Source organism: Saccostrea cucullata, unplaced genomic scaffold (assembly GCF_032062105.1).
Source record: "Saccostrea cucullata isolate Sc308-1 unplaced genomic scaffold, CSIRO_AGI_Scuc_v1 ctg703, whole genome shotgun sequence".
NCBI lineage: Eukaryota > Metazoa > Mollusca > Bivalvia > Ostreida > Ostreidae > Saccostrea > Saccostrea cuccullata.
Genome location: NW_026924126.1, coordinates 11,879 through 83,967, shown reverse-complemented (window position 1 = coordinate 83,967; position 72,089 = coordinate 11,879). Strand labels below are relative to the sequence as shown.

The 72,089-nt window shown below is 33.7% G+C and overlaps 3 protein-coding genes across 14 annotated transcripts in view; 1 reads left to right on the top strand and 2 right to left on the bottom strand.

Annotated features, from left to right (window-relative positions):
* LOC134265826 (transmembrane protein 241-like) overlaps window positions 1–3,982 on the bottom strand; it is a 23,902-nt gene extending 19,920 nt beyond the window's left edge. Inside the window, exons 1-4 of the mRNA XM_062748049.1 lie at window positions 3,517–3,982; window positions 2,437–2,483; window positions 1,725–1,808; window positions 1,502–1,583 (exon numbers count right to left, since the gene is read on the bottom strand). Of these exons, the coding sequence (XP_062604033.1) occupies window positions 1,502–1,583; window positions 1,725–1,808; window positions 2,437–2,483; window positions 3,517–3,606 (303 nt within the window). The 5' untranslated portion in view covers window positions 3,607–3,982. The remainder of the gene's footprint in view (window positions 1–1,501; window positions 1,584–1,724; window positions 1,809–2,436; window positions 2,484–3,516) is intronic.
* Window positions 3,983–4,278: 296 nt separating this feature from the next.
* On the top strand, window positions 4,279–19,026 carry LOC134265825 (U5 small nuclear ribonucleoprotein 40 kDa protein-like). The gene is made up of 9 exons (XM_062748048.1): window positions 4,279–4,451; window positions 9,522–9,651; window positions 9,953–10,046; window positions 10,519–10,684; window positions 12,156–12,278; window positions 13,537–13,657; window positions 14,592–14,674; window positions 15,991–16,156; window positions 18,555–19,026. Exons 1-9 carry the CDS (start codon window positions 4,344–4,346, stop codon window positions 18,602–18,604), a joined length of 1,041 nt encoding a protein of 346 aa, XP_062604032.1. The 5' UTR covers window positions 4,279–4,343; the 3' UTR covers window positions 18,605–19,026.
* A 5,318-nt stretch (window positions 19,027–24,344) lies between these two features.
* Window positions 24,345–45,297, bottom strand: LOC134265823 (mucin-2-like). 12 transcript variants are annotated; one of them, XM_062748040.1, is made up of 9 exons: window positions 45,192–45,251; window positions 44,868–44,905; window positions 42,712–42,849; window positions 40,583–41,781; window positions 39,210–39,424; window positions 36,638–36,738; window positions 36,178–36,415; window positions 35,317–35,427; window positions 34,824–35,023 (listed from the first exon to the last, which is right to left on the bottom strand). In XM_062748040.1, the coding sequence occupies exons 3-8, from the start codon at window positions 42,835–42,837 to the stop codon at window positions 35,318–35,320; spliced, it is 1,989 nt and encodes a 662-aa protein (XP_062604024.1). In that variant the 5' UTR covers window positions 42,838–42,849; window positions 44,868–44,905; window positions 45,192–45,251; the 3' UTR covers window positions 34,824–35,023; window position 35,317. The 12 variants fall into 12 exon arrangements, 10 of the variants coding, with proteins under 10 accessions (XP_062604030.1, XP_062604021.1, XP_062604022.1 ...); XM_062748041.1 differs by lacking the exon at window positions 35,317–35,427 and adding an exon at window positions 35,157–35,275; XM_062748039.1 differs by lacking the exon at window positions 35,317–35,427.
* Between the last annotated feature and the right edge of the window lie 26,792 nt (window positions 45,298–72,089).

Below are 72,089 nucleotides of genomic sequence, written 5' to 3'. Positions count from 1 at the left end.
TTAAAATTTTACTTCGACAGTCAGGCGTGAGGAAGGCTATTATGACGTCATTTGCAAATCACGTCACCTTATGCAGAAGCAGATGCATTTGACATAATGTCACAGTGTCTGGAGACATATTCTAGTGATTAAGACATTTTTTCTTAGTTTTTGACTCAAAAATAGCACAAGTACTTAAAGTTGACCACCGACATGATGCATTTGACTTAGTTTTGCCATTACGCATGCCCCAAAATTTAATTCGAATTAGCTTCGCTTAGCGTTCACACGAAGCTAATGCGAAGTAATTTAATGCGCAGTAAACTAATGCGAAGTAAACTAATCCGCATTAAATTCTCCGTGTGAACGCTAAGCGAAGCTAATTCGCAGTAAACTTACGTTTAATTCGAATTAAACTCTCCGTGTGAACAGGGCATTAGTTAGTTTATCTAATACCCAGGAGCAGAGAAGAAGATTTTCAGAGAAATAATGCATTTTCACTATATAATCTATAGAGCCCCGCCCTAACACCAGAACCCCTGACCCTGGGGCCATGAAATTCACAAATCTGGAAGAGGCACTCTTGCTCATCATAACTATGTGCTTAGTTAGTGTATTTAATACCCAGGAGAGAGAAGAAGATTTTCAAAGAAATAATGCATTTTCACTATACAATCTATAGAGCCCAGCCCTAGCACTAGAACCCCTGACCCTGGGGCCATGAATTTCACAATTTTGGTAGAGGACTCAATGCTCATTACATTCATGCCAATAGTTTGCCTGCTTGATGTCCAGGAGTAAAGAAGAAGATTTTTAAAGATTTCATTAATTTTAGTGGTTTTGGCCCCACCCCTCAGGCCCCAGGGGGGCGGGGACCATGAAATTCACAATTTTTGTTCCCCTCCACCCATAGATGCTGTATACCAAATTTGGTTGAAATTGGTTCAGTGGTTTCAGAGAAGAAGCTGAAAATGTTCAAATGTTAACACACGACACACGACGGACGACGAAAACGGATAGCAATAGGTCACCTGAGTTACTCAGGTGACCTAAAAATGCTATTAATTTTTTACTAATTCATAATTATCTCCCCTTGGAAGAGGGCGTGGCCCCTCATTTGAACAAACTTGAATCCCCTTCACCCAAGGATACTTTGTGCCAAGTTTGGTTGAAATTGGTCCAGTGGTTCTTGAGAAGAAGATGAAAATGTGAAAAGTTTACGACGACAACAACAACGACGACAGACAACGGACAAATTTTGATCAGAAAAGCTCACTTGAGCCTTTGGCTCAGGTGAGCTAAAAAGGTATCCTAACAAAGAAGTCCTAGTGTCTCACATTGGATTAGTTTAATGTGCATTTAGGCTTTTACAAAATCACATAAAGTGGACAAATATAGGTAAAAATCAACTTCTTCTGCATTTTTCCCCCTTTTATCATTTCACAGATTGTCTAAATAAACGGAAATAAATGTTCCTGTTTCATCATGGCTTACTCCTACTGACACAAAACCAGTTATATACCAAGTTAGCGAGACCCTTTGATCCTGAGTAGACTGAACCAGCAAAGAGCATCATCCCAGGGATCCAATGAACCCAGTCTGACCTATATACGGAGAGGAGTTAATTATTTAATTGATATTAAATTAAAGATAACACCTTTTACACAGGCAAATAACATCTCTTATACCAACAAAATTAAACATGTTAAATGTAGGAAGAAAGTTAAACTTGTAGGTTGTAAAACCTGTTTGTGTCTGTCAGCATCGGTGGAACACGCTTTGTGATAACAAGGAGTTGTAGAACTACGAAACCAACCAGAGTCTGCCATCTGTAAGGTTCAACACTTATAGTTATAACAACACTCAATAGCTACTTAAGTAGTATTTCAGGACTTACCTAGGACAGGATCCTCTTTTTTAGGGTTCTCTGAAATTTATATTTCAAAAATTCTAGTTGAGAACACATATTGTAAACTGAAGAGTTCTACATGTATTTCCATGAATTTGACACTATTAGAGTGATCTCCCCATAGACTTAGTTCTTCTAGTTTTTTCCCTATCATATTCTCATTTAAGGGTTGCATCCTTATTTTTCAGTAAAAGTGAAAGTCCTTGAGTCATTGATGCTCTTAGATAAATTTGACACCTTCACCTTAGGAGATCTAAAAGTTGAGTGGTATTGGGCAGCAGACATAGCCTACAGTGTATTTTAATCCAGAGTCCCTACAGTAAATCTTATAGTATTCAACATCATAATACTAACCCTTTACTTGGTGAAAACTCATAAAATGCAAACTTGATGAAGAAGAATATTTTAATTATATTGCATTGTATAATGCATATAACATGAAATAAAATTTATATAAAAAAGTTCTTGTCATGAATGCATTAAATATTATCACATATCACATTAAAACGTACTGTACAAGATATTAAATAACAAAAACAAATACATACCCTTGAAAAACAGTTGGGTATTTAAACTCCAAGACAGACAGGACATACTGTAAAATGAAAGAAGTAAGAATTGATTTTCATTGTGAACAAGAACAAGAGGCCCATTGACTTTAATGGTCACCTGAGTTTCTCAGATATGACTACTAAATGGAATTATTATACCTCTACTGTAATTACTCTATATAAAATTAATACAATAAAACTGTCTATTTCCCTGAGAAGAGACTACATGTACATCCCTCATCTGAAGACTACTCCCTGGAAAATCAGAGCTACTCCCTGGGACTACTCCCTCATGAATATTTATTAAAGTGTTCAGTGGGCAGAGCTTTCAAGGAATCTCGAGTCTGTGACGTCATGTTATTAGCAATGTAACTATGACGTCAAAACATTTTGACATGCGATGTCAAAATCATACTTGAATTCTAGCAAAATGAAGACAACGATAATTCTTTGAAATGTCAGTGAAAATACTTTTTAAAAATAATTTCATTGCTTTAGGACACGATGTATTACTTATCATACAATGTGTTAAACCGCATACATTTGTAATTATACCTTTATAGTGGTTTTTTTTTTCAAATTTCGGAATATCTGGTAAAAAAAATTAAATCCCCTATGATTGTTTCGGTATAATAAAACAGTTATGAAATGAGAACTCGGGAAATAGCGATTTATGGTTCCCCTCGGCAGGAAACTATTTCCCTCGGTGGCTTCGCTGCCTCTTGAAATAGTTTCCTCCCTTGGGGAACCATAAATTTGCTATTTCCCTCGTACCCATTCCATAACTGTATACTATTGTCTAAACATGCTCAAGTGACAAAGATTTCACAGGTTGGTAAGGACTGATTATTATCACATTCATGCAGCTTTATGTCCTAGAAGTTCAAGAGTAAAGAAGGCATTAGGCATTAATGACCACTCACATTTAAAATATGTATTTTATTGTCACTTTTTTTCAGATCAGGTTAATGACTCTGTTTGTTGTCAGATTCATTAAAAATTGCCTGTATGAACATTACTCCTTTTTCGCTCTATACTATTTGTTTTTTTAATTTTGCGAGATGTTTTTAGACTTACCTTGTTGACAAAGTTTGTAAGGACAAATAACAAGAAAAAGGTTCCTATTTCTGATGCCATTTTCCTCTCAACATCTAAAAGATAAGTCATCTTTGTAACATATATCCCTGTTCCCACCTCTGTCAGCTCCTGGTGTTATTAGTAATCCCTGATTGCTGGTTAATTATGGAAACACTCACATACATAACTCTTTGTCTGCATCACGATTTACTGGGCCTTCACTTTAAGTCAATAATAGAATACCTAGGATTCACAAGTTTTACCAAAGTAAGGATAATAGACTGTAAATTACTAAATCCATATTGTATTTATTGATTACTGCATGTTGCTTAAAGAGACTCGTCATTTGTTTCGCAGCTGTTTTCTTTTTCTTATTCCGATAATGATGTACGATACAGATAAGTGAATTTTTTACTATTGTCACTTGCTATAATAACTAAACTACACTCTTTTAAAATATGTTTTGTACTACAGTCCAGATTAATTCTTCTAACTCTAAACGGATCAAGTGAAAATAAAGAGAAACTCAAGACATTCACGTGTAAACTAATATATTACGGAATGGCTATATAACGTTAAAAAATTTTCTATTTTATAACTACTATTATTATTTAAAGAATGAGACTAAGAAGATTTTTTTTATATTATATATGAAGAATAAAACAATATTAAAGCATATCGCTATATTTCATAACAATAATTATACCGGAAATATTATTTTCGTGAACAGTGTTTGGTTTACTCTCAATAATTTTTTGTCATGCAATTACTTCCTGTGTAGAGCGTGTGGTTGAAAACTAAAAACTAAAAGTAGGGGCTTTTTCACCATGGACTTCAAAAGAAAAGCAACTGAAACTGCTGTTGTACCAATGAAGAAACCAAGAAATGAAATAACAGCTTATAGTGGTGGACAGAATGGCACGTTGATGGAAACGGTAAAAAGACTCATCCATTTGCAAATGTTATATACCCCTTTGCCGGGTCAACCTTATTCTTTGAAGAGAAGTGGGTAGGTTTTCGCCTATATCCACTACTCTTCGCTAGCCTTCATGTTGTTATTCTAGAAAACGTGTAAAACGTAGAATTGGTGATGGCCTGAATGTTGAAGTTGAGTTAAGCACCAATGCTGAATGAAATTCAGTATACATTTAGCATTACTTACAACTGCTAACAGTGTCAGTGAAAATGCACTTCCCATGTTAATTATAAAAAAAATGCTCTATAAGCTTCATTACATGTCTGTTATATGTAGTATGGCACAAGTATTTTTAAAAACTACGAACCTTCGCCAAGTGAGTTAATACGTATGGGGGTTTCTAAGCAAAAACTTATTAAAACCCATAAATGCTATACCTACTGCACAGAAAAAAAATTAGGACGTTTTCTAACACATTCTTGGTACTGGTATTCACAACATGCAATAGCCAGTGCACATTATGAGATCATATTTTGATGTCATCAACCTCTACTACACAAGTTTATAAGGATTATCAACAAGGCCAAGTTTTTTTTTTCTCTTGGTTTACGATTCCGCCGACCCTATTTTTCCCTATTTACAAAAATAAAAATAATGTGTCTGACCCTCGAAACTGGACTTTTAATCCGAAAAACCATACGACAGTTTTTAGCTCTACTGGTCAGAGACCAGAAGAGCTTATGCGATAGTAATGCGTCCGTCGTCCGTCCGTCCGTCTGTCTGTCTGTCTGTCCGTCTGTCTGTAAACAATTTTTCAAAATGCTACTCCTCCTACAGTTTTGGTCTAATTTCAGTATAACTTGGCACACAAGTAGACTACACTAAGATACATAATTCTGTGTATCAGTTTTTGATTTCGATGAACGGTGTTGCCGTGGTTACTAAAAATAGAAATATCTGTGAAATTCATTCAAAATGCTACTCCTCCTACAGTTTTGGTCTGATTTCAGTATAACTTGGCACACAAGTAGACTACACTAAGATACATAATTCTGTGTATCGGTTTTTGATTTCGATGAACGGTGTTGCCATGGTTACTAAAAATAGAAATTTCTGTAAAATTGTTTCAAAATGCTACTCCTCCTACAGTTTTGGTCTGATTTCAGTATAACTTGGCACACTAGTAGTAGTAGACTACACTAAGATACATAATTCTGTGTATCGGTTTTTGATTTCGATGAACGGTGTTGCCGTGGTTACTAAAAATAGAAATTTCTGTGAAATTCTTTCAAAATGCTACTCCTCCTACAGTTTTGGTCTGATTTCAGTATAAGTTGGCAAACAAGTAGAATACACTAAGATACATAATTCTGTATATCGGATTTTGATTTCGATGAACGGTGTTGCCGTGGTTACTAAAAATAGAAATTTCTGTGAAAATCTTTCAAAATGCTACTCCTCCTACAGTTTTGGTCTGATTTCAGTATAACTTGGCACACAAGTAGACTACACTAAGATACATAATTCTGTATATCGGTTTTTGATTTCGATGAACGATGTTGCCGTGGTTACTAAAAATAGAAATTTCTGTAAAATTGTTTCAAAATGCTACTCCTCCTACAGTTTTGGTCTGATTTCAGTATAACTTGGCACACAAGTAGACTACACTAAGATACATAATTTTGTGCATCGGTTTTTGATTTCGATGAACAGTGTTGTACAGTGGTTACTAAAAATAGAAATTTCTGTGAAATTGTTTCAAAATGCTACTCCTCCTACAGTTTTGGTCTGATTTCGGTATAACTTGGCAAACAAGTAGAATACGCCAAGATACATAATTCTGTATATCGGTTTTTGATTTCGATGAATGGTGTTGTCGTGGTTACTAAAAATAGAAATATCTGTAAAATTGTTTCAAAATGCTACTCCTCCTACAGTTTTGGTCTGATTTCAGTATAACTTGGCACACAAGTAGAATACACTAAGATACATAATTCTGTGTATCGAATTTTAATTTTGATGAACGGTGTTGCCGTGGTTACTAAAAATAGAAATGTCTGTAAAATTGTTTCAAAATGCTACTCCTCCTACAGTTTTGGTCTGATTTCAGTATAACTTGGCACACAAGTAGACTACACTAAGAACATAAAGAGACTTTATCAACAATCATTATTCTATTTAATGCTGTTTATAAAGTTTCAAATCCCAGCTGCTTAAGTACTTTCTCTTCCTTTGCTATAAGTTCAAACCAGTAGAGTTTCAGTCTCGACAGAGACTTCTGGTTATAATTTACAACACATCTTAAACATTCAAATGACCTCCACAAATACAGATTGTCAAACCACATGGCCGTAGAGTCCAAGGACCAACCTAGGGGCAACTCACTTACAGACTGTTTCTGTACTAATGTCAGAACAATGCATCGAATACTCCGTCGGAACTCCTCTAGATTTTACACTTCCGGGTATGAAAAAGTCCATCGTTACAAGTTATATACACAACAAGACGCAAAACAGCTGGACAGCTATCGATGTCATGCCAAAGATGTTGGAGAAGATTTTATATCTTTTTATTGTCAAATAATTAATTCATGCTGTGAATACAGGCATATTTTTACTGTTAAATTGTGAAGTTATTAACTTCCTAAGAAGTCACACATCAGATTCAATAAACATAAGTAGTTCAATCGGCATGTAGATGTGCATCAAAACTTTTATTAGAAGAAGAATTTTATATTGAAAACAAAGTTTGAAGAGAAATTAACAAAATTATGACTATGCCAAAAGCCTGGAAATCTAATGAGAAGAGAAATTTTAGAAGTTTAAGATTGTTTTCTTTGATGGAGAAATGTCTCCTCAAATTCTGGGTCTAGGCTGGTCCCTGGACACACGTATCTTAAGTTGGTTGTGAAAACAATCCATCCCTTTCCGACTTTCCAAAAACTTTTTCATACGTGGAAGGCTGACCAGAGAATAGCAGATTCACTTAATTTTTTCCATATTTGTCCCAGTGCAATGTGTCTATTATGGAAACTCAGACTTGTAAGTCAGAAGAATAAAAACCATCAACAGTAACAGAGCCTGATACTCCCAATTCTGTTCTTGAGTCATTTGACGTGTGATTCATTTTTGTTGACATAAAAACAGAATGGTAAGAAAAAAATAATAAAGTTGAAAAATCTTATGTGTTTATTATTTTAATTTTAATACATTTCAATGCTACTCGATAAAAAAAATATGTCAAGGTTCCAAATTATTTTTATTTTTATTTTTCGACTGCCCAATGCATATTTTTGTGTCAGAAAATCGTAAACCAAAAAAAATAAAAACTTTGGCCCAAAATTGCTTTGGCGCAAGGGCAAAGCTTAATTACTTTGTTTTACAAAAACAAGGTATAAAAAGACACAATATTCCGTGGATTTAAGATGTTTCTGTACAGATGTTGACGTTGTAAGTGTTATAGTTACTATTCTTACAGTTTTAAACTAAAACAGGGTAAAATTTCACAGTCCCATGTAAGTTTCCTAAATTTTTATGGATTGAGAAAGTGCATGGGAATTGTGCAGCAATTTTATTAATTTTTAGAATATTCTCCTTAATATTAAACATTTATTTATTTATTTTAAATTAATTAGAATACCCGGTATGCCCTTGCGCTGACATTGTTTTGTTTATGTGTTTAATTACCTTGCATGGGGAAGAATAGTGACGTCATAATGTGTACTAGCTTTAACATGCTGTAGATACTAAGTGTGAATAAGAAAATCATTTTGAACTTTCTCTGTATAAAAAATATACAACTTGTGCATTTTTATCAACTCATTTGCATAGAAAACGCCCTTATTTATATTTAGCCTTAACTCACTTGCATCCCCACTCCATTTATAAGTGTAATAAATTAGCTTAATCAAGCTTAAATAGTTTAATCAAACTACTAGTATTTTGAAGTGGTAAAGTGGTGGTCAAATTTAAAGAAGACAAGTAAGTTGTGACAAGCCCCTGTGCTCTGGACCCATGACTTTTGAATGAGAAAAAAGGGCTTTTGACTATTTTCTTTAGAGGTGTGGATAAGCTTTGCCTATACATTCACTTCTCTTTCCAAACCTTCATGTTTTGATTCTGGAAATCATGTTAAATTTAGAACCAAACAACCTACACTTCAACTGACATTTTATTAGAAATATGTCTGAATGTATGTAAAAGATATGTTATATTAATTTTAACATAAATAAACACAAATGTAACAAGAAAACCAACCTTTACTTATCGTTAATCCATTTGTACCATGACAGTATGTTGACGGTGCAACCAGATTTACACCTTTTTAATTTTATTTTTTTGGTACGTCTACACTCTGATATCACATGACATTGTAGGAAAGTTGCATTTCCAAACCAAAGCTTGTACAGGAATAATTTTAATTTTAAATAAAGGGTTAATCTACTATTTTTCTGCAATATACATTAGCTCAGAGTAACTGTATCTTTTAATTGTTGTCATTTGTGGCAAGATGCATTATCAAAGATTAATCATATGGCGGTATAAAAAAAATATGTTTGTTTACGGTTACCAGATTGACCCTATAATTTTTCGTGGCCAACCCATAACATTTTTTTTCTTAGTAAAAATCCAGAAGTCACTCTGGAAAGTTTAACTTTTATATGCATCTTTAATAATTGGTCAAGTGTTTGAAATTAGAATAGAAAGTACCCAAAAAAATGGCATGTTCAATATCTACATCAACATCTTTGTTTCAGTTTGATTACTTAATACTATTATGTGGTAGCTGTAAGGCAGTTGGTAAGAAATATATTGTCTTATTGTCTATTACTCATGTGGCAAGCCCAATTAAAAGTAAAGCACCACACAATGGTAAAACTGTTTTGTATTTCAACCAATGCATGTGAATGTGTGTAGAAAAAGAATTCAATAAAATGAAATAAAAAATTACTACCTCCCCCCTCCCTATTTTGTTTCAGCATGTAACAGTAAACAAACATTTTTTTTGTTTGGCCTACTGATGAGAATGAATTTCTTCTTATAGATGAAGAAACATAAAAGAATTATTTCAGAATCATGTTTTACTACAGGGTCCACCGAGACTTTCAAACCTGGAGGCTCCCATAATGCAGTTAAGTGGACATGAGGGAGAAATATACACTGCCAAATTCTCACCTGACGGACAGATGATAGCATCGTCAGGGTTTGACAGATTAATAAGTAAGCCAGAAGAATCAAAATTTAAATTATTAAAAAGTATTTGAAATAAAAGTTATCTTGTGAACCAACTCTGCCATAAGCCTTTCTATTTAACGATGTCATTAAAGGGTATTCATAGTGATACTCAATAAAATGTGGCACTTTTAAAAAGGAGGTGGGGTGGTAAATGTTCATAAATTGTGGATAACTGTATAAAGCATCACTTATTCACAAATATCATTCTTGAATGAAACAGAAGTACATTGTGTTTGTTGTTTTTATCTTTCAATAAATGTTTATTTTATTTTTAATTTTTTTGCAGTGTTTTGGACAGTTTATGGAGAGTGTGAAAATTTTGCTGTCCTTAAAGGACACACAGGAGCCGTCATGGAACTTCAGTTCTCAACAGATGGAAAGTAGGGTTCTCAATTAAAATGCTTACATCATCTGCAATTGTCAATTTATATACAATAAGAGATCATGGCTCCAGACTTTTAGGGGAGGGGAGACAATGCTATAACAATAACTATATAGTATATAGATATTTTTACCCTGCGTTAATTTTGCAATTTCACACTAGCAAACAATTTTGTCCCATTTTAAATTCACCCATTCACAGTTTTGCTAAAGAAATTATAGTCTTCAATATGTGACTATATTGACCTGATCAGGTATTCATAAACTTTGGCCTCGGTCAACCAATATCTGACTAGGTCGGTATAGTCAAGAGTAGAGTAAACATCATCAAAAGTCAATAATTATATAATGTTGTAGTGAGTGACAAGTAAAAAATAGTTACATTGTACAGCCAAGCCTGTCTGTTAACTTCCTTATAAGACTCGGGTCTGGCACGTCACAATAGGAAAGAGTATATATTTTCTTTTTAAGTTCACTTGTCTCAGCCTCCACAGACAAGACAGTTGCATTGTGGGATGTAGAAGTTGGGGAGAGGATCAAAAAATTGAAAGGACACACAACATTTGTAAATTCTTGTCAGATTGCCAGACGAGGACCACAGCTTATTGTCAGCGGAAGTGATGATGGCACAATAAAGGTTGGTTTTGTTAGGAAAACAAATCATTTTTGTGTTAGATCTAACCATAAATTTTTAACATGTAGCAGAACTGATTTGATTGATTAATTTGTTTTTTGCGAACAGTCTCTCAGAAAACGGTGATATTAAATTTGATATGTAGATATTGGGGTTACTTTTTACACAATTTCAAATTGTATACAACAAAAATGCTTCATTTTTTATGGGAAAATTTAAGCTTAAAGAGTCTTAAACCAGTTATGATATTGTATTGAATGTAGCACCAAAAAAAAAAAAAAACAACAGTCTTAAGTCATTTACCAGATCTTGACCTAAAGTAAAAGGTTTCTTATTTTGTGTAGATTTTTATGCTCTGTTCAAATAAAGAGTTTACTGCAAATAAAATTTGAATTGTGTTCACTCAAAGAATTAAATGCAAGTTGGTTGATTGATTGTATGTTGTTTTACGTCCCATTCTAGAATTTTTCACTCATGTAGAGATGTCACTATATATTGGTGAAGGGCTTCAAATTTTGACCTTTACTTGGCACTCAGGGCCCTTGAGCAGTGAGGGTTCTTTATTGTGTGACACAGTACCTCGATTATAAGGTCTCATCCGAAGGACCTGCAACATTCACTTAAAGTGCCGAGAGCATGGCGAAGGAACAGTTGCTACCCATTTTTTATCGAACTAGGTCAGTTGCGGCCGAGATTTGAACTCATGACCTCCTGATCATGTAGCGAGTGCTCTACCGACTGAGATACCGTGAATGGTCCAATAATGCAAGTTGGATTTTTATCAAAATTATTTACTGTCCATCAGAATACTTCACAGTAACTCAATGAATGCTAAGGAAAGGACAGGACTTCAATCTATTCAAATCCTACCCATTGTTAGACCATGATTTTTATACCATTTGAATACAGAATTCTCCAATTACCAGAGTAATACATGGTGAATGTGACTGGTTAGCAGGTTGCTTACTCCTTCCATTATCACACCCCTGGTGTTTTCAGAGATCTGTGTTTTTGCCAACTTCATGATTTGTGCTCTTTACTGGATTTATGTAAATAATCAGTGTTCATTATCCTCAACTTTTACATCTTACAAAATGCAAGCATACAGGATAAAATCTACTGCAGAGCTTTTTCTCCAAGACAGCAAAACCATATTAGTCATATTGATATTGAAGCATCCTAAAATTGTTTGATGAAGTCATGACCTTGAGGAGAAAGATTACAACCCTCAATATGGTTTCAAGGGACAAAAAGGGGAAACAATCTCTTTAAGATCTTTTGAAGAAGTGCAGATATTCAAATGAGCATTATTGTCCAGAGGCCTCATGTTTACAAGTTGTAAAAGCAGCAATAACCAAAAAACATACATTTTGAAAAAGATCAACATTCTTAATATCAAGCATTTAAAAATGTTTTGTTGAACTATCTTCAATTTTAAATTTATTGCTTAACCTTTGTACAATTAATGTTACAGTTATGGGATGCTAGAAAAAAAGGATGCCAGCAAACATTTCAGAACACATACCAGGTGACGGCGGTATCATTTAATGACACAGCTGAACAAGTTCTATCAGGAGGAATAGATAACGATATTAAGGTAAATACAATGTATCGTCTTCTGTTATATACCCCCACTCCAAAGGAGAGGGAGGTATACTGTTTTATCTTTGTGCATCTGCCTGTTTTTCTAGTTATACACCCCAATCTGAGGGAGGGGTTTACTGTCCATCTATCTAGCTGTATATATGTCTAGCTATCTGTCTGTCAGTAACAAATTTTTGTCAGCAACTTCTCTTTCGCAGATGCTTGAAATTTCAGCACACTGTTACTACATGCCATATGGTGAGATTCCTTTTTGTATGAATCCAGTGTCAACTTTCTGTTTATCTATGTGTCTGTCCATGCCAAATTTCTTGCTCAGTATTCTCAGCAATGACTCAAGGCAGATCACACCAGAGCAGGGTATTATAATTACTGAGCATTTGCTCGTTTAAAGCTTAATACAATTCATAAAAGGAATGTGTCCACCATTTTTGTTTGGAGAATCGCTATACCTGCAGACTCATATATAAAGGGCAGGACTTTGTCACTGTTCAGTGTAATCAGTCGACACCGGTGTAGACGGACGTATGCTATATAGCACTTGGTAGCGAGAAAATGACGTAATGCTTCGTCAAATGCAGGAAAGTAAGATATCAAAGAAACTAACAGTTATAGTTGTATGGGTCAGTGCAGTATACAAACAAAACTGCAATAAAATGTAAACAAAGGTAATGCAAGATAATCAGCATGAACATGGGTCGCCATTCCACGCCAATACCCATAACAATAAAGCAGTCAGTGTGACGAATCTTAAGAGTATACCCTGGTGTTGATGTATCGTAGATAATTAAAATTTCACGATTTCTTTAAAAGTACCATTTGCGATGGTTTTAATTTCACGCTGCAAGAAATTAATTTAATTACATATACGCATTTAAATGTTTAAAACATGTATAGAAACCAATGATAGCATTCACGATGGGTTTAATTTCGCATAAAAAATTACAAATTGCGAACATAGTGAAGTTTTTCTTTTGCTTTATTTTAGTCTAATTGATCATAAAGGTTTAAGATAGAGTGATAAGCCATAAGTGATCGTCCAAATTCAATTTTCATTACTTCACCTTACATTTTCACACAACTTCGTCGACGCTGTATCTTAAACCGAGTTCAATATATATGTAAGGTTTTTATTCCATCCACAAGTGCTTGGTTTGGCTTATAAGTTGGAACATACTTTTGTTATTTGTGTTAGATATAGTAACAATTACATGTAGTATGTACTAATGAGGTATGCATTCTTCCTGACACAGGTGTGGGACTTGAGGAAGAATGACATTCTGTACCGATTACGAGGCCATACAGACACAGTGACAGGGATCCAGCTGAGTGCTGATGGCTCCTACCTCCTGTCTAACTCCATGGATAACACAGGTACTGTATTTCTCATGGAGGAGACAAACAAAGCTTCCAAGTACCTGTAGTCTTAAAGCGGTCTCTTCAAACAGAATTTTTAAAAAAAGATGACAATCAGACACATTTTTATAAGCAGTTAATCACAAATTTTTCCAAGTATCCAGTAAACAAAACAAATTACTAAAATATTCTCTGTCATCTTTGGACTTTCAGTAAGGCTTGACATTCTTGGTGCTACATAATTAGCATCTCTCAAATAGCGACATAGATTCTCATTGATTAAGATTTTAATAACATCACGAACTTTAAATTGTTGTTGACAACTATGAGACGACTTAAGCTCCACCTCTTTGCCGTATGAAAGGCTGTCATTGGATCATTGCTACACTAGTTTCAATCGCCCAAATTTCTATCCTGTGTATATTTCAACATTGAATGAAAAGCTGACCGTGTATAAATTTTAGACGCTAATTATGTAACGTCGAGAATGCCACACCTTACTGAAAGTCCAAGGATAACATGGAATTGTATTAAAAATGGTAATTTTGTTATGAATTATTCTAGCTGCAGATCTCTAGCTTACTGATCTGAAAAAAATTGGAGTAAACAACCAGAGAAGTACAGTGCCACCCATAAAATAAATAAATCACAGGGAGGTGTTTTGATAGCAGCGACATCTTTTGAACTATTTGACTGGTCAATTGTGGAATTTTAAAGCATTCGGTCAGCAGAAAAAAAATATCAAAATCAGGCAAGACAATGTTCGATGAGTTGCTGTCTGTTGCCCCAAAAATCCCATTTTTGCCTAAAAATATGAGCTGTTGGTGGCACCACTTTTGGAAATGTGTATGGTGTTTAACTGGTTATCAGTAATACTTGTTGTCATCTTCAAAAAGTATCCTTCAGTTGTAAAGTTTTGAACATTTTTACTGGTATGCTTTCTTTTTTTCAGTAAGAATATGGGATGTAAGGCCATTTGCCCCACAGGAAAGATGTGTTAAACTTTTTCAAGGTCATCAGCACACATTTGAGAAGGTAAGGAAAGTGTATCAAGTTATAAATTTATTTTGTCCACAGGTGTCAGCCTATGTATCTATTTTCAGCATAAAAAAATAAAGAAAAAATATAGTTCTAACTAGGGATGTCAATTTTATTCGGACAGCTTAGTCGAATAGTCGAATGCTTTAGTCGAACGATAGTCAAATATTCGTTTAATATAAATTAATTTTCATGTCATATTTACTGTTTGTCTTTTACAGATGAGTTTACAATATTTAACCAACGCTATCACTATTATACAACAAATTACTGAATTGTAAACATTTATGCAGTACAATGAAAACTGTACATCAATATGTATCCAATGTATTTAATTTCAAAGTATATATTAGCTGCACATTTTATCTAAATGGAGGATATCAAAGTGAAACACGCACATTTGTCCTTTTTTTACATAACGGTACATGTACCCCATAATTGAAGCCATTTCTATGTGTCTGTCAATGATTTTTGATTGGTAAACAATTAAAGCGTGTCTCTTATAAAAACAAAGAGAGAGCGAGAGCTTGGGATATATTAAAATTATGAAATTTTGAGCGAACAGTCGATGATTGTAATTATGAAATTAATATCAGAAAAAGAAAACACGGTTTAATTACGCTCATAACTGACCCCAATTTACATGTATTTACAATTTTGTAATAGCTGTTTAATATTCTTTCTGAATAGTTGTATCATGTCAGATCTTAGTTTGAATCTACAAAACTAAACAGTTGCCTTCTCCATTTAAAACTGTAAGAAGTAGACAATCACCAACTATACGAAAACTGTAGATTTTGAAGACATGTTTGCCGAATACATTTACATCGACGTCAATAATTTTCTTTGGACAGTTAAACCATACCCTTAACTTTACATACGAAAATATTGATATTTTAATAAATGATATGGGCAAATCTAAGTTGATTGCCTTGAATTCAAAATTACTTTGATGAAACACATTTTTAACTTATAACTGAGTAAAGAAAGTTTAGTCGATAGTAGGTTTGATCGAACGATAGTCGAGTACTCGAATATTCGTTGACATCCCTAGTTCTAACATATACATGTACATGTATAACAAAACACCAGTAATGGAACAATGTTCAGGTTACTAGGGCACTTTCCCATCAAAATATACATATAATATGAAGAGAGATGGAATTTGAGTTGAAAATTTTAACACATTCACCAGCATATTTTTGGAAATCATTTAAAGAAACCTACTCAGGCATTGTGGCTCATTGGCCTATCATAATTTTATCATCTCCAGAATATTTTTTCAGTTTTGTTTACCATTTATTATTTTTCAGAATTTGTTACGTTGTGCTTGGTCATCAGATGGCAGTAAGATTTCAGCGGGATCTGGTGATCGTTATTTGTATATATGGGATACGACATCACGCAGGATACTGTATAAATTACCGGGACATGCCGGATCTGTCAATGATGTAGGGTTCCATCCCACAGAACCAATAGGTATAACATTGATTGCTTTACTGATCAAAGAAAGAAGAACTTACGTAATAATAAATTGACCTTCACCTGCTTCCATTTTTCTGTAAACAATTTTTCTAAACACTTCAGCTTTTAATAGAACATGGTTCACAAGTAGGTAAGCCAAGATATCCTTGATATCAAGATATCAAGGTATGTACTGTACAACCACTGCATCACACAGGCAACATTAGAAATTTTAGATTTAAGTATACATTATTAGATAAATTAAGTGGTCATAGACTGAGAAATTCATTAAATTAGGGTGTTCCCCACAGCCCAATGTGACTCTTTTTCTTTATTCTGCAGCTGTCTTAGACATATTGAGATAATGTATCACAAGTAGTTATTTCTGTAAATATTATTACTTTAGTAATTTTTCTTATTCTTCTGCAAACTTTTCCAAAATTACAATGTATTCCCCATTTTCAAAAGATGAGTTATTTCCCCTGAAGGGAACTCTTTTACTGTGTTTAATACGCATGCGCTATAAATAAAGTCACTTCCGCGGACGTTCTTGATGTAAACATGTTCATGGTGTAATGCCTCTGTCATATGGAAAAATGTTATTGTGTTTGTGAATAAAAAGAAATCTTAACTGATTCGTATTTTTTTAAATTGCCCACTCATTGTCTCTTTCTGGATTTGTATTAATCTGTATAGTAGTATAATAAGGCGCTGTGTGAGCCCCCCCCCCCCCCTCTTACAAAAAACAGAAAAGAAACAAATTACTGATAAAATGCTGATGCATATTCGAATAGGCCTATTTAAAAAAAATAAATAAAAAAAATAAATAAAATAATAAACAAATTTTCGGTAGTGGATGTTCTGCAGACTGATCATCACTATTTACAAAATGTGCAGAACAAATGTAAGAATTTTTAGTTTTTACGAATTAATCTAGCATGCTGCAGCCATATTTTCTTCTCTGCATCTCTAGGAATTTTTTGGAGACTGATGACATGTCCATCTACAGTTTTACCCCTGAAATTGTTGCATATACAGCAGTAGTTCGTCTTCCGCGACCGATACCAAGAAACTGCGTTTTTGCTCGATTGTATGTCATAAAATAGAACTTTTACTTACAAGAATACATTTGGTGTATTTCATTTGAATTAACCGTGTTTTCAGAATTTTTTATTTGTAAAATAATTGATTCACTGCATGCATAGTATTAAAAACTTTGAATGGAATTCTAAATGAATAATTTAATCTCATGTGCTCATGTAACGAAGAAAGACTAATTAAAATAGCATCGACCTGAATTCGTGTTACATATGTCGTATAAAGTCTGAGCTGCATTTAATCAAAGTTTTAGTGCAGGATCTAAGCATACGTACATGCATATTCCCGAGGAAAATACACATTTTGTTTTAGATCAGAGAATCGACAGCAGAAACACGAAATAGATACAATAATTTCCTAGCGTATTTCTTGTTAATTAACGGAAAACATTCTTTTCTCAAGTGTTATTCATGTTTTACTTTTTCTATTGAAAATGTTCATTGAAAGCTGCCACCCCCCCCCCCCCCCAACACACACACAGTTTATACTACGGTAAAGTTATATAAGGGAAATGTAGTATTGTATGCCAAGGAACTGGTACTGAAATAAGTAGCTTTTCGACTTTGGGCAAGGTTTTTCTTTGCTTGTTAACTTTTCCAGGTAAGAAAAAACATATTTCTTTGGCTGCCCCACTTTTAAAGACGATGATACGTGCCTGGCTAATTCGTATAGCTTTCTAGAAAGGGGGGGGGCAACAGACCCTTTATAAAATCGCTTATTATCTAAAAAAAAATTGCAAACCGTTTCCTTCTTTTAAAATTTTTAATGCAGCGTGTAAGTTGATCACTATTTTGTTGGATTATCGTAACGTGTAGTCCGCGGAAGTTGTGCTAGTGTAGAAGAGTTCCGATTTTTAGGGGAGATAACTCACTTTTGAAAATGGGGAATATTATTTACATCAAATTATTATATTCCCATTCCTTAAACCCCATTATTGATATACTGTAGAAGCACAAACATTCTTGGGGACAAAATTTCGTCAATTTATCATCTAAAAAGGTTTTGTTGGCATTAAATTTCATTGTTATGAAAATAAATTTATTCAGTTTATAGTAATATAAAAATTTTGTGTGGGAGTTAATTTTGTTGATAATTGTTTACAATGAAATAAATGAAATTGAATCCCCAATGAATAGTACATCTCTCTGAGGAGCAGTTTGCTGACTAGTCAGAATTTCTAGTTTTACATGTAAAATTGTTTTCCTGAGGACCTTTTATGTGCTTCACATATATTTTTGTTAAACTTTTAAGCATTGAACTTTTATTAACTAAAAGAATGATCAGTGTGATGAAGATGTTTATTGTCTCTTGTCAGTGTTGTCCTGTGGCAGTGATAAGAAGATCTTCCTTGGAGAAGTAGAGTGAAGTTTTGTATTCAGCTGAGGTGATGGATGTTGTATGAAAGCTAAAGAATGTTGGCAGCAGATACATGTATACTTTTTCAGTGGAAGCAGATTTAGAAGACAGAACTTGTAATTTCAGATTTGAAATTTGAGTGTTTGGTGGTCCTTATTGAAAAAGACTTAATACATGTACAATGTATTATGCATTTGCACAACTATTGTGAGTGTCACTCTGACCAACTCCAAACCAACAGGCAAAAGCAGTAACTCATCCTCTGATTCTAGAATTCTGAGAGAGGAAGAAATTAGGATGTACCCTAAACAAAATCTGAATCTTAACCTTTCTAGTATCTGATTACAAATTGTCTCTAAGCTTTTGAAACAGTTTGACATATTAAAATATACTGATTGATTATACAAATAAATGTATGACAATAATGTAAACTCAGTTTTATGTCATTCATTTTGTTTCTGAAATGCATTTGCAAGTAATGATCCATAAACATGTAGATGTATATACTAATATATTGGTAAAGATGCAGGGCAAACAGCAGTCTTTTTCAGGCTTAAAGTTTAAATTGGACTTTTCTGATTGGAGTGTGTCTGGAAACCATCAAACCTCTTAACTTTTCAGTTTTATATCCCCATGCAAGAGTTTACGGTTGTTGGAATCAGCATGTCTAGATATGATTTTGTCCAGACATTTGTTGTAGACTACTGTATGTATGCTATTTCAGATTTGACGATGCAACAAATAACATTCTCAACTATAATGACAGGGTATAAGATTACTCTATAAAGTTTTATTTTAACCCTGAAAAAGGGTATGAAATACACTGTACATGTATTTTGCTTGATGAAAGAAATTAATAACTACATTTCAATAAACACATTGCATGTATATAAATGATTCAATAATTGATTGTGTGGATCGACAGGGGACTCTGTGTAAAGTGTCAGATTTAGTAAAATCACTGGTGGTTCCCTGATTTATCATATTAAAGGGTGTCTTAAGCGAGTGTAAAAATTGGTGTTTTGCTTGCTCAAAGGTTGCCAATGAATGTTTTGCGTGGACATGCAGTTCCATGACGTTGTAAGACAGAGTAAGTTCATGTACAGTGGCTAACTGCGGAGGATGGCAATCTGATTAAAATCAGTTCCTCGATGCCCCTTTTTTTAATGATATGTCGCGTGTGACATACTATTATTGTTAAAAGAGCATCGAGGATGTGATTTTAATCAGATTGCGAAGGATGGGAAACTCATTGAGTGACTTGGGTCTGGACTTATGAATTCTCAGCTGCATGTCAACCTTTGTAAGCTCTCACCTAGGTCAGACAAATTCTTTTTCTTTCTTTGTTTTTTCGTTTTTTTTTACCCTTCTCCCTTGACATTGCTACGTATCAATTGTTTGGTTGGCTGTAGCAAACCTTGACTCCAGTACCTAACAACCATTATCTGGTCGTATATCACCCAGTGTGGTCTTGGCTTGTCTGCGTAAGGATGCAGCAAGGTCCCTTCTGTCTCGTATAGTCGCATTCCACGTTATTGTTACTTCATGCTTCAAAATGCACCCTATAGTCGATCCACGAACCAGTACCATCAAACTTAACTTAGGTTACTGGTGCTTTGGCTAGGTGTTACTTGCGTTCCTAGTTTGGTGTTCACTACTTGGTGGACTAATGTCTTTTTTGAAGCTTCATGAAACACTTGTTGTAGTAGGCCTGCGGGGACACCAAGCAAAGTACTGTTTTGAGAAAAATAGGTGCCTGGTGACCATGCGAAAAATAGGTGCCTGGTGACCATGCGAAAAATAGGTGCCTGGTGACCAAGGCCAGACCCAAGTACAGAAGATAATCTGAAAGAATAAATAAAGTCCCGGGTACTAAGTCATCTACAAATGCACTCACACAAACTAGTGTCAATATACAGACTGGTCTTTTTGTAAATGCAATTTTGAATAATGTACCAAATACGTGTTATTTTTAGCTCTACTGGTCAGAGACCAGAAGAGCTTATGCAATAGTAATGCGTCCGTCGTCCGTCTAGCTGTCTGTCTGTCTGTAAACAATTTTTCAAAATGCTACTCCTCCTACAATTTTGGTCTGATTTCAATGTAACTTGGTGCACAAGTAGACAGATACATAATTCTATTTATCGGTTTTTGATTTCGATGAACGGTGTTGCCGTGGTTACTAAAAATAGAAATTTCTGTGAAAAACATTCAAAATGCTACTCCTCCTACAATTTTGGTCTGATTTTAATATAATTTGGTGCACAAGTAGACTACACTAAGATACATAATTCTATTTATCGGTTTTTGATTTCGATGAACGGTGTTGCCGTGGTTACTAAAAATAGAAATTTCTGTGAAAAACATTCAAAATGCTACTACTCTTACAGCTTTGGTCTGATTTCAATATAACTTGGCACACAAGTAGACTACACAAAGATATATAATTCTGTGTATTGGTTTTTGATTAACAGTGTTGCCATGGTTACTAAAAATAGACATTTCTGTGAAAAACATTCAAAATGCTACTACTCCTACAGTTTTGGTCTGATTTCAATATAACTTGGCACACAAGTACACTACACTAAGATACATAATTCTTTGTATCGGTTTTTGATTTAGATGAACAGTGTTGCCATGGTTACTAAAAATAGAAATTTTCAAGTTTGGTCCAAAACTCTGTGTCTGACCTATGGGTGAGATATAAAAAGATTGGTATTTTAGTAGGTCAATCTTTCTAACATAAGCTTAAAAAATACACTTATAAGCAAGTATATACGGTACTTTCAAAATGCTATTCCAAATACAGTTTGATTCTGAGTATAATATAATTTGGCATGCAAGTATACTACACTGAGATTCATAAAATCAATTTTGTGTTTTTGATTTTGATGATTGATGTTGCCATAGTAATTTAAATTGAAAATTCTGTAATATTTTATTAAAAGCTACTCCTACAGTTGTAGTCTTATTGCAGTCTTGCCACAAAGAGACTTAATCAAGGATCGCATTATTCTATTTATTGCTTCTGTAAAGTTTAAAGTCCCAACTGCTACTTTTTTTCTTTATTCGTTATAAGTACAAACCAGTATAGCTACAGTCTCGACAGAGACTTCTGGTTTGGTAGATGCAAGAACTACTTTGATAATTATTTTTCATTAAATAAAATGCCAAAGAAGACATAAAAATGATGGAGTTTTGCTACAGGTAAATGGGAAAAGCAAGTCTTGGTACATGTGAATTTGACTTTGAGGTTATGGTAGCCGACATACATGTATGTGCAAAATGTATCCTTTTCTTTTAACTTTTTTAAAAAGAAGAAAATGCAGATTGGTAGATGTGACATCAACCAAGACGTTTATAGGAGAAACCGAGTGTGAACGGTTATGAAAAGGGCACATAAGACGCTTCCCTATGAGAATATAAAAACTGCTTCTATACCACCAAGATATGTTAAATTAATTTGCCCAGGTCAGTCATTACTTCCAACTGATAAGAAATACTCGGAACCTTTAGTAATTGAAGCCAGTGAAAAGTTTAATGAATCTAGTAAAGCCTTGGTTGCAAGATAAATTCTAGACGGGAGCTTATGTTAAGATTAATGAATTTGTCCAGTAAACCTCTATGTACAAGAATACTATGTACTTGTTCTGACAAAATCACCTAGCTATGGCAAATGTGATCGAAACAGAGAGCCTTACCGTAATTTTGACACTGCCAAGCATACCAATGCTGTCCCGAATCATTCTGGGAAACTAAACAAGAGTTGGATCCAATGCAGACAAAGAAGGTGGGGATTCTTATTAAGTTTTAGCAATATATATTGACCACGAAATGCTTGCAAAAGTAAGTTCCGTATGTCTTTACCGACTTCCATCGCATGAAGAGTGGGGAGAATATCTCATTTCTTGCGCATCAGAGGACATGAAAATAAGGCGATACTAATGCAGCCTATGGATAGAACCTTTGCAAAGCAATCACTTCTCGTCCCTCATCAGAAGAGAGTGCACACGACTATACCCACGGCAACCATATCAGAGACAGTTAGCTGTCGTGTTTTGTGACTGCCTAAATGCAGAAACGGACGATGATCAGGAATGGCAGGACGATCCAGGGGAACTCATCTTTGAGTCTGAACTTGAATCTGACAGAATAATTTGAAAAGCCACAGCACCTTCCCAACCTGGCGTATGGAGAAAAATAGTGGAGGAGAGTCTAGCCTTCAATACACAATCAGAAAGTAGCTTGGAACCTTGCAAAAAGAGACACGAAGACAATCATACTCTGTAGTATTTAATATAGTATTTGTAAACATACAATAAGTATTTCTGAGTTATTACAAAGATATTCCCGTTCTTAAAGCAATACATCCATAACATTTGTGTCTTAGTAAAAATGCCATATTCTGAAAACTGGCTGTATTTAAACTACTGTGTTCATCACTTTGTCATTTACATATTAGTTACATTAGAAAAACATAGGTAATCAGAGATTATAGAGCTCACCTCAACGAATGTTGTCTTTAAGTAAGGCAAAGTCACACAATTAACCAACAAAATGCAAAATCACGCATATACCGTTTCCCCGCAATCACGCATTTTCATGCACTTTAAAAAGTTCATTTAAACTTAAATTAAATGCTAATTTCCTTCTATTTTATACCTGCAAAAATCTCCTAAAATAAGAAAAGTTATTTTTGTATTAAAATATAACGTCAATATTATTTACGCTAAACTTTGATGTACCACGCTAAAGGGTGCTTGCGGGGAAATGGTAAATTTCTACTTCTATGACGTGGACATTAAGCGTATGTTACATAACAATTCAGTAAGTTGTAAAGAGTTAACCAACAAAATGTGTACATCCAAAAATGAAAAATTTATGCAATTTTGATTTGATACTTTGGAACAGACCTATATAAAAACTTCAAACTAGTTCTTCATCATGAAAACTAATTAAAGTCCAGCATCTGAAGCAAGTTTGAGAGTTTTCATCCTTTCATGCATCATTTGTGCAAGTTTGGTTTATATAAGCCTTATAATTTCTTAGTAATAGACCTGCACCCATAACTTTTACGAGGTCCATAATCTGGAAAATGTATGTCGAATTCAGCATCTGAAGCAAGTCAATTAGTGTGCATCCTACGATGTATCATCCATGCAAGTTTGCTCAACATAGAGCTCAAAGTCACTTGGAAATGAAACCTGTATAAAAAAACTAACCTTTTCACTAATTTAGAAAATGTAGGTCAGATTCAGCATCCGAAGCCAGCCTCGTAGAAAGTATCCTTAGATGTACCATCCATGCAAGTTTAGTCATTATAGGGCTCAAAGTTACTTGGAAATGAATCCTGCACAAAAAACTTTAATCTGTTCACTCGTCCAGAAAATGTAGGTCAGATTCAGCATCTAAAGCGAGTCTGGTAGTATGCATCCCAAGATGCTGCATCCTATAATGCACACAACAGGACTTGCTTCATATGCTGACCTACATTTGCAGACTTGAGACCAGTTTAACTGGTTTTTGGAGCAGGATCATCTTTTCCCCTTCCTAATGGATAATCCATGTAATCCAGCGGATGCTGAATTTCACCACTATTTTCCAGATGTGTGAACAGGTTACAGTTTTTAGAGCAGGTCCATGACCAAGAAACTATAAGGTTTACCTGCGCCTGAAGCGAATTTGCATGGATGGTGCATCAAGGGATGCTTATCCTTTGAATTAAAATTAAATGTTTGAATTACATGTATTTAAGTTTAAGTCCTGCATGGTTCTTTTGTATTAATGGAAACAATAAACTGTCATTCAGAAATACACAAAAGCAGAATTAACCGAATTTACAGGGAAAAATCCAAACCACATGCCCGTTTTCTAATGTTGTTACAGATGGCTCAGTTTATCTTCTGCTCAACCTATGGATTTCCTGACAGCAATCAAGTATGTAAATAAGTTTATTTTGGTAAGGACTAGGACTTGTGGAGTAGAGGCTGGAGAGCTCCTGTATGTACCAGTGTGTGATACACAGCGAAGCAGTTCCGGGAATCCCTGACACACAGAGGCACCTGACAGTGAGAACAGTGGGACTCAGTCAACACGTCCCAGCCGCTCTTTGTTCGGTTTTTCCGGAATTTACAAAATATACAGCGTTTTTTCTTCTTGTCTCGGTTCGATTCCACTTTGTGTACACTATCGTCAAAGTTAGGAAATCCTGGGGACATTTGGATGTCCATGACATCAAATAAACCATGTCCTGCAATGCAAGAAACATTTCAGTCAATTTACTGAATTAAGAAATCACCAAGAATTGCCTGTACGTATATGAGTCTGACAGGCCACTTCATAACAGATTAAAAATCTTTTAAAGAAAACCTTTCTCATATTTTCAAAAGCATGTTTTCAAGTTTACTGAAACAAAGCAGCCATTTGGTGGACATTACACATCTGAAAGCCACTTGAATCGTCAATTTTGTTAGGGAAATTTTTCTACTCTACTTAGAAGATTTTACCTAAGATCTTGCTTTTCGTGGCATACAGCCAAACCTAGTTTACCATACTTTATCACAAAAAACTTGTTTTTTAAGCAGAGATTGTGTCCAAGCACCATTGCCTGTCCAGGATGTCCAAAGGAACTCTAATACTTGGTCGCCGGCCGGCGATCATTTGTGCCAAAATTGAAGGGAGAAGAAAAGACGTGTCTTGGCACACATTGATGTCGGTGTCAATAATCCCTGATGGGCGACATTAATTGTAACGAGGGTAGGTATCTAACGACATATTGTTGCCGAGATAATATACACTGTTTGTTCCATTACAGGAGCCCTATGTCAGCTTTGGATTTTTCTGTGACCTGTCACAACCGAAAATGGATAGAAGTTTTATGCCTCTGGATCAAAAGATCCCGGGGGTATATTGTGTTTGTCCTGTCTGTCTTTCTGTCTGTTGTCAACTTTAACCTAGAGTGTTCACTATGACAAGACCTTCCCATTGGTACAGAAAGTTTTGTTCATGTGACCTCAGCTGTGACCTTTGACCTACATTTGAAACCCCTGAAATAGCTTTCAAGTGTATAGCACTTCAGTCTACGTCCCACTCTAGTGTTTCCATCGGCCGGGGGGGGGGCATAGTGTTTCACAAACACATCTTGTTTTCAATGTTATTTCAGTTACTCTAGGCGATTCAACCACGGTTTCCAAAAAACATTCAATGCCATAAAATATTCGAAATTTTGACTTGATAAAATACCAAACAAAAAAGGATTAATCCAAAATTCTATTGCTTCCTTCTACACTACACTCTTAATAGCCCATAAAGGTTTTCTCAATCAGAAACTGTAGGCCTGCGCTACACGCTCCATAGAAAAAGTGCACACTTCCCTACACTCGCAACGGAGATTGATGCGATATAGTACTGAGCTTGTGAGGGTATGTGTGTCTCTGTGCAAAACATAAGTGACGTAACTTGCGTCCGGATCAATGTCAAATGTTGCTTTGGTTTACAAATAAGCTCTTAGCGAGGGGACGCTCCGCCTCGCGGTGCCCTCGTTCTTTTATTGCACAATAGGTGATTTTTCTTATTTGGACTACATAACATAAACATTATACAAAACTCTATTAGATCTTTATTTTCCGATATAATATGAAAAAAAGAAAACAAATCTAGATATGTTGTATACAACGAAGTATAAAAAATATGCAAAATTCAACAATCCATATAATGTTTGGCAAAACAAAACGTACAAAAACACCTGTTGATCTGTTAACATTCTTATCTATATAAAATCGTCTGAATGAGGTTAACTATTACCTGTGACCTGAGGGTATATTTAAAATCGATATGAACGAAGATATTGAAACATTCCTTAAACTGCTACATTGCATTACCGAAAATTTTTGAAAGTTAATCGGTTTCGATGACCAAAAACTGTTTCTTTCATTTCCAAAAGATATTACCATACATTCAAAATACAATGTTATACTAGTATATGGGTTGACTATCAAGTCAATGTGCGCGACTTTCATATTTTTGTTTGTCTTATTTTTTTCGGACATCAAAACATTAAACAGTGCATCGTTTGCATTGTTTCAGAAATTATCTTATAAAGTTTCGTTAATAATTTTAAAATATTTTTAGTTTTAATAAGGAATATTCGGTAATGCAAAAATGCACCCTACACATAGAGCCAAAATAAATAGAAATACAACATGTGCAAAGAAAATTTTGAACTCTTTAAAACATATTTATAAAATATAATAAATGTTTATATTCTATAAGAAAAAAAAATGAAGATTAAAAGCAAAATCGCCAAATGCAAAATTAATATATTTTTTTTTTATCATAAAAAAGTTAGTGGGGGAAAATTATGGAAATTCCCTTTTACATTCTCCACATAACAAAAAGATATAACAACCACTGGACAGAACAGACCAATTCGATATTCTCTGTAACAATGAGTAAATCTGAATATAAAAAAATACAAAATGAAAAACCAATTAAAAGGGGTAGCATTCCTGAATATCATATTTTACAAAATACGTTTTAAACGTTAAATAAAATTACGTGTGCGGTCAAGTTTCAGAAATCTACTTAATGAGATACATCCCTGAAACAAATATTTCCTGAATACACCTTTTTGGGACCCCTATAACACATACTATCAAAGCAAAGTTAGTAACAGGGATCACATCACCGGTATAAAATTGAGATAAACGAACAAAATAAAATATCTGTAATACTGTTATATTCATTTTCCTTTCAAAAATCAAAGACAAGTTTATTGTGCGTTTGGCGGTTATTTAGAAGTTTGAGTCATTTCATGAGATAAGAATGAGAATATAAAGGTGATAAAACATTTTACTATAAGCAATAATAAAAAAAGACAACTAACTCAAAGTTTAAAACCGGTATTACTGTGGAAGGCGTAAAACTTCCTTCTAGTAAAAATCAATAACCAAGGTATATTTTGTCCAAAAAAAATCTAACTTGGGTCTTGAGTACCTAAATACTCCAGAAAAAATTCAACAAATATGATGCATAACAAATGATTGTAAAATACATAACACGAAAAAAGCAGTAATTCAAAGTCTCGGTTTACAGCATCGTCTCAAACCATGGTCTGGAGTCCGCATATAGCTCTCTCCTCCAGAATGGGAGAGGATCGTTCATTTTGGCCGTAGTTTGCGACGATTGGTATACAGAGATTTGTCCTATAAAGTTATGTTTTAAGACTGCTCAAAACATTTGTAAACAAATGACAGAATATGTTTAAGCCTTAATGTAGATAAAATACAAACATCCATTTACCACCATTTTAAGCATCATCAGATCGCTTGGTCAAGACTCTGAACACGCCACTTTCTGGTCTCCATTATTAAGCTGTAATTTAAAGCTTAATTCAATATGACACAATAATACAGGTTATACTTCTAGTACAAATATATCACTCCATATTATAAGACAATATAATATGACTGAATAATATGAATTCTTTAGAAAATGACAAAAAGCAACTCAGCCATTTGTCTCTTTTTTCACTTCCAAATGACTAAGATCACGTGATCGACGACGTCCAGGAGATTCCACATTACTCATTCCAAGAAAATATTTATGATAGAGTACAAAACAGTTCCGATCGTTAACACAAAGTGGGACGTCACACTGCAGACAACGGTAAAAAGTGTTCACACGCCACCCCGATCGTGTTCTGTTCTTCAGCCGCCCACAGTACAGACACGGTGTGTACTTCCTGTCTTTGTTGTAAATTGGTACATGTTTTTGCTGTGAAGATCTAATGGTCAAATCCAGTCCCTTCAAAACTTCCGAGGTATCGGCACTTTCGGTAACCTCTGAAGCTTCCACCGGAATTGATATTTTTGGTCTGTTGCGCATCATGTCAAAATACATCGCCTTTGTTTCTGTAGCAATATAAACACATATACTAATAACTGTTTCAAAAAATACCCATATAAATAATAATTGATTGAAAGAACAATTCATAGATGATTTTCAGTAGTTTTTGAGAAAAGTGTACTTACGAAGATCGTGTAACTTATCGATGTATTCGGAGAGCTTACTTCTGCCCGCCGCTGGTTCCTCGCCCGAGGAAGAGGGTCTATCCTCGTCTGATCTGTATGCTGAAAGTATAAAATCTTCACTGAATGACCAGACTCCGGGCCAACTGAGTGACTATGCCGTGTTATATTGCGCTAACAGATGATCAGGGCCAGTCATGCACTGAACAAAAATATACTGGACTGGTTATAGATGCATATGACGGCGAGCACTTATATATTATACGTATGAATTTTTATGAAATGTTGGCGAGAAAACAAGATGTTTCTTTTCGATATTCATTTATTTAAAAAGTACAGACATTTACAAAACAAGCTATCAAAAACATAAAAGAACAAAAGATTGTGCGTAGTAAAAGACACACTAAAGCCTTTTTTCCCATGTCAATAAAAAATTAATAGTACATATTAGTATGAGGTATACAATGGAAAAACACTGCTCACTGTAATATTCTACTCGATTTACGTATTTCTACTTTTTTTTTGTCTAACTTAGTTAAAAAATATTGACAGTCATTTTACTTCTTCGATGAAAATTTGGGCAAATATATATTCATAAAACAGATATATTTTAATCACAGCAATTACTTTAGTATGATAATAAACTCTCTTCACTTGGGTTGCAAATCATAGAGAGTCAAGCTAATTTTAAGAAAGCCAAATTTCTGGAGTGGATGCTTCGATCAAAATACACAACAAAGGTACTACGAGCAAGCTCAGAAAATAAACTTCCCAACTGCAATTTATGTGTCCATTCAAATTTTATAAAACACGAAAATATCGAGTGCTCCACCATTAGAAAACTGCTTGAATTTTACACATGTCATTCCGGTAACCTTGTACTTGAAATGAACCAATTATGAATTTCATATTATTCTCCATTAAAGAGACATAGCCTGGAATTTTTCATAATTTTTTCTATCAGTGTCCTTGACGCTTATCAGAATGACCTTGTGTTGAGGCCAAACACACCCTCGTGTCATAAAAAAAAATCTCTGTTCCAAGTAGGAACTTCCAATTATTCTCCAATATAAAAATAAATCCAGGGTCAGAATTTTATATTTCTGCCAATGACTCTGGACTTGCCGGTATCCTCGGGTCGTAATTTATCTCTGTACCTAGTGTGAGCTTCCGATGGTTCTCTACTGAAAAACCTTAGGCTGGACAAGACTGCACGAATAGGGGACAGACAGTCCAGGTGATACCTATATACCGCCCAAAAACTTTGTTTGTCGGGGGGGGGGGGGGGGGGGGGGGGGGGGGGGCTAGAAAAAATAAATCGGCGAAAAGACGGGTCCACTCCAGAAGGGGGTTTTCATTAATCTCATTGTGAAAGGAAAAAAAATAGACTCGGAATATTCTGAAACAGGCAAGATAATAAATTTAACCTCCGAGATTAATATATCTTATAATCAACCCCACCAGCCCAGCTCCTACCCGAATAATCATAATAAAAACAAAAGACAATCATAAAAACAATACCAGCATTAAACTGGAAATATAGCTGATTTGTAGATGGACAGAAAGATTGATGAGTGATGACTTTCATGACTTTAAAGTTCCTATAAATACTTGATCAGTGGTTACAATTATTTTATACATTTACATTTTCCTGCGCAAGGAAAAAAACATTGTTCAGTTTATACATATATTTTTAAACCTGTTCCTAGTCGAAAATACGACGTGTGGTTAAAATTACCAAACTGTCACTAAACAATATTCAACTAACAACTAGCAAAAAAAAACCCAGCTTAACAAACTGGAATATCTTTAGAAATGAACCAGTGCAATATTTCAAAATACAGGCAACTTCTTTGTTTGTGCACGTTTTACTGGCCCTTGGCTTGTTACATACACATTTTATACCATTTATACTAGTATCTCATTTTTTTCGCCAGTCACCGTCAAAGAATCGGGATGAGACTGCCCTAGCTTAGTTGTTCTTTCCACAACCTAACCTACTGACTCGGCCTGTGGGTAGTCCCTCAATCTGACCAGAGAACAATAACCTGTGATAGATCTTAAAACAATTCCTTTCCCCAATACAAAGAGGAACCGAACACTTGGCACACCGAGACTGGGTCAGGACCACCCACCCCCGTTTGGTTGTAACATTCTGATGTCGACACAAAGCACATCGTTTCTGTTTAAATTCTTCAATCGTCTGCGGGAAGTGCAAAGCCGCCTCTGCGTCAGAAAGTGATACTTTGTCTCTATCTAGTGCTAAAGGTCTTGATTCTGCAGTTTGAGGGGCGGTCCGTTCCACTAAATGAGTGGTTTGGGGTCTCTCCGACTGTTTGACACCTGCCCGGGCCTCTGAAAGGAGAAATAATGTTGCCGTATGCACTAGAAACTAATGGATAAGGGAGCATGAGTGTAAGGTACTCTTACATATTACTTTATATACTCGTATGTTTTTTTCTTTAATTTGTCGTTATGTTTTGAGATAAGACTGGTCCCTTTCTTGCCTTTTGTAACGATGGAACATACCAAAGTACCCTACTCATTAAAAATAAAAAGAAAAGTGTGCAATTGAAACAATTTTATTTTTCAAATACTACAAAAACATGGAAACTGACAAGTAGTTTACAAATACAAAATGTTTTATAGAATGATATCGTAATCATAAGACATGAAACAGGCAAACGGTTAACTAAATATATTGCATGTAATTGGTATCAAAACTTTCTCTGCAAAATATGTAAATTTCTTTGTTTTAAGTGTTCAGGTTGTTCCCCCCGTTGTAACGAAGAATGATACAGGGTAAAACAATTCCGCACTCCTGTGCACAGAGCTACAAGACAGTGTGAACAACGGTTTTGCGTCAACACTTCCCAACCACTACGCGTACGTACTTTCCTGAACTGACAGAGAACACAACGTTTTTGTTTCTTGTCCTCTGTTGGTATAATAGTGTGGAGAGTTTGGTCGTAACCTACACGTGGCGGCACCTCAGACCTAGAGCTTTCCTGTTCACGTCCTGTAAACAGAAAAGCCTTGGATAATGATGCGAACGACAATTTAGAGGAGGGGGCAAAAAATAACATTAAAAAAACAAAAATCACTCGAGTAAATCACCAAAAAGTAATTTTCTTTTTTTTCCCTTTTTTATGATAATGCATACACACATAAAATCTTTTCGAATTACTCAATTTAAGCCTTTACAATATTAAACAGTTTTATAATCTATATCTATAATCTATATCTAGCTGCTTCCATCTTCCTTTTCAAAATCTCGAGCTATATTGAAATACTATAATATGTATATTTATACACATGTATTTTGCTTAAAAAGTGCGAGTAAAGCTACGGCATTCCGAACATCGTTACATGGACGGGGACGGTCAAAGGTTGACTTTTAGGGGGATTTTTATTTCCATGTCACAAAGGTTGGTAGCCGTGCAAGTGCGGGATATAAAAAAAACGTTAAAAGAAGGATTGAATTGATTCTTTCTTAAAACTGCAACGGTTTGTGAACACTTTTTTTACACACGCCGTTACAGTTACTGGATAAAATCAAAAATAAAAATTAATGCTTAAAGGAAACTGGAGTAAAACCAAAGTTAACGTATCTAAGCTTGTTTTTCCGGAGATCTGGGGCCCTTCCTTCCGCCAAGAGAATATGGTATGTTACAAAGCAGTCTTTACAAAGGTTTATTTGACACTGTTTACACTGAAGGCGTGTGATAACATCCCAGCCCGACTTAGTTTTAACGTTCTGATGCTGGCATAATGCACATCTATTCTGCTTCCTACCTTCCACTGATACACATGTATGATCTGCATATTGTAAAGGCAGCTTTTTATCTCCAAATCGGGGTCCTAAAATCAAAAAATTCTCTTTTAAGCAGAACGTTCCAATTGCTCACATCCTTAAAGTACATTAAACTACATTATTCAAATCCGACACTTTCATTGTTCCAGGGAATTAATCGAATACCCCCCCCCCCCCCCGGAAAGGTACTGCAAAATTGTAACAGCCGATTTTCTGGAAATAAAAGTGAACTTTTGACTAGTTTACTACTTATAAAATGGACTAGTGTCCAGCACTGGTACATTGTGAAACGCCTGTTTCCTTTTAGCATACTGTTCATGGAAAGTTCTATAACAGTCCCTTTTACTTTTACACAGCGGAACATCACAGATATTACACTTTTGTCTCGTGTACACGCGCAAGCCTGATTTTGTCTTTACGTCATTTAGTGCACATATAACACAAGCCTGCAGTTTACAGCCCTCGGTTGGGACCAATATGTGGGTCAGATTGTAATTCTCATGGTACACTCTCGCACGGGGAAAGCTATGCAACGATCGGCCATGTTCTATCGTTTCTGAAAGACAAAATATCCAAATTTTAGAACCCTGACCGCATAGCAAACACCAAAGTGTTTATAGATCCCCGAGTTAACATTTCTTACCATGTAAACAGAGTATAATAAAATATGTACAACATATCAATGGAACAAAAAGCAGACCAATAAACAAGGCTTCAAATGTTCTTCGATATGTATTAAAATTCAGCTATCTCAATTCTCAAATACAACAGTTATGAGATTTAAGTCTTCAAGACAAGATCTGCATTCCATAAAGTGTTATCGGTTATAACTTTATAATATCCATTACGCATTTCCATCGGAAGTTTTTAAAAACAGAGCACGATGATACTTGTCAAAGCAATGTCTATCGTTGCAGCACAGAGGAACTCTACAAGTAGAACAGCGTTTCCTAGTGTAACAGTACCAACCAGAAGTGGTTTTAACTTTCTGACTCATACAGAGTACACAAGGCTTGAGTTTACCGTCAGCTTCAGAAATGGCTACATGATATTGGCCTGTAACAGGGTCACGACACCTAGCCACTGCGTTCAGAATGTCAAATTGAGTGGGAGTATACGAAGCAAGTATGGAGTCTGCAGAAGCCGATACAGACTGCGATGGCTGCCCTTGAACCCACCCTGAAAGACAAGAAAACCCAGATATAAAACTTTTCTTTTTTAGTTGTTTTTACTTCTCATCAAATGTTTTCATGACCATAGACTAGCATCTAAATTCATTGATATATATATTTACTCTACTCCATATTGCGAATCTGAAAGTTTATCAGAAATTAATTTTCTGTGTTTTATATCTGGATTGCCTTGTCAAATTCTTCTCATATACAAGACACTGAACTCATTGCTTCTAGTACCAACTTAAAACTTTCACAAGAATAGTAAACCAAAGCATCCTAAGGTGCTTAAACATCTTAAATCTTAAAACATTGAGAAACCATACTTTTAAAGCCACGAGAAGCTAAAACTTACTATGACTAACTGGTGAATTTAAATTAATATTTTACGACATTGTGGTACAAAGAATTCAAACACAGATGAACAAAAGGTGTTCATGAAACAATGATGCCCTATGTGGCAGCTTATGGCCAAGGATAAAGTTTCTCAAGTACAAGTCAAACTCCAAGGCCAAGAAATCAAAAATGTTGTTACGCAAAGGATTTGTGTCATTGGACATACCTGGCAAAAATGAAATCCCGAAAACCAACCATTCAAATGTTATTGCAAAGTTTAATATTTTCTAAATGTGGGACAACCTCTAAGGTCAAAATTAATGGTATGCAAGATTAGATTAAAAATATTAATTCTAGCTCTAACTGTTCAAATGTAATGGCAAAGATTCAAGTTTTTCCAAAGTATGTCAAACTCCAAGGTCATTGGAGGTCATTGTTGGTATCCAAAGGAAGGTCTTGTCACAAGGGAGATGCTTGTGAAATTTAAAAGCCCTAGTAATAACTGTTCAAAAGTTAAGTCAAGGTTAAAGTTTTCTTAAAAGGAGGTCAAACTCTAAGTTCAAGGTCAAAAATAGTTATACCCATGGAAAGATTTTGTCAAAGAAAGCCCTGGCACCAACTGTTCAAAAGTTTTGGCCAAAGTAAAACAATTGCAAAAGTGGGTCAAACTCTTGGCTCAAAAGGTGAAATATGTTTGTACCCAGATGAAGAAGTAAAGATGTGAAATATGATGGCCATAGCCCCATCCAATCAAAAACTATGGACGAGGTTAAAACAGACATATGGATGAAAAGGACAAAATCTACATACCCCCAAATCTCCAATTATGGGAACATTGAAACACTTGCTATATTAAATATAAACAACTAAGCAAGAAATGGATGCAATAATATTTAATTTTATACAAAAAAACACAAGAAAGTAATACTGAGATATCATAAAAATAAAATATTCAAGGATCAGGAGGGCTGGTAACTTTGTCCCATTTTCTGAGCTTTCTTCCTTCCTGTAGCCAATTTTTCATTTAGGGCTCGTGTTGCACTCTGTACTGTCATGTTCAGATTTCTCATTCCATAAACTGTAAAGTAAAACAGGCGGCATGAATTGAAATTAACAAAGTAAGTCTTCAATAGGGATGCATTTTCAAAAAAAATGTATGATCTTCCTTGAATTTCTACCCTTGCATAAAAGTAAAACTTCAATACTTGTACCTTTCTAACCTCTTAAGTTGAGCTATGGGCTTTGTGCATTTTTCTACCATGAGCTAGTTTTTCATTGATTGCTTGCTTTGCACCCGACCAGCTTAACTTCAATTGTTTGGAACCAAATACTAGAAATAAATATTGAAATTAGATGATTGATGCATTTTACCTCATGTCATAGATTTCTGAATTCCTGCTACTTTTCTCCCAGCATAAAGTTTTTCATTGAGGGCTCGCCTGCCCTGTGTTCTGTTCAAGCCTAAATTTTTTGCACCAAAGGCTACAATAATAAACACTTTTCTAAGTCCAGACACTGGACAAGGTATAAAATCATACATTCATAAGAAAATGCATCAGAAATATGATTTGGCAACAATCACGGTAAAAAAAGAAGGGGTACCTTGATCAAAGCTTTATAATGAAAAGTAAAGGAACTGTGGCAGAGTTCTTCTTCTCCAGATATTTTATACAAAGATTTCTTTCTATTTAAATCCGATTCCTACTGACCAATACCTAACGCCAGAGACCATGATGTGTTCAATTACCTATTTCAACCTCCTCTTAGACCCAGGGACAATAAAGTAAACATGAATGTGCACTATAGACTTTTTTCATTATAAATATCTGATCCCTTACCATTACCCCACTGAAACCCCAGGCCTGGAGGTCATATGCCCTTACTTTTGATCTCGGTCTCACTTTTCCACTAAACATCCCTTTAGTAAAAGTGAGACCGAGATCAAAAGTGAGCTTGTCTCAAGTTTTATGGCCTCCAGGCCTGGATTTTACATCTCTTCTATCTGGAAAAGCTTTTATAATAATATTACATACACTGTGGCTTTGCTGTTCTTCGGGAGATTTTCTAAGCTGTGATCCCCCTATTGTATATTCCCTTACCCCCAGGAGCAAAATTTGACATGTAAATATTAATCCATTGACCAGGATCCGGAACACAGGGAGACAGATTTACAAATATCATCCATAATACTGTGCTGCTAAGTCCAGTATAATGATCTAGTTTATTACTTACACAACAGTGCATTGAACACAGGTTCCAGAGGGGTGTTTTTATATGCAGAGGTTCCTCCATATTTACACTCCCATGGATTTACAAAACCATTGACTAGTTTTTTCAGTGTAAAGAATGGTGGTTTGCCAACACACTGGCTTAATGTTCGGTTAAGCCAAACTGAAGGAACACAAACTTTCTCCTCCTCGTCCAAGCGGACATAACCTTCAGGGAGGGGCTGGCCCAATTCAATGAATAACTGCTCAAAAAAAAAATATCAGTTATATTTACCAGAGATTTTTTACTTTAATTTATAAGCTAAAAGTAAATGAAAAACACTTAAACACACTTAATGTTCATTCTGTTCAGTATCCATTACATGGTAATGTTCCACAGTGACCAAACAATATATTTCTTATAATTCCTAGAGAAATTAATTTAATGCATCAGAGTCAGAAGCCTCTATAGTAGATATACATACATAATTAACAGGGTCTAATGATGGAAATCTCCCCAGATTGCTTCTATAGGGTGCTGGCATATGAGGTGTATCAGCTGATGTAGCTTGTGGTGGAGAAATATCTGTCAAATTAAAAAAAAAAAAAACTTAGAAGGCAATTTTTTAAAATATGTCTTTCAAAAATAAAGAACAGAACATAAATGTTGTAAGAAAAAATGAAACCATAATTATTTTAAGCTTTATTCATGTCGCTCATATTCTATAATATTTTCATTAACATGCATGTATTTTTATCCATCCAAAGAATAAGTCCATGAGCGACATCCAATATTGTTAGAAATCAAAAATAAAAGATCTTTACCTTTAGAGTTTAAGCAGCTGGAAAATTTTCCTGATCTTCCTCTTCTTGTCAAAAACTTTCAGAAAGGATTCAAAAACAGAATGACTGAATGTCGCACATGTACTCATTCCCTTATACAGTCACCAATCTTCAAGTTAGTTGTGTATCAAGCTTTTGTTAAGTATTTTATACAATTTATTTCCAAACACAAACTGATTTTTTTTTTGTTTAGATAAACCAGAATTTTCTGACTGTGGCTTTATTGGTTTCACCTCATAATAGTTGATGAAGTCAATACACTGAAACTTTAAGACAAATTGGATTTTTGAAAAAAAAACTAGGAAGTTGAACAGCTGACAAAGGCCCCATTTTTAAAAGATAAAAGTTGAGGGATGGGGGTTGACAAGAGAAGACTGATAACAAATACAAATTTTACAAGTTGTCCACTATATATTCCTTGTATGCAAAACTTCAATCATCTTTTATAGATCTTAATTTACCCCTGGATGCCATGATCTGAATAAACTTGAATCACTTTAAATAGCCTAAATTAGTTTAGACTAATGAAGTTTTCTTGCATTTCCTTTCTGGGCAAGTAGTTCTTGAGAGATAGACTGTTCCTATATATTTCAATGTTAAACTTTGATCCTCTTATGTGGCCCTGTCTTACCCCTGGGGGCCATGATATTAGCAATAAAGACCTCAGTAAGCTTCTACATACTAAGTTTGACCTTTTTGGCCCAATGGTTCTTGATTTCTCAATAGCATCAACCTTTTTTTGCCTTTTCATGAATATTTCCCTTATAAAAGGAGTCTTGTCCTTTATTTGTATGAGAGACAGTCAAAATGCCCCCTTGCAATACCAACAAGTTCAAACCCCAAAATTTTTGTCAAATTAAGTGCACCCTCATTTTGGTCAGACTGCCCTGTGATTAACTTTTACAAACTGTCAATATAAAACACCTCAGTCAAGGTTTGGTCAAAGCACTGCACAACATATTTTTATAAAAAATTGGCATATTGACAGGTACTCATTTAAACATTTCATCTTTTACCCATGGGTGATTTGCCAATTTCAGGCTCAATAGTTATTGAGACGTCAATGCGGTAAAAGTTTACACTGACAGACTGAGGGATGCCTGACAACAGAACAGCTCATGAGCCTTCAGCCCACAAAAACTAAAAATGATTGGTTTGTTGGGCTTTGCTTTTGTGGTAAAAAAAAACCCTGCAGTTTGGAATTGAACATATTGTGGAGGACATGAAGTTGTGTGCTACTAATGCAATAAAAACATGAATTCCAATTACCCATTTCAAAGTTAAGTCTTTTATCACTCAAATTTGAGTACAAGACAAGTTCTATGACAAGGAAAGATAGAACCAACCAGACAACTGTCTATATTCTCGTTGACTTCCATTGCTACTTTTACCTTGTATAAACAATTCAAACTGGTCAAAATGACATTTTTAAAAATACTTTCATTGTTGTATGTTCAGTTCTGTTAACAGGTAGAGGCTGATTTATATGACATAATAAAGTTTTTAAAATGATTATTTCACAACTGTATAAAACTAATACAAGAACTGTAAATTTACAAATCTAGACAATTTCAACTTTATTTTCTTTTTTTCCCCTAAGGATCTTTCCTAACAAGTCAATGAAATTGATCCAATTTATTTTCTAATATTAAATGATATGGATTTTGTTTTCTGTGCAACTAACAATGCATCTGGTGCTGTAGAAATACTTTTATTGTAACAGATACTAACTCCTGGAAACAGGTTTGCATAATCAAAAATTTTATTATTACTTTTAAAAGAATATTTTTTGATTACCATCACAATTTCTGTTTAATATATAAATATCTTTTTAATTTAATGAGACATGCAGTGTAAAATATGAGGTAGAACTCAAGAATTTTGTAAATGCCACACTAACATATGAATGCTGGAAATAATACTCATAGTTCAAAGTTAACTCTGAGGTTAGAAAAAGGTAAAAACTTCAGGGTTAGAAACAATTTAAAATGGAACAAAACAAAATTGTACCATAATTTTTGAAACAATGAATTAATAAAATACTTATAATAAAATTGCATAGCATCAGGTAAAGCCAAGATTTTTTTTTTACTTCCTATCCATGTATGTGGTAACCCTGCATTTACAAAAAAAATGACTTGCCCTGTAAAACAGTATTTTTCATGCTAACCTGTTTCCATTAGTGTAAGACAGGTGGATAGAAAACTCATTTACCTTTTAGACTCTCTGCCATCCACTGAGGCATCTTGTCCTCACTTGCATTGCTCTCTTCATTGGAAGTATCTTCTCTGTTCCAGTCTCCTGATTGGTCTTCTGGGTCAAAGGTTATATTTGGGTCATCACCATGGAACTGTTCATCAAATGTCACCTCACTTTCCACTTTAACTATGGATATATCTGCACCAGTTGTGGCAGGTGTGCTTTCTGACCTAATATTTAAACAATAGCCTATAGTCAACACTGCTCACCTGTCAGTATTTTCTTCACACAAATGAATATACAAGCCTCATAATCTTGTTTGTCATAATTCTGAAGCTTGATTTTTTAATTTAACTACTAAGTGACTTATTGGATGTTTTTGAAATCTGTGTGAGGACCAAGGTTTTAGTTTAAGAAAAAGAGAACTTCAAAAAGTGGAAGTTTGAGAGGTCACAAGAAAAAAATTATTAAGATATACTGAGGAAAAAATAATTCCAAGATTAAAAACTTGAGAAATTGGCATTCAAGCCATCACGAGTGACCTGTTTGACTGCATGTATACTAGTATACATATAACTAATGAGGGTCCATCTGTTCTTGAAAAGCAGATCTAGATTATTTATATAAAAATATGTATTTTTGCCTGGGACTAATATTTATATTACTAATACTAATATATAATATATATTTATATATATATATATATAAAACAGAAATCTAAAGCTTTAATTTGAGTATAAAATTATCCTTTCTAAAAGCCTAAGACTTTCTTTAAGGAAAACTGTTTTTGGTATTTTTTTAAATTGATCTCCTTTTAATATGTTCTTTGGCCTTCATTTGAGTATAATTTTATTTGAATCTGTATTACGTTAGGATGGCTTCTGTCAAGTTTGATTGACTGGATTTTATGGAGAAATCAAAAATGTATAAAGTTAATGGATAAGTCAATTGTTGATCAGAGAAGCTCACTTCAACCTTTGGCCTTGGTGAGCTTAAGGTCATACGCAACAGTTTGAATTTTCTTGGGCTCTTCCCTGGAGTTGAAGAGTTCCACTAAATGAAAGACCTGTGTGCAATACTTTTAATGTCTATATATGGATTTCTACACCTCTTCTTAAACAAATTTTGATGGGAAAAAAATCTGGAATTTATGCTTCGTAATTTTTGTATATTTTTCTTTGAATAATGCAAAATTTTTCATAATTTGATATCTTCCAAAAATCCCTGGTAATGCATGCTGATTTTTTGTCTATGAACATCTGATGGCACTATAAATTTAGATTAAAAATATCTTGAAAAATTATCAGTAGGTAAGGTACCTTGCATATGTCCTTAACATTGTATTTTCAATGAAATTGATAAATGAACCAAGCCACAAGTTATCTTACCGTTGAAGTAATGGTTTCTCTGTCAGCTGAGGCACTGGTGCTGGCCCTGAAGCTACAGCATCTGAACTGGTACTCCGCCATAAAGCAACTGGTTGTGGAGGTTGTGTGGAGGTGGATGGGGAGGAAGCTGGAGGAGCTCCCAGTGAAGAAGATGGTGAAGAAAAAGACACTGTGCTTGCTCCTGCTGTTACTCTTGACTGATCCTGAGAACCTGGGCGTAATTGTTCAACTGGTGATGGTGTGTTGTAACTCTTTGATGCCTGTGTTGCATTTCCTGCTGCAAATGGCTTTGGTTGAGAATGTGCTGTAGTGTTTCTTTGTTGAGGATGATAGGCTGATGAAGGTGATGGCATTCTAGAATGTGGTGATGGAGATGAGGGAAGCCTGGTACTTGAAGTACTGCTTGGATTGGGGAAGCTAGGATCATGCCGATAACTCATATTTGATGATCCCTGAGAATGGGTAAAAGTTGGATGAGATGAAAATCGTGATGAGTCTGAACTGTTTGAAATCCGCTGTGAGGCATCTCCTCCACTGGAAACATTGATAATCTGTACATCATTAGTCGATTTTAATTGACTTGCTACAGATAATGACATTCTGTCTTGAAGATTGTCTCTTCGGGTCCCCCCTGAATCCTCTGGTTTATCTGAATGTACAATTTCCACACTGTCCTCCATTATCTCAATGACCCCTGGCTGAGTTGTTCTTGCTGAGGAACTCCCTGAATATTCTCTTGGAACTCTATCCCATGGGTCACTTGCTCCATAATCACTGAAGGAATCAGAGCCCCCTCTGCTTTGAATTCTTTGGCGTTTAATTCCTGGGCTTGCTGGCTGTAAATCAGAGGCCCTCTTACTTCTATCATGAACTTTTAGAAGGTCTGATGCTCTGACATGCCTGAATTCAACATTGTCATGGAAACTATACTCATACTTTTCACCAGTATGTAGACATTTGTAGAAATCAGCACAGCATTTTAAAATGCTATCAACCTGAAGGACCCGTGCAATTTTTTCCACATCTTTACAGTTTTCTTCTGTCAGCATCATGAAACCTTCATACAGGTATTGAAGAAAAGTGTTGATGGCTTCTGGCTTAATATCTGCTGCCAGTCTCACCTCTAAGTTGGAGCCCACAGAAGCATTCTTCATTGAATGTAGCATAGGGCATGCTGCAACCAGTACTACTCTGTGTGCCTATCAATTCAAAGCATCAAAATAAAACACTTTTAAGGCCATATAAAATTGAAATCTTGGTTCTCAGGCCCGCGCGCATCCGTTTTGAGGTAGCCGCATTGCCGATTTTATTGTATTTTTGATAAAATAAAAAGTTGGTATTGCGGAGACCAATCCGGGAAAAAAAATTCCGACCTCATTTGTTTTGTAGTTTAGTATTCAAATATCACTTCCCGTAGCCATTTACAATGAGATTTTGGCTACTTCGTTTGAAAATACATTCGAGGACATTACCTACGATGTTTACACGCTGTTAACCAATGGATAAAGCAGAAATTTTGATCAGAAATGGAAAGTATATCTGTGATTAAAAAATTATCTTTATGTTAAAGAAAATTCGGAAATTAAAATTAAAAAAAAAAAACTCCCTCATCTACTTTATTGCCAATATTTTTGAAAAATAAAATGCCGCCCTCCCGCATCTGTTTTGGAGAAAATTGGCCTGAGAACCAGGGAATTAAATTTAGATAGCCTAACTCTAACCTGTTCTTCTATGCTATAATAACCTTTTTTTGAATAAATATATATAATACATGTACTAAGTATGCAGAGATACCCTGTACTCAGAATGAGATGCATCTTGTGTAATAAAATCATACACTAAACTGGGCCCTATTTTCTGAATTAATAAGTACATCAAATTTAATAAAAATTTTTATCAGAATTGAGAAAATTAAGAAAAATGTTACAATTGATGATCATCTGTGTATGTTTTTGAATCACAATTAATGCTGGTTTTCAAAATAGCATCATTACATGTAAGATTCTTAATTATTTTTTTTTGTTTGCATTTTTAACAGTGTTCGTTTTTTTTTTAATGACAAAATTTTGGTGTTTAGGATATTTTGTTGTTTATATCACTAAATATCATTTATTTTGTTTCCCACTAACCTTGATGTGACTGTTTCCAGCTTTTATGACTGCATCACAGAGGACCTGGTTCTTCCACATGGAAGCTAACTGGCAGAGAAGAGAACTAGAGTGGATCTGGTTCATGTACACTTTGTGGTAAAACATGATGGATATTTCCTTTAAGAAAACATAAAGGAAAATTTTAAAGATTCAGTATACTCTTTATTCAGATGCATTACTAAAATGCAGAAAATAACAAAACAAGTAGCCCATGGGCCACAACGCTCATCTGAGTAACTTTCGTCCAGCTGTTCTTCACCAGACCCCCCCCCCCCACTACATGTTGTAATACTTTACATAAATAAACCCAACTTTCATAAGAAAACCAACCTTTATATAATTAATATATTTTTACAAGTTCTCCATCCCAGATTTAAAACATAAGCAAAAACCCCTTACAAGGTTACAAAAGAAGACTCCAATTCGAATAAAACTAGAAATATTTTTACAAAGTAAATAAAAACTAGAAAAAAAAGAAACAGTAGATAAAGTCTATAATTATATTGAATCTAAATGAACAGGGCATTGTTTCCTCAAATTTCCTTTAAATATTCTAATGATCTTTGTTTTAAATCTTTTCTTTTTTTCTCAGGAAAGGTACAGTAAAACTTGTTTAGTACAAATATGGATATTACAAATCACAGATATAGCGAAATTATCTTGATACCCAGCTATATAAATTTAACTAATTCTTTTTAAGGATATAACAAATTTTGGATAAAGCGAAGTAATTTCATTGGTCCCAGTGACTTCATTATAACCGATTTTTACTGAAGAATTCTTTCAAACCCAAAATATAACTTGACCTAGGTAATCATCTGACTAATCTGTATACTAAATTCCATTTCAATGTGTACAACCTCTCTCAAGAAAATGAAAGGAAACTGCAAATAGTTGGGAATTTTTGTAAGTCCAAGGGGCATAACTCTTACAAAAATGGTGCGTTCGTACCAAAAACAGAATTTGACCTAAATATTCCTCTGATATACCTGTATACCAAATTTCATTTCAGTATGTGCAACGGTTGTGAAGAAAATGAACGGAAAGACAAACTAAATGGACAGACAGACTATCCGACAGACAGCAGCAAAGCAATATGCCCTCCCTTCTTCGAAGGGGGGCATAAAAATAAAGGAAGCAATGTAGTATATTTTAAAATCAAATTATATTTTAATTGTATTACAATAGTACAATGCTAGATCAAAAGTGAATTGTCAAAATCTTTTTTTGAACATCAAAATGATCTAATTGTAATACATTTTTCCAAATTATCCAACTTAGAATTTTTTAATGTTTCGAATAAGATACATAGTAGCCTAGGCATTAGTTTGAATCGGGGATTGAGAATTTGTAATAATGGATTAACGACATTTAAGGGTTGGTTTTCCAGTAAGAGTTAAAATTGTTAATATAGCACAATGACATCTATTATGTATAAAATCAGACATATTTTAAATGAAATGTTAGTTTAAGTGTAGGTCGTCTGGTTCAAAATTCAACACCTTTTCCAGATTCAGAAAATGAAGGCTTGCAAGGAGAGTGGATGTTGGCGAAAGCCTTTCCATTTCTCTTAAGAGAATACTGATTCAGAAGACCTTTCAGCAATACTCATAGCGAGTGCAGCGAGCTCAACAGACTTACATGTAAGAACAGAAGAAATTCAAAATGACATTTAAGTCATTTTTATGTGAAACCTTCCCAGAATTGCTTTGTTACCAGGATTCCATGCGATAATCGCATATAAATAAATATCAGATATAAATGGGCTTTCAGTTTGGAGAAAGCTTCAAAGAAATTTAAAAACAAATTCTACAATGTCTTTCCTTGAAAATTACACTGGTTATAGAGCTATATTAGTTTCAACCAGATGCACAGCTGTCTCCATAAACTCTGAAGCACTCTGTTATGTTGTGTGACATCATAGTCTAGATGTCTGTTGAAACTTTGAAGTGGCGAATCAACATTACAAGTGTATTTTTGATGGAACAACTGCATGCGCTCCCCCCAAGGGTCACACCACAAAACATATTAATAGCAAGTTTTTATAGGAGCAGTGAAGACAAGTAAAGTCATTCCAAAGTATTTATGCAGTAACCATAACATGTTATAATATATTATATGGCACCCACTTTTACCTTGCCCACCTTCCAGGGTAGACAACTCCCTCGCTATTCTGCAACATATAAATCAGTACTGTATCATCTGTTCTCAGAAAACGTATAAGGTATACACATGCTCTTCAAAATAATTTTGCTGCAATTTTTAAACTGGTATGCATTCGCATGTCTTACAATGCACTATTCATTGTGTTCTCTTCACTCATGACCAGTTTAGCAAATCGTCTCATTGTGGATTCAAACTATTTGTCAGTAAGTCAAATGTGCTTTGAATGCTAAAAATTGTGTTCAACATTGTTATACTAAATACCACTAAATCAAATCATGTAATATTCATTTTACCTTCTGTTTCTATTTTTTTATTTCGTTCTGTGCCTCTGAACTTTTGAACATCTGCGCAATAGTTTTGCGCATCTAATATTGGAATTTCCGTTTCCGCATAAATTATCAAACTCTAGTGGTGGATCTTAACATTAGGTGGTGGGATGTTTAGTTTTCTTCACCAATGCACTGAATAATGTATACTTAGTATAGTCGTCTAGTGTTCTAATTGAGGAGATTGGTTCCTGTTATCAAAAGTATCGAGAATTTTCTGTCAAGTGCATTTTTAGAATCTAAACAAATAACTTAACGTTAATTTTTGAAAATCAAAACAAAAAATGGGGGTCCTGTGCGCTTCTTATAGTACTGCGGAGCAATTAATAGGACCTTTTGCACAGTAACACATGAGTCAATTTTTAAAGTTTTTTCTGTTTCAGGCCGCTCAGGACCCCCACTAGTAAAGTGGCGGCACTGCTTTGTTCAAGTATATACGACTGGGGTCTTGTGGCGAACTGAGCGGCATACATCACTTGAACTATGATGTAATATGGGTTCATTATTGGACCGCTGCACCACACAGGGTCAAAGTTGAATACCATGTAAATATTGTGACAGTGTAAACAAAACTGTTTATTTTCTTCCTTGACTTCTGCACCTCCCAGAGTCGCGGATGTGTCAATATTATTGTTGCACTGCAAGTTTTTATTATTTGACCTTGACCTCTGCACCTCCAGGGGTCAAGGTCACCTGATATGTTGAACTGAAATGTTGTTGACCTTGACCTCTGCATCTCCCAGGGTCAAGGTCACCTAATATGTTGATGTTGTGCTGAAATGTTGTTATTGCTGGGCCTACCCGTTGCTTTGGAGGCCCGAAATAATATATTGTTATATTATTCAGCCGTGCCCAAAAGCGCCAAATAAATTTTTAAAAAAAACATAAAAAATTTGTCTTTGATTTATTGCGTCTGTCCAAGATAATTTAATTTGAATTAAATAGAATCCATTCAACTTTTATTTCAAAACACAAAATTAAAAAAAATTAAAGTTTGCAGTGTAAATGCATTGCAATAAAGTGTCGTCAAATTCTCATAAAGAAAAGATATATTTATTCTATCACAAATAAAATAAAACCCTTATCAGTCAAAGAGGATTGATCATTTCTTCAGGATGTTATGTGCATATCCAAACTAGTCCTTCGATAAAATATTATCAATGCGTAACTTTGTCGAAAAAGTCCTCTGACATATAATTACTGGATTGTTAATTGAGATTTATATGAAAGAGAACAGTCATATATTGGTAGAATGTGAATAAAATAGTTCATTCAGTCTGTTTCTTTTTTATTCAAAACACTATTTAAAGAAAAAAAAGTGTTTAATCATATTTTTATTTCGATTACAACAAACTGACTAAGTTTATTTTGATTGGATGATTTGCTAGACACTACAATGTGTTGCACTGTCTTGCAGTAGAGTGCAGTATGCTGCCCTTGTAAGTTATACTTGTATTTTAACAAGCACAATTAGTTAATGCCCTTTAGAAACATTCCCCACCATCCACCCTCCAAAGTCACCCTTTATATACAATATCCTCTTGCGGCTGAAAGTTTGTTGCAAAATTTGCATACTGTCAGTTTCTTACAAAGTTCGATAATCAAATTATGCCCCTTTGAACAACGTAGACAAAACGATTATGCAAATGTTTAGGCAATATTAACGGATAACAAGCTTTTATTTCCTATCTAGCTTGTAACACGAGCTTTGATTGGTTACAAAGTCGGGTGTAAATATCCGTGCACCCGACTTGAGCCGGGTGTAAATAAAACGTGACGTCACAATGCATACATTGTAGTACGTAGTTATCTAATCGATAAATTGAGACACACTCTGATGTTTACAAAGCATTTTTATGGGAACAAAGGAAATAAATTCGTTATCCAGGTCCAATCAAGGGTGTACGGGGATTTACCCCGGGTTGTATTCCACACACCCTTCGGCCTACGGCCTCAGGGTGTATGGAATAAAACCCGGGGTAAATCCCCGTACACCCTTGATTGAACCTGGATAACTAATAGTATACTATATACGACAAGAGAGTCACTCACACATGTTAAGTTTGGTCTTGCATGTATACGTAAATAAATTTCTTTTCGGTTACATTAATAATGTTGGGGGAAAATTGGTGTTCATGGGGGGGGTCGAACCTGGTTGCTCTGGTTGCGGGGAGGTGTGTGTTGATTCAGTTATCCAGTTAGTACGTAATACGTTGGTAATATCTATTTACTAGTATCTCACTGTGTTTTACTAATTTAGATCTCTTTTGGGGTCTATTTTGCGGGATGCGGTGATTTGGTCTAAGGGTATTTAAACTCGTGTTTTATGTTCTTTTGTCATTCGACAAAAGTTAGCCACGACTTGTCAGTTAGATTTAAAGATGTCCGATTCAGACGGTAGCGAGCAATCTCCACGTGGTAGTCCGAGGATAAGTGTTACTCACAACCAAAATAGAGGCGCGTCCAACAACAATGAGTTTAGCCGCAACTGTTAGCAAATTTTGAATGAGGACGTGTCTACGCTCCTGCAAGTTATATGCAGCGTTAGCCGAGAAGCCAAAATTTCAACTAACGTTTTCAGAGAAAGTTCTGTTGATTCAAGTCGAAACATCACAAAGAGAGGTACAAGTTTTTAACAGATTTACAAAGTGACTTCTTAAGCCTTGATAAATACATTGACTAAGTGATGTTTTGAATGCTAACAAAAAATTCAAAAAGCTGTTCTTCATATTAAATACCTAAAAAAAAAAAGTTATAAGAATTGCAGATAAGTAAGGCTGGGATGTGGCCAGTTGGCCAGTGAGTACAAGGACCCTCCACGATAATCAATGTACCTAAAATGGTAAAAGATATTTTGTTTTGTGGAAAAGAGCATGTAAATGTACAAACGGTTAAAGGACGTCTAGTAAATAACATTTTTGAAGTTTGCTTACACTTTATACCACACGTTATTTATCATTTACGTCTGTGTAAAGTGCATGGTACACTTGTGCCAAATGGATATCTTCGCTTCTTCGACCTATGCTGGTTAATGCAGACGGAAAATGTAAAGATTTTGTAATATGCTATATTTTGAATGTGACAAACTAAGAATTTTTTTTTCACTGCAGGATTTTATAAGAAAGCCTTTTCGCTGGAGTGAAATTTTTCTCCAACGTTATAGTACTTCATGTTAATTTTGATATTTAGACATTCAGGTGCATTTGTGTTTTATGTTCTGAAGTTGAGACATTTATACGTAATTTTGACTGGGAGTCAGGACTGATACATGTATTCTGCATCGTAAGGTGAGTGCCTAATTTGTGTAATGATTGGCCGAGAGCCTGATATGTGTAATGATTGGCTGAGAGCCTGATATGTGTATTTATTGGCTGAGAGCCTGACATGTGTATTGATTGGCTGAGAGCCTGATATGTGTATTGATTGGCTGAGAGCCAGGATTTAGATATATTGTATGTTTTGTAGGCTGAGAGAATATATGATCGAATGGCTTGAGAGCCAAAATGAAGCTTAAATGCATGGTAGTTAAGGCTTAAGTTTTTGCAACATTGCTCACATTGCAAAACTCACTTCTGACTTGTGTCCCGTTCTGTGTCCTATTAGTTGTTTTAAATTGCCTGATATTCAGAATGATTCTAATGACTTTATATTCAGGTCATTAAGATAGTTCAAAAATGTCATTCTTGTAAGCATGCAATAAGTAACAAAGCCATACCTTATACTTGTGCTAGAGAATTTATTTTGAAGTCATTGAAAGATGTTGGAGAGGACGCTTCAAAGTTAGGTGTACATTCACTTAGACAAGGAGGTGCTTCAGCCGCAGCCAATCTAGACATCCCTGATAGTTCCTTAAGGCTCACGGACGGTGGAAGAGTAAAACAGCAGAGGACGGTTATGTTAAGGACACGACAGAAAAGGTTCTATTTGTACAAAAAACGGTATTGAATTCATTTTTTTTTCCTTTACATTTTTCCCTCAGACGTTTTTTATTCGAATCTGGCTAACATTGTCACCTCCTCTATATTTGTTTTTGAGTTGTTTTTGTATATGTAAAGAGAATATGAAATAATTTATGTTCGTCTGAGCGAAGCGAAAGAGAACATAAATAAATTTCTTTTTCGGTTACATTAATAATGTTGGGGGGAAAATTGGTGTTCATGGGGGGGTCGAACCTGGTTGCTCTGGTTGCGGGGAGGTGTGTGTTGATTCAGTTATCCAGTTAGTACGTAATACGTTGGTAATATCTATTTACTAGTATCTCAATGTGTTTTACTAATTTAGATCTCTTTTGGGGTCTATTTTGTGGGATGCGGTGATTCGGTCTTAGGGTATTTAAACTCGTGTTTTATGTTCTTTTGTCATTCGACAAAAGTTAGCCACGACTTGTCAGTTTTCCAATTTTCTTTTACTTTTATTTAATGAAACAGAATTCTTTTGTAGATTGATGCTTAGTTTCTTTGAAGTAGATCTGATCCCTAGTCTGGAGTTGCATAGCATTTTGGTTGGACCAGTCCTGGGCTTGCCTATGTGGAATACAATTGCTAAAATCGCTCTCGAAATTTTTCTCTATATTCATAAATAAAAAACTGTTTTGTAGTGGTTCATAGCTACATAGATACATTTAGCGGACATGTGTTTTGATGAAGTGTTTACAGATATTTCTAATATATATTTATTTTGCACAGCTCTACTTAAACAAGTCAATTTATTGTACATTATAATTAATGACACTTTTGCGTAAGTTTGTGAGAATGAGTCCGCCATTCATTTCGTTTACCTCGCATTTGCTGCGGACTTACAGGATTCCATAGTTTTTTTCAACATCAATGTTGTTTTTTTTCTATGGTTTTTCCTGGGCGGCGAGGGAAGCATAATTGCGTTCATACATTCATTTGTGGAGGTCAAAACAAGTGACACATATAAACGTCGTGTTAAATACCTTCTTCTTCTGTGATATTGATCAGTTATTTTTTTTGATACATTGTAGAAGGAAGGTAAAGATTTGGTACCATCGGAGACACGTGTTTGTAAATTTATACGTGTAATAAATGGGCTAATGCTAGTTCAGATCACGCAAAAGAAGGTCGCCTTTCGGAAGGCCCTCTATTTTTTCCATTTTTGTTCGGGCTCGTGATGCAACAACAACAGAATTAAACACTAAGCGGTGCACAAAATAAGCTACACCAGTTAATAACCGCAGATTTTTTTGTGTGTAAAATGTTTATACTCGAGTATTAAAGCAATATTCAGCAACTCTTTTTATTGTCATGTTACTTGTCGATTCCGCGTAATCTATCTTATCCTATACAAAAATGAAAAAATCTCTCTTGCAGGTACATGTATATGTATGCTTTTCAGTGATGATGTACATGTATTTACCTCACAAAAAGACTATATTTGCATTAAATATAAAAAAAAAATCACCATCAACATCAAACATTTCCCTAGAAATTGAAATTACGAAATAAAATTTTCTACTTACCTGAATGTGAGAAGTGTAAACCTTAAGTTACAAAGATGATGGACTTTGATGACTTAATTAATATTGTACACATTTAAAATGAGATGGCTCTTGCAACAACGACTTATTTATCTCACAACGCAAGGGATAATGTCTTTCTATACTAAGAGTGTTTTAGATGTAAGTATGAAAACCTTGTAATGTACTCATATTGCGCAGTTGGCTAAAAACGGCTGTTAATAATACTTTCAGTTAAGATATAGGAAAAGTCATATTTTATATTTCCTCTCAATTTGAGCTCCTAAAGATTCTAAATACTTAATAAGAGTAGTGGGAGAAAGACTTACAGTGTAAAGCTACATTCTGAACTATAGGAGTTGAATATAATTCAAGTTATAACTTGTACAGTGGCGGATCCAGAGGGGGGGTTACGGGGGTTGCAACCCCCCCCCCCCCTTTGGATTTGCAAAAAAGAAAGAGAAATAAGAAAGTTCCATTTTTTTGTTGTGTTTTTACCATAGAAAATGTAAGTTGAAAGGCTAATGTTGTAATATATAAAGAAATTCGGTTGTAAAAACAAAATAAAACCCCATCCCTTTGCAAAATAGGACTTTCAGGTTCAAAGAAAGTGACTCTCATCAGCCACGTACCTCAAATCACTTGACTCGACACTAATCTAGTGTTTCGGCAGTGTGATATATACGAGGTTTAAGATTTTGATAGTAATTAGCTGCAAATCCGCCATCATCAGGAGCCTATTTGCACATCTGTTATACAGATTATTAAATTAGTTAGGAGAGGAGCATATTACTCAGATTTTTAATGTGTTTAATGACACAATAGGGTTTTCTTGGAGGATTGTATTGCAATCCTTATATTCCTTTGAATATGCTGGTATTGTAATAATTTTATACATCGATTTTATTAGCGAATATCGCATACAGAATGGGGTTCCTGACTTAGAACCCATCGCATATTCAATTATTTGTTTGTATATATTTGCAAATTCAAATATATTAAATCTGAGTAAATAAATTTGGTCTGTTGCGGGCTCGGCTTAGACTGAGAATTTCCCTAAAAGCCGTATCAACAGCAGCCATAAGCTTCTCCAATTGCACATTTGTGTAAAGTGATGTTACATCACAGCTGACCAGCAAGTTCTCGTTGTGTGGTCGCAGAAGTTCATTCTTCAATGTGAAGTCTGAGATATCCATAAAATTTGTGCTCAAGTTATGCATGCACAATAAATGATTAAATTATAATCAACATAAATGACTACATTCAAGTAAGTGCCTTTTTGAAATGTTATAGGCCTTCTTGAGAAATAAAGGTAATTTGCAGCATCAATTACTTTTTGTATATTTTATGGAGTAGATTTCATCTCTCCGTCCTCCTCTATTCAAATTCCATTTGAATTTGCAAATATATACAAACAAATAATTGAATATGCGATGGGTTCTAAGTCAGGAACCCCATTCTGTATGCGATATTCGCTAATAAAATCGATGTATAAAATTATTACAATACCAGCATATTCAAAGGAATATAAGGATTGCAATACAATCCTCCAAGAAAACCCTATTGTGTCATTAAACACATTAAAAATCTGAGTAATATGCTCCTCTCCTAACTAATTTAATAATCTGTATAACAGATGTGCAAATAGGCTCCTGATGATGGCGGATTTGCAGCTAATTACTATCAAAATCTTAAACCTCGTATATATCACACCGCCGAAACACTAGATTAGTGTCGAGTCAAGTGATTTGAGGTACGTGGCTGATGAGAGTCACTTTCTTTGAAACTGATGATATGAGGGACAATGTCCCAATGGCTCTATTCCCGAGAATCGCCGACTTTGTCTGCGATCCGTACTTCCTGTCATTTGATCTCACTGATTCTCTTGTTTCGGTGTTGTCATACAATTAATTCAGGATTTATACTATGTTTAAATTAAAACTGGTCCGCAAATGGAAAAATGCACATTTGGCATTTTTAAAATGAGACTAACTGATCTATGGATGATTAAAACCTTGCACCAGGTTCACCCACGCATCAAGAGGACGGAAATTCCGTCGTATAAGAATGCAGCAAACCCAAAACGTATCTGGAATTGTGACTGGGTGACTGTATTAATCAATTCATATTTACAAAAATGTGTTTTCGGATTATATTTTGATTGGGAGTAATGAAACAGGTAGCTATGCTTGTATTTTATCACTCGCTAATTAAGTTCCAATCACTCTGATTTCATTTGTCAAGTACGAATGGAGATTTGAATCACGTGATTTTCCACGTGCGCTGGTTCTAAAACTACAAGTACATTCACAACAGAATGATACGTCGTTCCGATCGGAACGCTATATGTTAAAGCGCAAATTGCGCAAGGCTTAAGAATTACAAAGCCAATTAAGGAGGCTGGGGGGTCAACAAATTAATCACAAATTAACCACCAGATTTAACTTATTTTTTTAGATACTGTAACTTAAGCTGTCTACTTTCATTTCACAAAGAAAAAATTCATACATTTTAGTTTTAAAATTCGATCATTTTCTATATCTTCATATGGAGCTCTCCTTTTAAAGGAGATAAAAATAGTCTGAAAATGGCTGCCACACCCCAGCCTCGTTAACAAAGAGAGCATAGAACAATAGTTCTCTTAGCTCGTGAGCTTGTATCTCATTTTCACACTGGACATATTGTCTGATAATGAAAAATTATTTTTGACGAGAGGGCCCTCTCCAAAGTCACAACATGCAAGACATATACTCATTCGTTTATCAATGAGGTTGCTGAAAAGTTGAAAATAGATACTTGTCTCTTGATCCTAATGAGAACATTGCGATGCCTCTTTCTCGCTTTAAAAGCGGTTGAATTGGAACCAGAGTTATAATGACTCCATATATTACGTACCTTGACGATACAAAACTTGAATTGTCATCACTGGAAGTCGGAGAGAAATTTGAAATCTCAGATTTGCTTTATAAAAAGCATTGATGGAACTTAATAAAAACAAAAATTTCATCTCATAAAAGCTGACTAAATGATGTCACTGAATGAAACACAGTAAAGAGTCGTATGAACGGCACTTCAATTCAAAATATAACTGCTGAATTTAGTATCCCAAATCAAAACATCTTGATGAACACATGGCTGAAATGAATGCAAAGGGTGTCCTTGACTATATTACTTATAGCTTTCTGCAATTAGCAGATAACACGAGGACGGAGAGATTAAATCTACTCCATAAAATATACAAAAGGTAATTGATGCTGCAAATTACCTTTATTTCTCAAGAAGGCCTATTACATTTCAAAAAGGCACTTACTTAAATGTAGTCATTTATATTGATTATTATTTTAATCATTTATTGTGCATGCATAACTTGAGCACAAATTTTATGGATATCTCAGACTTCACATTGAAGAGTGAACTTCTGCGACCACACAACGAGAACTTGCTGGTCAGCTGTGATGTAACATCACTTTACACAAATGTGCAATTGGAGAAGCTTATGGCTGCTGTTGATACGGCTTTTAGGGAAATTCTCAGTCTAAGCCGAGCCCACAATAGACCACATTTATTTACTCAGATTTAATATATTTGAATTTAAAATATATACAAAAAACTAATTGAATATGCGATGGGTTCTAAGTCAGGAACCCCATTCTGTATGCGATATTCGCTAATAAAATCGATGTATAAAATTATTAAAATACCAGCATATTCAAAAAAAAAAAAAAAAAAAAAAAAAAAAAAAGGATTGCAATACAATCCTCCAAGAAAAAACTATTGTGTCATTAAACACATTAAAAATCTGAGTAATATGCTCTTCTCCTAACTAATTTGATAATCTGTATAACAGATGTGCAAATAGGCTCCTGATGATGGCGGATTTGCAGCTAATTAATATACTAATCAAAATCTTAAACCTCGTATATATCACACCGCCGAAACACTAGATTAGTGTCGAGTCAAGTGATTTGAGGTACGTGGCTGATGAGAGTCACTTTCTTTGAAGCGTTTCTATGTGTGGACGCAGCTAGGGACGCGTTAATATTTGTTTCAATCAGTTTTAATAAATCTGGCTAACATTGTCACCTCCGAATCTGGCTAACATTGTCACCTCCTCTATATTTGTTTTTGAGTTGTTTTTGTATATGTAAAGAGAATATGAAATAATTTATGTTCGTCTGAGCGAAGCGAAAGAGAACATAATGTGAGTTTCTCTCACCAAACAAGTACTGCTAGATGGCTAAGCATGTAGTTCTGAAAGCTCTCTTGATTGTTCCACAATGGGCGCTTTGTTTGATCGAGTTTCAAGATGTTCTCAGTCAGTCAGAAAATTTCTATTTATTTCAATGTTTACATGTAACATAATAAAGATAGACCAAACATGTTTTGAGTAGACAGTATACGTCAAGCAATTACAATGGGATGCATTGCAGCACTGATTTTTTTTTTTTTATTTAAGATCATCCAGTGTGTCCCTAACTTTTTAAAAAAGAAAAATAAAAATTAAAGAGATTTTGTTTCAACTTTATCTTCAATAAAAAAAATCATGTAAAACAAAATTGGACTTATGAATTTTTGATTGACATTACATTGTAGTGCAATATAAGTATAGGTAAATTATGATGATACGAAGCATTAATATGCTTGCAGGTGAAAATAGAATTACTCACCAGTCAAAGAGGAGTGTTGATTTCTTCAGAATATTTTTCACTTGTCCAAACTAGTCGTTCGATAAAAAATTATCTATACTTACAACTTTGTCGAAAGAGTCTCCCGACATAAGTAAGTGCTGGAGACTGTTAATTGAAATTTGTATGAAAGAATACATGCAGCCATATATCAATTGAAAAATAAATAAAATATTTCATCCAGTCTGTTTTTTCCATAAAACTTTTTTTTTTCAAAACACTAATTTAAAGAATCAGATTTTTAATTCAATTACAAAAAAGCAACTAACTTTATTTTGATTGGATAATTTGCCAGGCACTACAATGGGTAGATTGTTTTGCAGAAGAGTGCACATGCAGTATATTTTTCGCAAACGCTAACTGGACATTTGATTTCAAAAAGAAAAAAAATCAATATGTATAACTCTGTCAACATGTCTTTTGTCATAATTACTGGATGGTTAAATCAGAATCATATGAAAGAGAACAATTGTATATTAAGAAAATTTGATTTAATTGAAATCCATCCAGATTTTAATTAATCTAATTTGAATTAAATAGAATCCATTCAACTTTTATTTCAAAACACAAAATAAAAAAAAAATTAAAGTTTGCAGTGTAAATGCATTGCAATAAAGTGTCGTCAAATTCTCATAAAGAAAAGATATATTTACTCTATCACAAATAAAATAAAACCCTTATCAGTCAAAGAGGATTGATCATTTCTTCAGGATGTTATGTGCATATCCAAACTAGTCCTTCGATAAAATATTATCAATGCGTAACTTTGTCGAAAAAGTCCTCTGACATAATTCTTTCGATATAATTACTGGATTGTTAATTGAGATTTATATGAAAGAGAACAGTCATATATTGGTAGAATGTGAATAAAATAGTTCATTCAGTCTCATTCAGTCTGTTTCTTTTTTATTCAAAACACTATTTAAAGAAAAAAAAGTGTTTAATCATATTTTTATTTCGATTACAACAAACTGACTAAGTTTATTTTGATTGGATGATTTGCTAGGCACTACAATGTGTTGCACTGTCTTGCAGTAGAGTGCAGTATGCTGCCCTTGTAAGTTATACTTGTATTTTAACAAGCACAATTAGTTAATGCCCTTTACAAACATTCCCCACCATCCACCCTCCAAAGTCACCCTTTATATACAATATCCTCTTGCGGCTGAAAGTTTGTTGCAAAATTTGCATACTGTCAGTTTCTTACAAAGTTCGATAATCAAATTATGCCCCTTTGAACAACGTAGACAAAACGATTATGCAAATGTTTAGGCAATATTAACGGATAACAAGCTTGTATACTATATAAGACAAGAGAGTCACTCACACATGTTAAGTTTGGTCTTGCATGTATACGTAATGTGAGTTTCTCTCACCAAACAAGTACTGCTAGATGGTAAGACAAGAGAGTCACTCACACATGTTAAGTTTGGTCTTGCATGTATACGTAATGTGAGTTTCTCTCACCAAACAAGTACTGCTAGATGGCTAAGCATGTAGTTCTGAAAGCTCTCTTGATTGTTCCACAATGGGCGCTTTGTTTGATCGAGTCTCAAGATGTTCTCAGTCAGACAGAAAATTTCTATTTATTTCAATGTTTACATGTAACATAATAAAGATAGACCAAACATGTTTTGAGTAGACAGTATACGTCAAGCAATTACAATGGGATGCATTGCAGCACTGATTTTTTTTTTTTTATTTAAGATCATCCAGTGTGTCCCTAACTTTTTAAAAAAGAAAAATAAAAATTAAAGAGATTTTGTTTCAACTTTATCTTCAATAAAAAAAATCATGTAAAACAAAATTGGACTTATGAATTTTTGATTGACATTACATTGTAGTGCAATATAAGTATAGGTCAATTATGATGATATGAAGCATTAATATGCTTGCAGGTGAAAATAGAATTACTCACCAGTCAAAGAGGAGTGTTGATTTCTTCAGAATATTTTTCGCTTGTCCAAACTAGTCGTTCGATAAAAAATTATCTATACTTACAACTTTGTCGAAAGAGTCCCCCGACATAAGTAAGTGCTGGAGACTGTTAATTGAAATTTGTATGAAAGAATACATGCAGCCATATATCAATTGAAAAGTAAATAAAATATTTCATCCAGTCTGTTTTTTCCATAAAACTTTTTTTTTTCAAAACACTAATTTAAAGAATCAGATTTTTAATTCAATTACAAAAAAGCAACTAACTTTATTTTGATTGGATAATTTGCCAGGCACTACAATGGGTAGATTGTTTTGCAGAAGAGTGCGCATGCAGTATATTTTTCGCAAACGCTAACTGGTCATTTGATTTCAAAAAGAAAAAAAATCAATATGTATAACTCTGTCAACATGTCTTTTGTCATAATTACTGGATGGTTAAATCAGAATCATATGAAAGAGAACAATTGTATATTAAGAAAATTTGATTTAATTGAAATCCATCCAGATTTTAATTAATCTAATTTGAATTAAATAGAATCCATTCAACTTTTATTTCAAAACACAAAATCAAAAAAAATTAAAGTTTGCAGTGTAAATGCATTGCAATAAAGTGTCGTCAAATTCTCATAAAGAAAAGATATATTTATTCTATCACAAATAAAATAAAACCCTTATCAGTCAAAGAGGATTGATCATTTCTTCAGGATGTTATGTGCATATCCAAACTAGTCCTTCGATAAAATATTATCAATGCGTAACTTTGTCGAAAAAGTCCTCTGACATAATTCTTTCGATATAATTACTGGATTGTTAATTGAGATTTATATGAAAGAGAACAGTCATATATTGGTAGAATGTGAATAAAATAGTTCATTCAGTCTCATTCAGTCTGTTTCTTTTTTATTCAAAACACTATTTAAAGAAAAAAAAGTGTTTAATCATATTTTTATTTCGATTACAACAAACTGACTAAGTTTATTTTGATTGGATGATTTGCTAGGCACTACAATGTGTTGCACTGTCTTGCAGTAGAGTGCAGTATGCTGCCCTTGTAAGTTATACTTGTATTTTAACAAGCACAATTAGTTAATGCCCTTTAGAAACATTCCCCACCATCCACCCTCCAAAGTCACCCTTTATATACAATTTCCTCTTGCGGCTGAAAGTTTGTTGCAAAATTTGCATACTGTCAGTTTCTTACAAAGTTCGATAATCAAATTATGCCCCTTTGAACAACGTAGACAAAACGATTATGCAAATGTTTAGGCAATATTAACGGATAACAAGCTTGTATACTATATAAGACAAGAGAGTCACTCACACATGTTAAGTTTGGTCTTGCATGTATACGTAATGTGAGTTTCAGTACTGCTAGATGGTAAGACAAGAGAGTCACTCACACATGTTAAGTTTGGTCTTGCATGTATACGTAATGTGAGTTTCTCTCACCAAACAAGTACTGCTAGATGGCTAAGCATGTAGTTCTGAAAGCTCTCTTGATTGTTCCACAATGGGCGCTTTGTTTGATCGAGTCTCAATTAAGATGTTCTCAGTCAGACAGAAAATTTCTATTTATTTCAATGTTTACATGTAACATAATAAAGATAGACCAAACATGTTTTGAGTAGACAGTATACGTCAAGCAATTACAATGGGATGCATTGCAGCACTGATTTTTTTTTTTATTTAAGATCATCCAGTGTGTCCCTAACTTTTTTAAAAAGAAAAATAAAAATTAAAGAGATTTTGTTTCAACTTTATCTTCAATAAAAAAAATCATGTAAAACAAAATTGGACTTATGAATTTTTGATTGACATTACATTGTAGTGCAATATAAGTATAGGTAAATTATGATGATACGAAGCATTAATATGCTTGCAGGTGAAAATAGAATTACTCACCAGTCAAAGAGGAGTGTTGATTTCTTTAGAATATTTTTCGCTTGTCCAAACTAGTCGTTCGATAAAAAATTATTGATACTTACAACTTTGTCGAAAGAGTCTCCCGACATAAGTAAGTGCTGGAGACTGTTAATTGAAATTTGTATGAAAGAATACATGCAGCCATATATCAATTGAAAAATAAATAAAATATTTCATCCAGTCTGTTTTTTCCATAAAACTTTTTTTTTTCAAAACACTAATTTAAAGAATCAGATTTTTAATTCAATTACAAAAAAGCAACTAACTTTATTTTGATTGGATAATTTGCCAGGCACTACAATGGGTAGATTGTTTTGCAGAAGAGTGCGCATGCAGTATATTTTTCGCAAACGCTAACTGGTCATTTGATTTCAAAAAGAAAAAAAATCAATATGTATAACTCTGTCAACATGTCTTTTGTCATAATTACTGGATGGTTAAATCAGAATCATATGAAAGAGAACAATTGTATATTAAGAAAATTTGATTTAATTGAAATCCATCCAGATTTTAATTAATCTAATTTGAATTAAATAGAATCCATTCAACTTTTATTTCAAAACACAAAATCAAAAAAAATTAAAGTTTGCAGTGTAAATGCATTGCAATAAAGTGTCGTCAAATTCTCATAAAGAAAAGATATATTTACTCTATCACAAATAAAATAAAACCCTTATCAGTCAAAGAGGATTGATCATTTCTTCAGGATGTTATGTGCATATCCAAACTAGTCCTTCGATAAAATATTATCAATGCGTAACTTTGTCGAAAAAGTCCTCTGACATAATTCTTTCGATATAATTACTGGATTGTTAATTGAGATTTATATGAAAGAGAACAGTCATATATTGGTAGAATGTGAATAAAATAGTTCATTCAGTCTCATTCAGTCTGTTTCTTTTTTATTCAAAACACTATTTAAAGAAAAAAAAGTGTTTAATCATATTTTTATTTCGATTACAACAAACTGACTAAGTTTATTTTGATTGGATGATTTGCTAGGCACTACAATGTGTTGCACTGTCTTGCAGTAGAGTGCAGTATGCTGCCCTTGTAAGTTATACTTGTATTTTAACAAGCACAATTAGTTAATGCCCTTTAGAAACATTCCCCACCATCCACCCTCCAAAGTCACCCTTTATATACAATTTCCTCTTGCGGCTGAAATTTTGTTGCAAAATTTGCATACTGTCAGTTTCTTACAAAGTTCGATAATCAAATTATGCCCCTTTGAACAACGTAGACAAAACGATTATGCAAATGTTTAGGCAATATTAACGGATAACAAGCTTGTATACTATATAAGACAAGAGAGTCACTCACACATGTTAAGTTTGGTCTTGCATGTATACGTAATGTGAGTTTCTCTCACCAAACAAGTACTGCTAGATGGTAAGACAAGAGAGTCACTCACACATGTTAAGTTTGGTCTTGCATGTATACGTAATGTGAGTTTCTCTCACCAAACAAGTACTGCTAGATGGCTAAGCATGTAGTTCTGAAAGCTCTCTTGATTGTTCCACAATGGGCGCTTTGTTTGATCGAGTCTCAAGATGTTCTCAGTCAGACAGAAAATTTCTATTTATTTCAATGTTTACATGTAACATAATAAAGATAGACCAAACATGTTTTGAGTAGACAGTATACGTCAAGCAATTACAATGGGATGCATTGCAGCACTGATTTTTTTTTTTATTTAAGATCATCCAGTGTGTCCCTAACTTTTTTAAAAAGAAAAACAAAAATTAAAGAGATTTTGTTTCAACTTTATCTTCAATAAAAAAAATCATGTAAAACAAAATTGGACTTATGAATTTTTGATTGACATTACATTGTAGTGCAATATAAGTATAGGTCAATTATGATGATATGAAGCATTAATATGCTTGCAGGTGAAAATAGAATTACTCACCAGTCAAAGAGGAGTGTTGATTTCTTCAGAATATTTTTCGCTTGTCCAAACTAGTCGTTCGATAAAAAATTATCGATACTTACAACTTTGTCAAAAGAGTCCCCCGACATAAGTAAGTGCTGGAGACTGTTTATTGAAATTTGTATGAAAGAATACATGCAGCCATATATCAATTGAAAAGTAAATAAAATATTTCATCCAGTCTGTTTTTTCCATAAAACTTTTTTTTTTCAAAACACTAATTTAAAGAATCAGATTTTTAATTCAATTACAAAAAAGCAACTAACTTTATTTTGATTGGATAATTTGCCAGGCACTACAATGGGTAGATTGTTTTGCAGAAGAGTGCGCATGCAGTATATTTTTCGCAAACGCTAACTGGTCATTTGATTTCAAAAAGAAAAAAAATCAATATGTATAACTCTGTCAACATGTCTTTTGTCATAATTACTGGATGGTTAAATCAGAATCATATGAAAGAGAACAATTGTATATTAAGAAAATTTGATTTAATTGAAATCCATCCAGATTTTAATTAATCTAATTTGAATTAAATAGAATCCATTCAACTTTTATTTCAAAACACAAAATCAAAAAAAATTAAAGTTTGCAGTGTAAATGCATTGCAATAAAGTGTCGTCAAATTCTCATAAAGAAAAGATATATTTATTCTATCACAAATAAAATAAAACCCTTATCAGTCAAAGAGGATTGATCATTTCTTCAGGATGTTATGTGCATATCCAAACTAGTCCTTCGATAAAATATTATCAATGCGTAACTTTGTCGAAAAAGTCCTCTGACATAATTCTTTCGATATAATTACTGGATTGTTAATTGAGATTTATATGAAAGAGAACAGTCATATATTGGTAGAATGTGAATAAAATAGTTCATTCAGTCTCATTCAGTCTGTTTCTTTTTTATTCAAAACACTATTTAAAGAAAAAAAAGTGTTTAATCATATTTTTATTTCGATTACAACAAACTGACTAAGTTTATTTTGATTGGATGATTTGCTAGGCACTACAATGTGTTGCACTGTCTTGCAGTAGAGTGCAGTATGCTGCCCTTGTAAGTTATACTTGTATTTTAACAAGCACAATTAGTTAATGCCCTTTAGAAACATTCCCCACCATCCACCCTCCAAAGTCACCCTTTGTATACAATTTCCTCTTGCGGCTGAAAGTTTGTTGCAAAATTTGCATACTGTCAGTTTCTTACAAAGTTCGATAATCAAATTATGCCCCTTTGAACAACGTAGACAAAACGATTATGCAAATGTTTAGGCAATATTAACGGATAACAAGCTTGTATACTATATAAGACAAGAGAGTCACTCACACATGTTAAGTTTGGTCTTGCATGTATACGTAATGTGAGTTTCTCTCACCAAACAAGTACTGCTAGATGGTAAGACAAGAGAGTCACTCACACATGTTAAGTTTGGTCTTGCATGTATACGTAATGTGAGTTTCTCTCACCAAACAAGTACTGCTAGATGGCTAAGCATGTAGTTCTGAAAGCTCTCTTGATTGTTCCACAATGGGCGCTTTGTTTGATCGAGTCTCAAGATGTTCTCCGTCAGACAGAAAATTTCTATTTATTTCAATGTTTACATGTAACATAATAAAGATAGACCAAACATGTTTTGAGTAGACAGTATACGTCAAGCAATTACAATGGGATGCATTGCAGCACTGATTTTTTTTTTTATTTAAGATCATCCAGTGTGTCCCTAACTTTTTAAAAAAGAAAAATAAAAATTAAAGAGATTTTGTTTCAACTTTATCTTCAATAAAAAAAATCATGTAAAACAAAATTGGACTTATGAATTTTTGATTGACATTACATTGTAGTGCAATATAAGTATAGGTCAATTATGATGATATGAAGCATTAATATGCTTGCAGGTGAAAATAGAATTACTCACCAGTCAAAGAGGAGTGTTGATTTCTTCAGAATATTTTTCGCTTGTCCAAACTAGTCGTTCGATAAAAAATTATCTATACTTACAACTTTGTCGAAAGAGTCCCCCGACATAAGTAAGTGCTGGAGACTGTTAATTGAAATTTGTATGAAAGAATACATGCAGCCATATATCAATTGAAAAGTAAATAAAATATTTCATCCAGTCTGTTTTTTCCATAAAACTTTTTTTTTTCAAAACACTAATTTAAAGAATCAGATTTTTAATTCAATTACAAAAAAGCAACTAACTTTATTTTGATTGGATAATTTGCCAGGCACTACAATGGGTAGATTGTTTTGCAGAAGAGTGCGCATGCAGTATATTTTTCGCAAACGCTAACTGGTCATTTGATTTCAAAAAGAAAAAAAATCAATATGTATAACTCTGTCAACATGTCTTTTGTCATAATTACTGGATGGTTAAATCAGAATCATATGAAAGAGAACAATTGTATATTAAGAAAATTTGATTTAATTGAAATCCATCCAGATTTTAATTAATCTAATTTGAATTAAATAGAATCCATTCAACTTTTATTTCAAAACACAAAATCAAAAAAAATTAAAGTTTGCAGTGTAAATGCATTGCAATAAAGTGTCGTCAAATTCTCATAAAGAAAAGATATATTTATTCTATCACAAATAAAATAAAACCCTTATCAGTCAAAGAGGATTGATCATTTCTTCAGGATGTTATGTGCATATCCAAACTAGTCCTTCGATAAAATATTATCAATGCGTAACTTTGTCGAAAAAGTCCTCTGACATAATTCTTTCGATATAATTACTGGATTGTTAATTGAGATTTATATGAAAGAGAACAGTCATATATTGGTAGAATGTGAATAAAATAGTTCATTCAGTCTCATTCAGTCTGTTTCTTTTTTATTCAAAACACTATTTAAAGAAAAAAAAGTGTTTAATCATATTTTTATTTCGATTACAACAAACTGACTAAGTTTATTTTGATTGGATGATTTGCTAGGCACTACAATGTGTTGCACTGTCTTGCAGTAGAGTGCAGTATGCTGCCCTTGTAAGTTATACTTGTATTTTAACAAGCACAATTAGTTAATGCCCTTTAGAAACATTCCCCACCATCCACCCTCCAAAGTCACCCTTTATATACAATTTCCTCTTGCGGCTGAAAGTTTGTTGCAAAATTTGCATACTGTCAGTTTCTTACAAAGTTCGATAATCAAATTATGCCCCTTTGAACAACGTAGACAAAACGATTATGCAAATGTTTAGGCAATATTAACGGATAACAAGCTTGTATACTATATAAGACAAGAGAGTCACTCACACATGTTAAGTTTGGTCTTGCATGTATACGTAATGTGAGTTTCAGTACTGCTAGATGGTAAGACAAGAGAGTCACTCACACATGTTAAGTTTGGTCTTGCATGTATACGTAATGTGAGTTTCTCTCACCAAACAAGTACTGCTAGATGGCTAAGCATGTAGTTCTGAAAGCTCTCTTGATTGTTCCACAATGGGCGCTTTGTTTGATCGAGTCTCAATTAAGATGTTCTCAGTCAGACAGAAAATTTCTATTTATTTCAATGTTTACATGTAACATAATAAAGATAGACCAAACATGTTTTGAGTAGACAGTATACGTCAAGCAATTACAATGGGATGCATTGCAGCACTGATTTTTTTTTTATTTAAGATCATCCAGTGTGTCCCTAACTTTTTTAAAAAGAAAAATAAAAATTAAAGAGATTTTGTTTCAACTTTATCTTCAATAAAAAAAATCATGTAAAACAAAATTGGACTTATGAATTTTTGATTGACATTACATTGTAGTGCAATATAAGTATAGGTAAATTATGATGATACGAAGCATTAATATGCTTGCAGGTGAAAATAGAATTACTCACCAGTCAAAGAGGAGTGTTGATTTCTTTAGAATATTTTTCGCTTGTCCAAACTAGTCGTTCGATAAAAAATTATTGATACTTACAACTTTGTCGAAAGAGTCTCCCGACATAAGTAAGTGCTGGAGACTGTTAATTGAAATTTGTATGAAAGAATACATGCAGCCATATATCAATTGAAAAATAAATAAAATATTTCATCCAGTCTGTTTTTTCCATAAAACTTTTTTTTTTCAAAACACTAATTTAAAGAATCAGATTTTTAATTCAATTACAAAAAAGCAACTAACTTTATTTTGATTGGATAATTTGCCAGGCACTACAATGGGTAGATTGTTTTGCAGAAGAGTGCGCATGCAGTATATTTTTCGCAAACGCTAACTGGTCATTTGATTTCAAAAAGAAAAAAAATCAATATGTATAACTCTGTCAACATGTCTTTTGTCATAATTACTGGATGGTTAAATCAGAATCATATGAAAGAGAACAATTGTATATTAAGAAAATTTGATTTAATTGAAATCCATCCAGATTTTAATTAATCTAATTTGAATTAAATAGAATCCATTCAACTTTTATTTCAAAACACAAAATCAAAAAAAATTAAAGTTTGCAGTGTAAATGCATTGCAATAAAGTGTCGTCAAATTCTCATAAAGAAAAGATATATTTACTCTATCACAAATAAAATAAAACCCTTATCAGTCAAAGAGGATTGATCATTTCTTCAGGATGTTATGTGCATATCCAAACTAGTCCTTCGATAAAATATTATCAATGCGTAACTTTGTCGAAAAAGTCCTCTGACATAATTCTTTCGATATAATTACTGGATTGTTAATTGAGATTTATATGAAAGAGAACAGTCATATATTGGTAGAATGTGAATAAAATAGTTCATTCAGTCTCATTCAGTCTGTTTCTTTTTTATTCAAAACACTATTTAAAGAAAAAAAAGTGTTTAATCATATTTTTATTTCGATTACAACAAACTGACTAAGTTTATTTTGATTGGATGATTTGCTAGGCACTACAATGTGTTGCACTGTCTTGCAGTAGAGTGCAGTATGCTGCCCTTGTAAGTTATACTTGTATTTTAACAAGCACAATTAGTTAATGCCCTTTAGAAACATTCCCCACCATCCACCCTCCAAAGTCACCCTTTATATACAATTTCCTCTTGCGGCTGAAATTTTGTTGCAAAATTTGCATACTGTCAGTTTCTTACAAAGTTCGATAATCAAATTATGCCCCTTTGAACAACGTAGACAAAACGATTATGCAAATGTTTAGGCAATATTAACGGATAACAAGCTTGTATACTATATAAGACAAGAGAGTCACTCACACATGTTAAGTTTGGTCTTGCATGTATACGTAATGTGAGTTTCTCTCACCAAACAAGTACTGCTAGATGGTAAGACAAGAGAGTCACTCACACATGTTAAGTTTGGTCTTGCATGTATACGTAATGTGAGTTTCTCTCACCAAACAAGTACTGCTAGATGGCTAAGCATGTAGTTCTGAAAGCTCTCTTGATTGTTCCACAATGGGCGCTTTGTTTGATCGAGTCTCAAGATGTTCTCAGTCAGACAGAAAATTTCTATTTATTTCAATGTTTACATGTAACATAATAAAGATAGACCAAACATGTTTTGAGTAGACAGTATACGTCAAGCAATTACAATGGGATGCATTGCAGCACTGATTTTTTTTTTTATTTAAGATCATCCAGTGTGTCCCTAACTTTTTTAAAAAGAAAAATAAAAATTAAAGAGATTTTGTTTCAACTTTATCTTCAATAAAAAAAATCATGTAAAACAAAATTGGACTTATGAATTTTTGATTGACATTACATTGTAGTGCAATATAAGTATAGGTCAATTATGATGATATGAAGCATTAATATGCTTGCAGGTGAAAATAGAATTACTCACCAGTCAAAGAGGAGTGTTGATTTCTTCAGAATATTTTTCGCTTGTCCAAACTAGTCGTTCGATAAAAAATTATCGATACTTACAACTTTGTCAAAAGAGTCCCCCGACATAAGTAAGTGCTGGAGACTGTTAATTGAAATTTGTATGAAAGAATACATGCAGCCATATATCAATTGAAAAGTAAATAAAATATTTCATCCAGTCTGTTTTTTCCATAAAACTTTTTTTTTTCAAAACACTAATTTAAAGAATCAGATTTTTAATTCAATTACAAAAAAGCAACTAACTTTATTTTGATTGGATAATTTGCCAGGCACTACAATGGGTAGATTGTTTTGCAGAAGAGTGCGCATGCAGTATATTTTTCGCAAACGCTAACTGGTCATTTGATTTCAAAAAGAAAAAAAATCAATATGTATAACTCTGTCAACATGTCTTTTGTCATAATTACTGGATGGTTAAATCAGAATCATATGAAAGAGAACAATTGTATATTAAGAAAATTTGATTTAATTGAAATCCATCCAGATTTTAATTAATCTAATTTGAATTAAATAGAATCCATTCAACTTTTATTTCAAAACACAAAATCAAAAAAAATTAAAGTTTGCAGTGTAAATGCATTGCAATAAAGTGTCGTCAAATTCTCATAAAGAAAAGATATATTTATTCTATCACAAATAAAATAAAACCCTTATCAGTCAAAGAGGATTGATCATTTCTTCAGGATGTTATGTGCATATCCAAACTAGTCCTTCGATAAAATATTATCAATGCGTAACTTTGTCGAAAAAGTCCTCTGACATAATTCTTTCGATATAATTACTGGATTGTTAATTGAGATTTATATGAAAGAGAACAGTCATATATTGGTAGAATGTGAATAAAATAGTTCATTCAGTCTCATTCAGTCTGTTTCTTTTTTATTCAAAACACTATTTAAAGAAAAAAAAGTGTTTAATCATATTTTTATTTCGATTACAACAAACTGACTAAGTTTATTTTGATTGGATGATTTGCTAGGCACTACAATGTGTTGCACTGTCTTGCAGTAGAGTGCAGTATGCTGCCCTTGTAAGTTATACTTGTATTTTAACAAGCACAATTAGTTAATGCCCTTTAGAAACATTCCCCACCATCCACCCTCCAAAGTCACCCTTTATATACAATTTCCTCTTGCGGCTGAAAGTTTGTTGCAAAATTTGCATACTGTCAGTTTCTTACAAAGTTCGATAATCAAATTATGCCCCTTTGAACAACGTAGACAAAACGATTATGCAAATGTTTAGGCAATATTAACGGATAACAAGCTTGTATACTATATAAGACAAGAGAGTCACTCACACATGTTAAGTTTGGTCTTGCATGTATACGTAATGTGAGTTTCAGTACTGCTAGATGGTAAGACAAGAGAGTCACTCACACATGTTAAGTTTGGTCTTGCATGTATACGTAATGTGAGTTTCTCTCACCAAACAAGTACTGCTAGATGGCTAAGCATGTAGTTCTGAAAGCTCTCTTGATTGTTCCACAATGGGCGCTTTGTTTGATCGAGTCTCAATTAAGATGTTCTCAGTCAGACAGAAAATTTCTATTTATTTCAATGTTTACATGTAACATAATAAAGATAGACCAAACATGTTTTGAGTAGACAGTATACGTCAAGCAATTACAATGGGATGCATTGCAGCACTGATTTTTTTTTTATTTAAGATCATCCAGTGTGTCCCTAACTTTTTTAAAAAGAAAAATAAAAATTAAAGAGATTTTGTTTCAACTTTATCTTCAATAAAAAAAATCATGTAAAACAAAATTGGACTTATGAATTTTTGATTGACATTACATTGTAGTGCAATATAAGTATAGGTCAATTATGATGATACGAAGCATTAATATGCTTGCAGGTGAAAATAGAATTACTCACCAGTCAAAGAGGAGTGTTGATTTCTTTAGAATATTTTTCGCTTGTCCAAACTAGTCGTTCGATAAAAAATTATCGATACTTACAACTTTGTCGAAAGAGTCTCCCGACATAAGTAAGTGCTGGAGACTGTTAATTGAAATTTGTATGAAAGAATACATGCAGCCATATATCAATTGAAAAATAAATAAAATATTTCATCCAGTCTGTTTTTTCCATAAAACTTTTTTTTTTCAAAACACTAATTTAAAGAATCAGATTTTTAATTCAATTACAAAAAAGCAACTAACTTTATTTTGATTGGATAATTTGCCAGGCACTACAATGGGTAGATTGTTTTGCAGAAGAGTGCGCATGCAGTATATTTTTCGCAAACGCTAACTGGTCATTTGATTTCAAAAAGAAAAAAAATCAATATGTATAACTCTGTCAACATGTCTTTTGTCATAATTACTGGATGGTTAAATCAGAATCATATGAAAGAGAACAATTGTATATTAAGAAAATTTGATTTAATTGAAATCCATCCAGATTTTAATTAATCTAATTTGAATTAAATAGAATCCATTCAACTTTTATTTCAAAACACAAAATCAAAAAAAATTAAAGTTTGCAGTGTAAATGCATTGCAATAAAGTGTCGTCAAATTCTCATAAAGAAAAGATATATTTACTCTATCACAAATAAAATAAAACCCTTATCAGTCAAAGAGGATTGATCATTTCTTCAGGATGTTATGTGCATATCCAAACTAGTCCTTCGATAAAATATTATCAATGCGTAACTTTGTCGAAAAAGTCCTCTGACATAATTCTTTCGATATAATTACTGGATTGTTAATTGAGATTTATATGAAAGAGAACAGTCATATATTGGTAGAATGTGAATAAAATAGTTCATTCAGTCTCATTCAGTCTGTTTCTTTTTTATTCAAAACACTATTTAAAGAAAAAAAAGTGTTTAATCATATTTTTATTTCGATTACAACAAACTGACTAAGTTTATTTTGATTGGATGATTTGCTAGGCACTACAATGTGTTGCACTGTCTTGCAGTAGAGTGCAGTATGCTGCCCTTGTAAGTTATACTTGTATTTTAACAAGCACAATTAGTTAATGCCCTTTAGAAACATTCCCCACCATCCACCCTCCAAAGTCACCCTTTATATACAATTTCCTTTTGCGGCTGAAAGTTTGTTGCAAAATTTGCATACTGTCAGTTTCTTACAAAGTTCGATAATCAAATTATGCCCCTTTGAACAACGTAGACAAAACGATTATGCAAATGTTCAGGCAATATTAACGGATAACAAGCTTGTATACTATATAAGACAAGAGAGTCACTCACACATGTTAAGTTTGGTCTTGCATGTATACGTAATGTGAGTTTCTCTCACCAAACAAGTACTGCTAGATGGTAAGACAAGAGAGTCACTCACACATGTTAAGTTTGGTCTTGCATGTATACGTAATGTGAGTTTCTCTCACCAAACAAGTACTGCTAGATGGCTAAGCATGTAGTTCTGAAAGCTCTCTTGATTGTTCCACAATGGGCGCTTTGTTTGATCGAGTCTCAAGATGTTCTCAGTCAGACAGAAAATTTCTATTTATTTCAATGTTTACATGTAACATAATAAAGATAGACCAAACATGTTTTGAGTAGACAGTATACGTCAAGCAATTACAATGGGATGCATTGCAGCACTGATTTTTTTTTTATTTAAGATCATCCAGTGTGTCCCTAACTTTTTTAAAAAGAAAAATAAAAATTAAAGAGATTTTGTTTCAACTTTATCTTCAATAAAAAAAATCATGTAAAACAAAATTGGACTTATGAATTTTTGATTGACATTACATTGTAGTGCAATATAAGTATAGGTCAATTATGATGATACGAAGCATTAATATGCTTGCAGGTGAAAATAGAATTACTCACCAGTCAAAGAGGAGTGTTGATTTCTTTAGAATATTTTTCGCTTGTCCAAACTAGTCGTTCGATAAAAAATTATCGATACTTACAACTTTGTCGAAAGAGTCTCCCGACATAAGTAAGTGCTGGAGACTGTTAATTGAAATTTGTATGAAAGAATACATGCAGCCATATATCAATTGAAAAATAAATAAAATATTTCATCCAGTCTGTTTTTTCCATAAAACTTTTTTTTTTCAAAACACTAATTTAAAGAATCAGATTTTTAATTCAATTACAAAAAAGCAACTAACTTTATTTTGATTGGATAATTTGCCAGGCACTACAATGGGTAGATTGTTTTGCAGAAGAGTGCGCATGCAGTATATTTTTCGCAAACGCTAACTGGTCATTTGATTTCAAAAAGAAAAAAAATCAATATGTATAACTCTGTCAACATGTCTTTTGTCATAATTACTGGATGGTTAAATCAGAATCATATGAAAGAGAACAATTGTATATTAAGAAAATTTGATTTAATTGAAATCCATCCAGATTTTAATTAATCTAATTTGAATTAAATAGAATCCATTCAACTTTTATTTCAAAACACAAAATCAAAAAAAATTAAAGTTTGCAGTGTAAATGCATTGCAATAAAGTGTCGTCAAATTCTCATAAAGAAAAGATATATTTACTCTATCACAAATAAAATAAAACCCTTATCAGTCAAAGAGGATTGATCATTTCTTCAGGATGTTATGTGCATATCCAAACTAGTCCTTCGATAAAATATTATCAATGCGTAACTTTGTCGAAAAAGTCCTCTGACATAATTCTTTCGATATAATTACTGGATTGTTAATTGAGATTTATATGAAAGAGAACAGTCATATATTGGTAGAATGTGAATAAAATAGTTCATTCAGTCTCATTCAGTCTGTTTCTTTTTTATTCAAAACACTATTTAAAGAAAAAAAAGTGTTTAATCATATTTTTATTTCGATTACAACAAACTGACTAAGTTTATTTTGATTGGATGATTTGCTAGGCACTACAATGTGTTGCACTGTCTTGCAGTAGAGTGCAGTATGCTGCCCTTGTAAGTTATACTTGTATTTTAACAAGCACAATTAGTTAATGCCCTTTAGAAACATTCCCCACCATCCACCCTCCAAAGTCACCCTTTATATACAATTTCCTCTTGCGGCTGAAAGTTTGTTGCAAAATTTGCATACTGTCAGTTTCTTACAAAGTTCGATAATCAAATTATGCCCCTTTGAACAACGTAGACAAAACGATTATGC

Bases quoted from the DNA above. Each gene is read 5' to 3' on its own strand.
- LOC134265825 (XM_062748048.1), top strand. From the start codon at position 4,344: ATGGACTTCAAAAGAAAAGCAACTGAAACTGCTGTTGTACCAATGAAG. The intron at 10,047-10,518 runs GTAGGGTTCTCA...TTTCTTTTTAAG, and splicing joins CAGTTCTCAACAGATGGAAA to TTCACTTGTCTCAGCCTCCA. The intron at 12,279-13,536 runs GTAAATACAATG...TTCCTGACACAG, and splicing joins GAATAGATAACGATATTAAG to GTGTGGGACTTGAGGAAGAA.
- LOC134265823 (XM_062748038.1), bottom strand. From the start codon at position 42,837: ATGTTTTACCACAAAGTGTACATGAACCAGATCCACTCTAGTTCTCTT. The intron at 39,425-40,582 runs GTAAGATAACTT...TTTAAATATTAG, and splicing joins GAGAAACCATTACTTCAACG to GTCAGAAAGCACACCTGCCA. The intron at 28,507-28,626 runs GTAAGTACACTT...ATATTGCTACAG, and splicing joins CGATAAGTTACACGATCTTC to AAACAAAGGCGATGTATTTT.